General features: G+C 38.4%; 9 protein-coding genes and 1 long non-coding RNA gene across 10 annotated transcripts; 6 read left to right on the top strand and 4 right to left on the bottom strand.

Moving 5' to 3' along the window:
* Positions 1–2195: 2195 nt before the first annotated feature.
* LOC126621950 (uncharacterized) lies at positions 2196–2756 on the top strand. Its single transcript, XM_050290581.1, has one exon. It carries the CDS (start codon positions 2196–2198, stop codon positions 2754–2756), a length of 561 nt encoding a protein of 186 aa, XP_050146538.1.
* A 21147-nt stretch (positions 2757–23903) lies between these two features.
* On the bottom strand, positions 23904–25433 carry LOC126623532 (signal recognition particle 43 kDa protein, chloroplastic). The gene has a single exon (XM_050292440.1). It carries the CDS (start codon positions 25262–25264, stop codon positions 24095–24097), a length of 1170 nt encoding a protein of 389 aa, XP_050148397.1. The 5' UTR covers positions 25265–25433; the 3' UTR covers positions 23904–24094.
* Positions 25434–33749: 8316 nt separating this feature from the next.
* Positions 33750–38137, top strand: LOC126624637 (L-ascorbate oxidase homolog). Its single transcript, XM_050293715.1, has 8 exons — positions 33750–33994; positions 34130–34239; positions 35525–35795; positions 35932–36034; positions 36162–36504; positions 36850–37215; positions 37334–37412; positions 37683–38137. The coding sequence occupies exons 1-8, from the start codon at positions 33866–33868 to the stop codon at positions 37890–37892; spliced, it is 1611 nt and encodes a 536-aa protein (XP_050149672.1). The 5' UTR covers positions 33750–33865; the 3' UTR covers positions 37893–38137.
* A 552-nt stretch (positions 38138–38689) lies between these two features.
* LOC126621198 (GDSL esterase/lipase At5g55050-like) lies at positions 38690–40431 on the top strand. Its single transcript, XM_050289607.1, has 5 exons — positions 38690–38933; positions 39077–39213; positions 39304–39582; positions 39671–39920; positions 40211–40431. Exons 1-5 carry the CDS (start codon positions 38690–38692, stop codon positions 40429–40431), a joined length of 1131 nt encoding a protein of 376 aa, XP_050145564.1.
* A 1672-nt stretch (positions 40432–42103) lies between these two features.
* On the top strand, positions 42104–43819 carry LOC126620650 (GDSL esterase/lipase At4g28780-like). The gene is made up of 5 exons (XM_050288866.1): positions 42104–42347; positions 42514–42653; positions 42755–43033; positions 43117–43366; positions 43599–43819. The coding sequence occupies exons 1-5, from the start codon at positions 42104–42106 to the stop codon at positions 43817–43819; spliced, it is 1134 nt and encodes a 377-aa protein (XP_050144823.1).
* A 129-nt stretch (positions 43820–43948) lies between these two features.
* Positions 43949–46807, bottom strand: LOC126620649 (PTI1-like tyrosine-protein kinase 1). Its single transcript, XM_050288864.1, has 6 exons — positions 46477–46807; positions 46304–46413; positions 45184–45991; positions 44815–45048; positions 44588–44737; positions 43949–44341 (listed from the first exon to the last, which is right to left on the bottom strand). Exons 1-6 carry the CDS (start codon positions 46684–46686, stop codon positions 44240–44242), a joined length of 1614 nt encoding a protein of 537 aa, XP_050144821.1. The 5' UTR covers positions 46687–46807; the 3' UTR covers positions 43949–44239.
* A 907-nt stretch (positions 46808–47714) lies between these two features.
* LOC126620666 (uncharacterized) lies at positions 47715–49911 on the bottom strand. The gene is made up of 2 exons (XR_007622596.1): positions 48762–49911; positions 47715–48215 (listed from the first exon to the last, which is right to left on the bottom strand). It is a non-coding gene; the product is annotated as an uncharacterized LOC126620666 (long non-coding RNA).
* Positions 49912–52016: 2105 nt separating this feature from the next.
* On the top strand, positions 52017–55226 carry LOC126623174 (rop guanine nucleotide exchange factor 1-like). Its single transcript, XM_050291973.1, has 5 exons — positions 52017–52563; positions 52848–52964; positions 53080–53606; positions 53818–54168; positions 54475–55226. The coding sequence occupies exons 1-5, from the start codon at positions 52290–52292 to the stop codon at positions 54895–54897; spliced, it is 1692 nt and encodes a 563-aa protein (XP_050147930.1). The 5' UTR covers positions 52017–52289; the 3' UTR covers positions 54898–55226.
* Positions 55227–55460: 234 nt separating this feature from the next.
* On the bottom strand, positions 55461–58534 carry LOC126623175 (F-box protein SKIP23). Its single transcript, XM_050291974.1, has 2 exons — positions 57226–58534; positions 55461–55956 (listed from the first exon to the last, which is right to left on the bottom strand). The coding sequence occupies exons 1-2, from the start codon at positions 58426–58428 to the stop codon at positions 55924–55926; spliced, it is 1236 nt and encodes a 411-aa protein (XP_050147931.1). The 5' UTR covers positions 58429–58534; the 3' UTR covers positions 55461–55923.
* Positions 58535–60221: 1687 nt separating this feature from the next.
* LOC126622684 (uncharacterized) lies at positions 60222–60672 on the top strand. Its single transcript, XM_050291432.1, has 2 exons — positions 60222–60408; positions 60509–60672. Exons 1-2 carry the CDS (start codon positions 60222–60224, stop codon positions 60670–60672), a joined length of 351 nt encoding a protein of 116 aa, XP_050147389.1.
* Positions 60673–70302: the final 9630 nt, after the last annotated feature.

The raw sequence follows: 70302 nt of genomic DNA, 5'->3' as shown, positions 1-70302 counted from the left end.
TTACGCATACACCCAGATATACTACACATGGAAATCTTGAGAACACAATATTCTATGCATCTTTAGTGTTGACAGCATCAGTGGAAACTTTCAAACTATAATTCTTTGTTGATTATTCGAACTTGAAAATATGAAGAAAAAAACGCAAGACAATGTGCATATATAAGCATGACAGCATTTCAAACGACCGCAACGCATTGAGGCCAACAAGGAGTCACATTGATATTGATACAGTTACACTGTTTTAGTTTTAAGGTTTGAATTTTCTTTTTCTCCACTTTTCGACTGCTTTCAGTTCTCAAAAAGTTTGGGTACACAATCATACGAAGAAGAAGTCAATCGGCAAGAAAGAGATGTAAAGTCTAGTCTCGTCGATCAACCTTCAAGAGATGTAAAGTCTAGTTTCGTTGATCACCCTTTTCTTGAAAGGAGACGCAGGTCAAGGGAAAGATTTGACTTCAGGGACGAAGTTGGCACTCATTGAATTGTCGCGGTGATGTGGGTATCTCGACCTCCATCTCTAGCCGTGCAAGAAAGAAACAGAGTAAGTTGAGGCAGGTGGGAATTTCAACAACTCAAAGAAAAGGGCCGCGTTCCACCGCGCCACTTCCAACTCAAGGTCCGGCGCCAATATGCTGACTCTCCTTGAAGCAAGGGGCAATACTTTCCACCATTAGTAAACTGGTGGGTGCATTCTAGCAAGTCGTATTCCTCTCTTAGATACTAGTAAAACCTTAATACCGATCACATCCGTTGTAGCACAAATAAATCGGTAACTTTCAATATGGACTTCGATTTCGACAGTGGAATACTTTAGGTTTCTATAAGGCCTAACTACAATTTGGTGCAAAATTAAAACTTAAGAGCTAGTTTGTTAACCAATTTGTTTTAAATTTTAAATTTTTATTTATAATTCTATAGATTGATGAAAAATATGTGGTCTGATGACTAATGAGGAAAGGGGAAGAATACATGGTGAAAACAGTGTGAATGGATGTTCTAAAAAACAGTCTGCACAGCTGGCCAGCACCATGATTAAATACCGGTTGGTTAGAAAATCAGGTATGGAGGCTATGTAGGCCTCGGAGGAATATATGATTGTCTTTTGTTTTTTTAACTGACTTTTAGTCTTGACTAACTCTCTCCCGGACCAAAAAAAAAAAAAAAAAAAAACAAGAATGTGATGTGTTTGTCTCTTTTTGCCATAAATCTTTAATGCTGTAAAAAATTTGTATTAATTTATAATTTATTTATATTTGTATTTTGCATTTTATGTATCCCTATTACGAGTATAGTATTTATTTATTTATTTGTTGTAAGCATAAATATGCATTTATTTATAAGTGGTACAATAAACTTAATAATTAACATAAGAAAATAAAAAATAAAAAAATCCCAAGCCACAAGTTAGGACCCTACTCAATGCCCGATAACGGCCTAGCAATGTTTGAAACGTATGTGTGAGCAGAATATGTATGAAAATCAAACACAAAATATCTTAATTGTGCTCCCTTGGTTGATTTCCGCATCGCCCTTTCGATTATTCCTAGGTTTGAAGGTTAGAAACCACATCTAATACGATGTATACATTTTTTGGATGCCAAATGGTCCTTTTGACTTCCGGGTCAAGGATCCATGTCCCTATGCCCGTAGGCCGCCTATCCTAACTGCGCTTAATAGGGCTCGAGCCTCCCAAGCTTCTAATTGAACAAGACAAAATCGGCTAAAAGAGACTCCTCTAACACTATTAGTGTGAATTTTTTATATTCTTCTAACATGATATACTTTTATAAGTAAATATTGATGTAGATGAATTTGTAAAAAGTAAAAAAAAAAAAAAAAACCAATCGAAATGGCTTAAATTAATCCTTGCGATGTAATGAAAGAAATCCTTTTGATAAGCATGCATCACTTTGGGTTTCGTTGGTGTTTCTAGAAAGGAATAGGTTAGGGTTTGCATCCAATTCGTTATTAGTTAGCACGTAACAGAAAAAACCAAAAACAAAGGCAACAGAAAACTAAACACGTCAAAGGAAATGGGTTTCATTACCTTTTGCACCCCTATATTTAGACCCCTACCTCCTCGTTGAGTTGTTTAATTATAAATATGATCTCCATTCATCCATTACTTAAATAAATAAAAAAACAGTTTGTAATCACTTTAGCATCAATTTAAGAAACACACACCTTGAGCAATGGACTCCTCAATCGGATATGCAACTTTCATTGCATCCTTACTCTTATGTCTCTCATCGTCTCCCATGCCATTTGCAAATGAAACAGCGTCTTCATTAATTAGTAGTGTTTGCAAGCAAACCCAAGACCGATTCGGCTACAACTACAATCAATGCGTAAAATCTCTTTTGAAAGATATTCCAACTCGATCAGCATCTAATCTCAAAGATCTTGACACAGCTATTGTTAAATTAGCACTAACAAATGCACAACAAAGCAAAGCTTTCTTTGTCAATGCGCTCAACAGCACCGGCAAAGGTATTGTTAAGGGGTTCGAAGGAGTCAAACAATGTGTAGATTCATATGATTTTGCGGTAGACGGTTTCGCTTTCTCAGTGCGAGGGATCAAAGATAATGACAAATCGGTCTCCCAAATACTCACACAAGTACAAGATGAAATTTTTCGTTGTGAAAAAGCATTGGGCTCTGCCGAAATTGAACTTCCTGATTCAATATCTTCGACAAACTTTTTGACCACGTTATGTAGAGACGTCGCATTTGTTATTACTTCTCAGTTATGAAATATCTAGAAAAGATACGTAAACAATGTATTAAAATGAATATGTATTACTTACATGCTAAATAATATACATATGATTACTATATATTTAATTTGTAAAAGAAAAGAAAAGAACGAAAAATAAATGTATGAAAACAAAACGCTGTTTTAATATTTCTGTGTTGCTGTTTTGGCTGTCCATATTATGCATACACCCAGATATACTACACATGGAAATCTTAAGAACACAATATGCTATGCATCTTTAATGTTGACATCATCAGTGGAAATTTCAAACTATAATTCTTTGTTGATTATTCGAATTTGAAAATATGAATAAAAAAAACGCAAGACAATGTGCATATATAACCATAATAGCATTTCAAACGACCGCAACACGTTAAGGACAACAAGGAGTCACATTGATACTGATACAATTACACTTTTGAGTTTTGAGGTTTTGATTTTCTTTTTCTCCATTTTTCGACTGGTTTCATTTCTCAATGAGTTTGGGTACACAATCATATAAGGATAAAGTCAATCGGCAAGAAAGAGATGTAAAGTTTGGTCTCGTCAATCAACCTACATGAGATGTAAATTCTGGTTTCGTCGATCACCCTTTCCTTGAAATGATACATAGGTCAAGGGGAAGACTTGACTTCAAGGATAAAGTTGGCTCGCTCATCGAATTATTGTGGTGATTTGGGTATTTTGACCTCCTTCAATATCCGTGCAAGAAAGAAACAAATCTGTTGAGGCATGTGGGAATTTCAACAACTCAAAGAAAAGGACTGCGCTCCACCGTACCACTTCGAACTCAAGGTCCGGCGCCAATATCCTGACTCTCCTAGAAGCAAAGGGCAATACTTTTAACCATTAGCAAACTGGTGGGTGCATTCCAGCAAGTCGTATTCCACTCTTAGATACTAGTAAAACCTTAATACCGATCACATCCGTCGTGGCACAAACAAATTGGTAACTTTCAATATGGACTTCGACTTCGACAGTGGAATACTTTAGGTTTCTATAAAGCCTCACTACATTTTGGTACAAAATTAAAACTTAAGAGCGAGTTTGTTAACCAGTTTGTTTAAAATTTAAAATTTTAATTTTAATTCTATAAATTGATGAAAAATATGTTGTCTGATGACCAATGAAGAAAGGTGAAGGATAGATCGTGAAAGTAGTGTGAATCGATGTTCTAAAAAAGGTCTATACAGCTGGCTAGCACCACAATTAAATACTAGTCGGTTAGAAAATCAGGTAAGGCGCCTATGTGGACCTAGTTGGAATAGGTGATTGACTTTTTTTTTAATTGACTTTGAGTCTTGACTCGCTCTCCCAGACAAAAAAAGAAAACCAATAATGCGATCTATTTGTCTCTCTTTGCCATAAGAGCGAGTTTGTTAACCAATTTGTTTTAAGTTTTTAATTTTATTTGTAATTATATAGATTGATTAAAAAGATGTGGTTTGATGAACAATGAAGAAAGGCGAAGGATATATTTTGAAAGTAGGGTGAATCAATGTTCTAAAAACCGTCTATACAGCTGGCTAGCACCACGATTAAATACTAGCTGGTTAGAAAATCAGGTATGGCGCTATGTGGGCCTAGGCAAAATAGGTGATTGTCTTTTTATTTTATTTTATTTTTTATTGACTTTGAGTCTTGACTCACTCTCTCTTAGACAAAAAATGAAAACGAAGATTGCAATGTGTTCGTCTCTCTTTGCCATAGTTCTTTAATGTTGTCAACAAATTGTAGTACTTTATAATTTATTTATATTTAATTTTGCATTTTATGTTTCCCCATTATAAGTATAGTTTTTATTTATTTATTTGTTTTAAGAATAAATATACATTCATTTATATGTCATACAATAAATTCAATAATTAACAAAAGAAAATTTAAAAAAAATTAAAAAAAGACCCAAGGCCACCAATTAGGACCCTACCCGACGCTTGATAACGACCTAGCGATGTTTAAATCATAGGCGTGAGAGGAATATGTCTAGAAATCAAATACAAAATGACTTGATTATGCTCCATTGGCTGATTTCCGCATTGCCCTTTCGATTCTTCCTTCGAATGGCGTAAAGTTCGGGTTTGAATGTTGGAACCCACACTCTTAGGTTCATAAATTTTTCGGAGGTCGGATGGTGCGTTTGACTTCCGAGTCAGGGATCCATGTCCCCATGCCCATAGGCCGCTTATCATAACCGCGCTTAATAGGGCACGACCCTCCTAAGCTGCTAACCGAACAAGACGAAATAGGCTAAAAGGGACTCCTCTAACACTATCAGTGAGAATTTTTTATTTCTTCTAACATCATATATATTGATAAATAAATACGAATGTTGATGAATTTGTAAAAAAAAAAAAAAAAAAAAACAAACAAACAAAATGGCTTAAATTAATCCTTGCAATGTAATGAAAGAAATCCTTTTGATAAGCATGCATCACTTTTGGTTATGTTGGAGTTTCTAGAAAGGAATAGGTTAGGTGGTTAGCATCCAATATGTTATTAGTTAGCACATAACAGAAAAAACAAAAAGGTAAGGGAACAGAAAACTAAACACGTCAAAAGAAATGGGTTTCTTTACCATCTGCACTTGTAAATTTAGACCCATACCCCCTCCTTGAGCTGTTTAATTATATATAAGATCTCCATTCATCCATTGCTTTACCAAAATCACTTTAGCATCAATTTAAGAAACATACACCTTGAGCGATGGACTCCTCAATCCGATATGTTTCATTGTATCCATGCTCTTATGTCTCTCATCGTCTCCAACACCATTTGCAAATGCAACATCGTCTTCATTAATTAGCAATGTTTGCACCCAAGACCGATTCGGCTACAACTACAATCAGTGCATAAAATCTCTTTGGAAAGATATTCCAACTCGATCAGCATCTAAGCTCAAAGATCTTGATATAGCCATTGTTAAATTAGCACTAACAAATGCACAACAAAGCAAAGCTTTCTTTGTCAATGCGCTCAACACCACCGGAAAAGGTATTGTTAAGGGCTTCGAAGGAGTCAAACAATGTGTAGATTCATATGATTTTGCGGTAGATGGTTTCGCTTTCTCAGTGCGAGGAATAAAAGATAATGACAAATCGGTCTCCCAAATACTTACACAAGTGCAAGATGAAATTTTTCGTTGCGAAAAAGCATTGGGCTCTTCCGAAATTGAACTACCTGATTCAGTTTCTTCGACAAACTTTTTGACCACGTTATGTAGGGATGTCGCATTCGTTATTACTTCTCAGTTATGAAATATCTAGAAAAGATACGTAAACAATGTATTACATACATGCTAAATAATATACATATGATCACTATACATTTAATTTGTAAAAGAAAAGAACGAAAAATGAATGTATGAAAACAAAAAAGCTGTTTTAATATTGAATCCTTTTATGTTGCTCTTTTGGCTGTCCATATTACGCATACACCGAGATATACTACATGCGGAAATCTTAAGAACACAATATGCTATGCATCTTTAATGTTGTTTGCATCAGTGGAAACTTTCAAACTATAATTCTTTGTCAATTACTCGAATTTGAAAATATGAAGAAAAAAACGCAAGACAATGTGCAGATATATCCATGATAGCATTTCAAACTATTGACTTGTAAAATATTTCCCTATAATATTTACTTTTAATCCTGGGATTCCTATTATCTTGGGTTTCCTAGTTTAGTTTGTAGAGTGATTGTAATTATTCTTTCCTTATTGTAGTAGGATTGTATATGATTATATATACCTCTGAATGAGAAGAATACATTGAACACATTGAAAAGCATTATTTCTTCTTGGCACCAGAGCCTTGTCGAAAACCAGAAATCGAACCCTATCTGGGTTGGTCTTATTATGCTCTACACACGGCTGCAGCAAGTGACTCCAAAGGTCATTGCTGCCTCAAATTTCATCCATCAACAGTAGCTTCATTACTGCCCGTGTCAGTGGTTGCTAATTATTCATCCCCTTTGTTTTTTTGCTGCTTAGTTTTTGCCGACAACAATAGGACCCATGGCTGATCAAGATGTGAAGGTTGCTACTGCAATTATGGTGCAGTCAAACAACTCGAGTTTCAATATTGGTATGTTTTTGGATGACCTCTTATTCAAATCCATATTGCTAAAATGAAGAAGATGAGTTATCTTCGTGGGTCCATTAAGGCTCCTGCAGAGGATGATCCCAAATATGATGATTGGTTCTCTGAAGATCAAAGAATTAAGAGTTGGCTCTTGTTGGCAATGAAGCCGAAATCATGAAACGTTATATTCGATTGTTGACTTCTAAAGAAATCTGGGATACTCTTAAGACTGCCTATTTTGATAAGAATGATGAAGCTAGAATTTATTCATTAAATCAGAAAGCGTCACGTCTCAGGCAGAATGGGTGGCCTTTGGCTAGTTACTTTGGAGAATTGACAGAGATTTTCATGAATTGGACCGCTTTAACAAAGTGGCCATGGTATGTGAAAAAGATGTTCTGATTTTCCAGAAGACAACTGAGCGACAAAGGTTGTATTTGTTTCTTGGTGGGCTTGATGATGAGTTTGATCAAGTTCATGGAGAAATACTGCGTAAAGATCCACCATTTGAACTTCAGACTACTTATGCGTATGTTCGTCATGAGGTCGATCGTAAGGAAGCTATGAAGATGGAGGGCCAAAGCTTAGAACTGGCTGCAATGGCAGCCAAGGCCCGAGGCCCCTCCAACCTCACTGACCGAGGTGGGTCTGAGAATAAACTTGGGCAGCCAAGAACCGGTTAAACCAGTCGTGATCGTCCTCAGGGTAAATGTATACATTGTGGTATGCCGGGACATTCCAAAAGTTTGTGCATCGAGCTAATTGGGTATCCCGAGAATTAGGTTAAGACACGTGACCCTCGCTTCAACAAACCTCGAGCTTCTGTTGCAAAAACCAATGATGATTTAGTGGATGTAGCAAGCAAAGCATCAGCTCTGATTGCCGCGTCAGGTACCGATCGTAAGGCACTTAATGTCTCCACTTCTGTTATGAATAATACATGGATAATTAATTCTGGAGCTACTGAACATATGACTTGTGATTCTAGACAGGTTTCCTCACTAAAAAACTCTACCCACACCAAGGTTAACGTGGTTAATGGTGATGCCGCCCCAGTTCTTGGGGAGGGCACGGTTTCCCTTTCTGATACCATGAAACTTGATACTGTCCTTGTGGTTCCCTCATTGAATTATAATTTATTGTCGGTTGCCCAAATAACCTTTGCCTTACAATGTTTGGTTGTTTTTTGGCCTTATTTTTGTGTATTTAAGTACATCCGGACGCGGAAGACGATTAGTTATGGTATTAGACGAGGGAAGCTGTACTTCCTTGAGTTGAATTCCAGTAGCTCAGGATTGCTCACTCAAGCACTGTCAGTGAATGGAACTCCAGCCGAAAATAATAAAGGGTCTGATGTGTGGATGTGGCACCGTTGTCTTGGCATGCTTCGTTTGGTTATTTGCATAAGTTATTTCCTAGTTTGTTTGTGAAGAACGATGTTTCTCAGTTTAAGTATGATGTGTGTGAAATGGCTAAAAGCCATCGAACTTCTTTTCCTACAAGTTTAAATAAGAGTTCTGTTCCTTTGAGCTAGTCGTGGACTATATCAATCGATGGCGCACTCTAAGCCTCGACTGCAGAGACAGGTTCTCAGAGATCTCCTCTATCGAGATGTGCATCCAAGGCATACAATGGGGGTTACACTACATCCTTCAAGGCATCAAACCATGAACCTTCGAAGAGTTAGCCACCCGAGCCCACGACATGGAGCTGAGCATCGCCCATCATGGAAAAAATGAGCCAATCTCCGACTTCAAGAAGGATAAGGTATTTGCTCCACATGTGGATAATCATGGGAAGAAGCCCACCAAGGAAGCTTTTACTATCAACATTACCCCCATTAAAACCTCATCCGCGCCCGTCAAGATCTCCTCTAAGAACAAAGTGAAGGAGATAAATAGAGATGAGCCCTTTTTGCACCCAAGACAGGTACAAAAACACCTTGAGGGAGCTGGAGCAAAAGATGTACTCTTTTCCTGACTCAAATATGGCTGCAATGTTAGACGACTTGCTGGAAAAGAAGGTGATCGAGTTACCGGAATGTAAGCGCCTCGAAGAGATGAATCGCATTAACGATCATAGATACTGCAAGTATCATCGTATCGTAAGTCATCTCGTTGGCAAATGTTTCATCCTCAAAGAGCTCATCATGAAGCTAGCATAACAAGGGCGAATTGAACTCGACCTATAAGATACGGCCGCAATGCACACCACTACGATCATGTTTGGATCATTTGATCTCGTTCTTCTCCAAATGATGAATGACCATTCCCGTCAATGCTCAAGCCACACGGCACCTTTTACACAACCATCACTGAGGGCAAGTGACCAAAATGCACTTATCGACGATAGAGAATGATGGACATTGGTGACCTACAAAAAAATAAAGAAGCCAAAACCACAAGTCACGCAGCCAAAGGTGGAACAAAGGAGAAAGCATCGTCGTCGCAACAGTAGGAAACCCAAAAGAAACATAAAAGCTGCTAAGCCAATATATGATGGGGAACCTATGGAGCAAGAGCCACGCATTCATGTCTCCTTGCATGAGTACTTCCTGAAGGAATTCTTCCAACAGTGCACTACCGCTGAATGTCACATCCATCCATTGCTCTTGCATATTCCAATACCCTTCATGATGTCGCGTATGGATCCTTGAGAATGAATGCATCGTTAAACCTTCCAATTAAAGTGCCACCATGTGGTGTATTGTGTATATGGATGTAGATTCTCAGATGCACCCTTATCTACATTTATAGATGAATGTATCTTATATGGTATGGGTGGACACAAAAAACAAGGGTCTGAAAGAGGCTCGACCGATAGGGAGAGGGTATGAAAGAACCCTTAAAAGGCAAAGCCATTGCCATCGAGGAAGAAAATACCCTCACACCCAAAGAAGGCATGCCAACACACTTTAGCATCGAGGAAGCACTACGATTGCCAAAGAAGATGCGAAGAGCACTAGCAGCGGTGTTGGCAAGTCCCGACGACCACGAAGTGCAAGAAAACAAGGAGAAGGTTTGAAACTTTGACCATATAAGTATACCATTTGTTATGCTGCCCAGGACGCAATCCACTTCACCGACGAATACTTGTTGCTAGGATCCAAGCCTCACAAACGCCCTCTCTTCATTTCTTGGTATGTAAGGGAGCATAAAGTCAACCGCATGCTTGTGGATGGTGGATCGGCCATAAACATCATGCCAAAGTCAACAATGACCACAATCGGCATTAAGGTGGATGAACTATCCCTAAGCCATCTATTAATCCAAGGTTTTAATTAAGGAGGACAAAGAGTGATGGGCATGATCTGAGTGGAAATGACCATTGGTGAACTCAAATCAAGCATAATATTCCACGTGATTGGAAGGCCTTGGATCCACGAGAATGGAATAGCGTCATCCACCCTCCACTAATGCTTAAAATTCTACCGATGAAGAGTGAAGGTGATCCAAAGCGATACCAAGCCATTCACCGAAGTCGAATCGCACTTCGTAGATGCCAAGTTCTACATGAAGGACATAGTGCCCGAAACTCTTCCAAAAGAGATTAAATCCACGGGCAAAGCAACACCTAAAAAGCAGGAGTGGCAAGCCCTGCCCAAGAAGCAAGAAGGAGAAGTCGTGCCATCTTCAAGCAAAAACGATGATGAGCCTGCTAAACCTACAACAACCAAAGGGAGTAAGACGCTTTCAAAAGGACCGAACACACCCGTCTTCCGATACATCCCGATGTTGAGAAGAAAGAAAGGTCAATCCCCGTTTGAAACTGGAGCAAGCAAAGCCGACACACAGTGGCTCAAGGATAATGTGAAATTGCTCAAGACGAATGTAGTTTTGCCTCTGACATAGCTAGGCGACGCTAAGGTTGCAAGACTACCACAAGGCTTCATAAAAGCTCTGTCAAAGGGGGTGGAACCAAGCTTTATTCATACCAAGATGACCGAAGAAGATTTTGATCCAAACGCTTACAAATTCATGTCGAAGGCTGGGAACGACTTCGCTTCTTCTTCCAATCTTGCAAATAAGGTTTCAAACACCATGAATGACAAAGAATGTGACCTTACTAAGACTCAAAAGAAGTTAAAAGAGCATGGTTAAGAAGTTGACAACAACAAGGCTGGACTTGGCTTCACACCAAATGCACCTGTGATGATTTCAAGCAAAGCGAAAAATGCTAGAGCTCAATACATCAGCGTGACCATTGAACAAGATCAAAATGAGCTTAAACCAGCCCCTTGGACATCAGTCTTCGATAAGATGAATCATTCAAGACCCAGAATTTTGGCATTTAATCGCATTTGTGGTCAAGACAGAACCTCGTCCTCAAGAGGCTTAATACGCCAACATCCCAAAGCTCTGTTTTCGAAAGGTTGTCAAAGCCTAAGAAACAAAGCAACACGGCTAGCTCCCCTCAACGCCAGTCAACTTTGGAAAGACTTGAAGGCAATAAGAAGCCTTCTAGAAAGAGGGAGACAACGCCAAAGGAAGAAAAGCTTGACGGGTTAGCAGAAAAATGCGACATTCAAAGCTCGATTCCTTCAAGGATGAAGCGCCAAGCAATCTTGAAGGTTGACACAAATGGATCACTGAAAGTAAGAAGTCACACCATCATCCACACTGGACAATCTTCATGCTAACAAGCTTGAGAGGATAGCATTGAAGAGGATGTCCAATATGTCTTCCACATCACGATCGAAGAAGGCAAAGAAGACAAAATCTTTGAGGAAGATGTTACTGCTGCGCCATCATAGCTCGAAGATGGGGGGCAAGCCACGGTTGATGATCTCAAGGAACTCAACTTCAGCACAAGTGAGGAACCGAAGCCTATCTCCGTAAGTGCACTATTAAGTGCGAACGAGATAGAGGAGTATTACGAGCTGCTATTAGAGTACAAATACGTCTTTGCTTGGACATACAAAGAAATGCCCGACCTTGACCTTATCATCCATGTGCATCATCTTGTAGTCAAGCCTGGAACGAAACCGATAAAGCAAACTTAAAGACGCTATCTATCCGAGCTCATCCCATAAATTGAGGCAAGCTAATCGAAGCAGGCTTCATTCGAGAGGTGCAATACCCCAAGTGGATCTCCAATATCATCATTATCCTTATGAAATCTAGACAAATACGTGTTTGCGTAGATTTCTAGGACATCAACAATGTTTGCCCGAAGAACAACTTCCCTTTACCAATCATCGAAATCTTGGTAGACGCAACCGCTAGCCACGAGGCATTGTCATTCATGGATGGCTCTTCTGGATACAATCAAATTCGCATGGCTCTCGAAGATGAGGAACTAACAGCCTTTCGCACTCCAAAAGGTATCTACTGCTACAAGGTGATACCCTTTGGTCTGAAGAACGTTGGAGCTACATATCAACGCACAATGCAGAAAATCTTAAATGACATGCTACACAAAAACATAGAATGTTACGTAGATGATGTGGTGGTCAAGACAAAGAAAATATCAAATCACTTGAAGGATTTATGAATAGTGTTCAAAAGGCTGTGAAAATACAACTTCAAGATGAATCCGTTAAAGTGTGCATTTGGCGTCACCTCTGGAAAGTTCCTTAGCTTCATTGTCAAGCACCGTGGCATTGAAGTGGACCAATCAAAGATCAAGGCCATTCAAAGCATGCCTGAGCCAAGAAACCTGCACGAGCTAAAAAGTCTAAAATGATGGCTAGCCTTTATTAAACGCTTCATCTCCAACCTTGCAGGGCGTTGTCAACCGTTCAGCCGACTCATGAAGAAGGATGTTCCGTTAATATGGGATAAAGCATGCCACAATGCTTTTGAAAGCATAAAAAATTATTTATCAAGTCCACTTGTCCTCGGGGTGCCTATACTCGGGAAGCCACTCATATTGTACATCGCTACTCAAGAAAGTTCAGTTGGAGCACTCTTGGCACAAGAAAATGAATCCCAAAAAGAATAAGTGTTTTACTACCACAGTCGAACTCTCACCGGCACTGAGTTGAACTACTCCCCAATAGAAAAGATGTGTCTTGCCTTGGTGTTCGCCATCCAAAAGCTCAGGCATTATATGCATGCTTACATCATCCACCTGGTTCCTAAAGTTGACCCGGTCAAATACGTCATGTCCAAACCAGTCTTAACAGGGCGACTTACTAAATAGGCGCTGCTTCTTAATCAGTATGAGATCATCTACGTCTTAGCTAAAGCCGTCAAGAGACAAACGCTAGCAAACTTCCTTGCTAATCACCCAATCCTAACTGATTGGAAAATCTCAGACGACTTGCCTGATGAGAATGTGTTCTACATCGACATCTTCCCGACATAGACGAAGTTTTTCGACAAATCTGCACGAGCAAATGAAACAGGGGCAGGAGTAGTATTCATGTTGCTACAAAGGCAAATACTACCTTATTCCTTCAAACTAAGCGAATTATGCTCTAACAATGTCATTGAGTACCAAGCACTGATCATCAGGCTCCAAATGGCGATCAACATGGAAATCACAGCCTTTGAGGTCTATAGCGACTCCAAGCTCATAATTAACCAACTCTGAACTGAATATGAGGTTAGGAAAGAAGATCTCGTCCATACTTCCGGCTGGCAACTTAACTGCTACAAAGGTTCGAAACCGTAACACTAGAACATGTGCCAAGAAAAGAAAATCAAATGGCAAACGCTCTCACCAACCTAGCCTCGAGTATGATACTAGGAGAAGAAAAAGCTACCGACGTGCCAGTTTGCCCAAGATGGGTGATCACGCTCGTCATTGAAATACTACTGAATGATACAAATGTCATCTCAGTACATCCAGTTGATGTTGAAGAGTGGAAATAGCCGCTGATCGATTACTTGAAGCATGGAAAACTTCCAGATGATCCTACACTACTTCAAAATACATCGACGAGCACCTTGTTTCCTCTACTACAAAGGAACACTGTACCGACGCTCTTTTGAAAGAGTACTTCTTAGATGTCTAGGTGAGGAATAAGCCAATCAAGCCATGGAAGAAACATACTCAGGCATATGCGAGGCGCATCAGTTTAGGCCAAAGCTACATTTCCAGCTCAAAAGAATAGGTTACTATTGGCCAAACATGGTGAAGGAATGTCTGGAACACGTCAAAATGTGTTAAGCCTGCCAATTCCACGCCAACTTCATACATCAACCGCCTAAACAATTACACCCTACAGTTACTTCATGGTCGTTCAATACATGTGGATTGGACGTCGTAGAATCGATCGTACCAAAGTCATCTACAGGAAAAGCTTACATCCTAGCTGCAACATATTACTTCTCCAAGTGGGCTAAAGCCATACCCTTAAGGGAAGTCAAGAAGGAAACTGTATTATGTTTCATCAAGGAGTATATCATCCATCGATATGGTATGCCTCGCTACATCATCATTGACAATGGAAAACAGTTCTCCAACTAACTCATGGATGAGCTCTGTAAGAAATACTAGTTCAAGCAGCACAAGTCATTTATGTATCATGCTCAAGCTAACGGTCTTGCGAAAGCAATCAACAAAACGCTATGCAATCTTCTGAAGAAGGTGATTGGCCGAACAAAGAGAGACTGGCATAAAAGAATAAGCGAAGCACTTTGGGCATATAGAACGACACATAGGACTCTTACCCAAGCTACATCTTATTCTCTTGTATATGGCGTGGAAGTTGTCCTGCCGCTCGAAAGTCAAATCCCCTCACTAAGGATGGCTATACAAGAATGCTTGACTGAAGAGGAAAATGCAAAGCTATGACTTCAAGAGTTGGAAGCACTCGACAAAAGAAGGCTCGAATCTCAACAACACTTAGAATGCTACCAAGTATGGCTGTCCAAGGCATTCAATAAGAAGGTCCGCCCAAGGTCTTTCCAAATTTAAGATCTTGTATTGGCATTACGAATGCCCATCATCACAACTCACAAGACAAAAAGCAAGTTCACATCAAAGTAAGATGGACCATACGTTAAGAGGTCTACACCAACGGCGCTTACTTAATCATGACGGAAGACGGCTTGAAGATCGGCCCCATCAACGGCAGATTCTTAAAACACTACTACCCCTAAAACAAACATACAAAGCTCCTGGCGTACAAGAGTATAAATTGTTTAAGGCAAACTCATCATCAAAATCACCATTAAAATCGACAAAAGCAATCCATCGCTCATTTGAACTACGCCATGACTTGCTCCCTCCCTAATTGAGGGTATGTAGGCAACTTGAAACTTCAAAACTTCAAGTACAGTCACGTCATCAACAAAAGAAAACACAAACACTGTGAAGAATAGAGAGCAAATTCAAAATGTGAGTACTTTAGTTCTTCAAAAAAAAAGTAAGGGTTTAGCTGCAAGGCTTTATTACAAAAGTGAGCAAAAAAGCAAAGAAAGGAAGACATTACTTAATAGCTATATCCCTAAAACTACGGCGACGATCCTCAAGTAGGCATTTCAGAGTCTTCAAGGTCTCCACATCGGTAGAAGACAAGATAGGTAACTCGATAGCCATGGCTTTCTCTTGCTCTAGGCATGACATAACTTCTTGATGTTGAGAAAGTGTAGCTTTCCGCTCTAAGAGAACACCTTGAAGTCATGATGCTTCCATCTCCTCTCCCACTTCCTCACGGACCACATCGTGCTCCACAACATGGATGATAGCAATAAGCTCCAAGTAGCAGTGGCAAAAAGCCCACAGCAAGCAGCAAGGTCATTGTGCACTGTAAAGTTACCACCGTGGGAAAACTGTGACCAAAAGGCACTACACAACGAAACCCCGCTGCAGTCTTTTGTACAACACCACAAGGTAAAAAGTGACGCATTGCAACAAGCCCCAACAGTAACGGTAAAAAAGCCCACAGCAAGCAGCAATGTCAATGTGCATGGCAAAGAATGCAGCTACAGGATGGTCCTTCAAGGCACGCTATAGTGGCAAGAAAACCAAAATGCTACGCAATCGCACTATGCAACCTCACAGCGATTACGCAAGAAATTTCTTGCACCGCACGACGACATCACCACCAAGCAAAAAACTGTGACCAAAGGCATTACACAACGAAGTCCCGCTGCAGTTTCTTGCACAAGCACTAGGCAGCAAAAAGCACAGATACACCAACTTCCTGCTCACTTCGCCACCAACTACCACGTCTCTGAAAGCTTTAAGAGAGTCCCGGCACCATGCTCTGTCTTTTTAAAATTAAAGATTCCTAGCACTACAGCAAAGAAATCCATATGTGGGGTACACATATATTATATACAAATAAACACATTATATATATATATATATATGTACATGGTGATGGGCGGTGATAGGACAATCACTTTCCATATATATATATATATATATATATATATATATATACACACACACACACACACACATGATGATTGGATATATATACATGACCCAAACGATTGAAGTCATCCTCTGCTTAAAGCAAATAGGCATCACAGAATGAAGGCGGCACGAAGGAATTTGCTAGGCGACTACCTTCTCTTCTTCCCATCCACAGCAATGGCTCTCTCTCCTCTGCAAGTAACTCACTCGTGACAACTCGTGCCTCGTCTCCACCACAACCGAACTCCCATAAATATGCATGGAAAACTGCAGAGGTTGAAGAGGTGGAAAACAACTCGCCCTTGTAGTTCAAACATACACTTGCAGCCATTCTTTTTGTCCAACACTGAGTTCAGCAGGCGGTAGACGCAGAGAATGCAGTGCAGCGATGAAGCAGTGCATGCAGTCTCAATTACAGTCAGCAACAACACATGATTGCATTACAAGGCAGTCAGGATGCAAGACAGCAAAAAAATATGGTGGCTGTGTAGTGCCTTATGTGTGTGTGTGTGTGTGTGTGTGTGTGTACAGGGGCAGATCTATTAAGGGACCAATGTGGTCTCAGGACCACCCAAAGGCTTAAAAAAGTGGCTATGAAAGTCTTCAAGGAACACCCAAATATGGGTTGTGGTGAAGGAGAAGAGCGGCCATGGATGCCGAGCACCTTCTGGAAAACAGAAAGAGAAAGAATATGACTTTTTGTTTCAAATTACTTGGCCAATACGAGACCGTTTTGAGCCAAACCATTAAAAAATGACAATATTTAGACACTGACTAGTCACTATATTGTTTTACTGACCACCAATAAATAAAAGACACATGTCAACTCTCTCTAAATCTATAACCAAACAACCAACTCTAACACTGCACCCATAACCAAACAGCCAATCTCTCCTTTTAAGCCTATGTTGCTGTCTGCCGCAAATCTCGTCTGCAAAAACCTCTCCTCCACTAAGCCCTCCCCTTCGCCAAAACATCTTCCGTCGAACCTAGCCTTACCCACTCATATCTAACCCTCTTTTTGCCATGGAATGACGTCTGCACCCCCTAAATCACAGGTCGCAACTTGCACCACCTTTCTCTCCTTGCTGCCATGGTTGCACGAGGAAAAAAAATAGTGGATTTGGAATCATGGTCTGATTCGGGGTTTGAGAAGTTAGGACCATCCTATACTAAAATCCTGGATCCACCACTGTGTGTGTGTGTGTGTGTGTGTGTGTGTGTGTGTGTGTGTATAATGGTCTCAACGGTTGCAAATGAAACTAGTCGGCATGTAGTGCAGTGACTGTGCAGTCCTATATATGCATAATGGTCTCCCAAGTGAAACTGATCCGCATATGCAACATCAGTGTGGTGACTGTGTAAATAATAGTCTCCAGAGAACCAAGTGAAAATGGTCCGCAAGCGGAGAAGAATGCGGTGCAGCGAGGAAGACCCATGCTCTCCACTTCGCTTCTCCGTCGAAGAATCATGCTTCTGGATTCTCAGGAATAAAAAAATAGAGAAAAAAAATACATATATATATAATAATAATAAATGATAAAAGATATTTGGTGCATCAGGCACCATCCATAAAAAAAATTAAAAAAATTAAAAAATTTTGAAATCTTGGTGCATCGGCACCATGCAAAAAAAAAAAGGGTGCATGCTGGTACTATTAGCAAGTAAAAAGAACAGGAAAAAGGAAAGGGGTGGTGGCGACAGAATAATTGAAAAGTAGAAAATAGGGGGAAGATGGTGCATCAGGCACTGTTTAAAAACAAAAATTATGATTAAAAAAAAAGAAGAAGAAAAAAAAGGGAAGTAACGCATCATAGTCAGATATATGCTTTATTTGTATTTAGCATAATACATTGAATAAAATAGGGCTTGTCTATTGATATCTCTAAGAAATTACAAATATATACAACAACAACAACAACCCAAAATTAAAAATTAAAAAAATTAAAAAAAAAAAGGAAAGAAAGAAAAAAAAAAAAAGAGCCTTCACAAATGTTGCTCACGTGAAGCCTCAGCACAGACAGAACTCCAGAAGAATGGGGCACTAGAGAATGATCATCTGGCGCCTCAATACTTGGTCGAACTTCATATGGCGAAGGCAAAAAGTGCCTCTGGAATACAGCCACGAACCTTTGATGGTCACTTTGAATCCGACCTTCAGATTCCTGCAACTGATCAAACTTTCTCTTCATGCTCGTTGAATAATTATTTGCAAGCATGTGCAACTCTCTATTCTCGCACTTGAGCTGTTTGATCTCTTGTCTAAGATCTTCCACATCGGTCGTCAATGATTCAACTTGGCAAGTTCAAGCAAGTAGGCATTGGCCCATATTGGACACAGAGCCCGCACACCAAACATTGAGAGCTAATGAGTCTCGAACGGCCAACTCATCAGACCGTCTTAAAAGAAACCTATTATCTCTAGAAGTAAGGAGGTTCCTATCTACTACTATAGTTGTTATTTCATCCCTCATCGTAGAGTCTTCAAATGTAAGATGGCCATTAAAAGATAAGAAGGACAGGCGCCATATATTATCTTGACGCGGCTCGTCTGCATCACTTATGAGACTCAAATCATAGTAGAGAGAATCTTCACAAACGAGCAATCTTCAAAGTGTGCATTTTTAATACAATCGATACCTCTATAAAAAGAGAAGCAACACAGCAACTTGTTCAAAAATCGAAGAGACACCACTCGTCGAGTTTCAAAAGCCAGATTTTCCTGCATAAAGTCCGTCAGCACTTTTCAAACGTAATCTCAGCTTATTGGATATCACGTGCAACTTTGTCAAATATATTTAACAAAGTTGAAAACGCGTGAATTTTACTATTCCAACTACAACGCTATCGCCAACAAAAGTGGGTGACAAGGCCACATCCGCACCACTACCTGTTATTATGAAGTCCCTATATATGTTGACCTTCATCCTCCATGGCAAGGCACACATCCAAAACGCCTGACTCTGCTTCCTTGCCAAGAATACATCTGCAACCAAACTTCTCAACATACTCAGTTTTCTTCCTCCCTGAAAATACCTCTTCAACCAAGTTACACCAGAGCAAAAGTATCTTATATCATTAGGGTCGAAAGCAAGATTATCTCATAGCATGCTTTCTCTCTGTCCTTGTCTTTATTCTTGTTTTTCCCTGCAGGATAAGAAGAAATGGAGCAATCAGCTGGCACTTGGAATCAACCTTCCAATTTGGATCCAACTGCCTAGAACCCCTTACCTGATTGCTTACCTAGCACTGCTCTCAAGCACTCATCTTCAACTATTGATGTACTTTTGAAGAAGATACCAAATGTCTGGAGAACAGATAAGACAAGTGAAAATGATAGATCGAAGCATGTGGACACAATCGCAACCAATACATGTGATAGATCGAAGAGTATCTCATATCATGCTTTTTCCTTGTCTTTTCCTTTGCCCTTACCCTTACCTCATGACAATGAGAAAGAAAGCAATCAGTCAGAACCTAAAATCAAACTTTCGATCTGGAATTGATTGCCCGGAACCTTTGCTTAGTTGCTTACCTAGCATTGCTCTCGAGTGCTCGTCTTCAACTGTTGTTAGGTATCAAATTTCCTCAGGAAATACCTCATAACAGTTGATATGATATTGGCTCTTTACACTGAAGCTGCCAAGCATGGATGAGTTGCTAAGAAGTGATGCTCTGAAAGAGCATTTAAATGCAAAAGGTTACGCACCACTTCTGCTATGCAAAAGATAAGCAAAGAAAAATGCGGCACGATGATCTTGAACAAATCACTATAAGCATGACGCTCTTCCCTGCATAACTGCATAATCTAGAAGGAGAAGTCTAAGTCAAATTCTAGCCCACCATCGTTACTCTAATCGAATAGCTCGAGAAGCTTTAACAGTCTTTTACTGGTACCGTTGCCAAAGAGCAAAGCCTCGCCGTGCAACCCTGTCAAATCACCACTGCTTCTTCAAAAGTAAAAAAGTATCTTATATAATGCTTTCTCCATGTCATTTTCTTTGTCCTTGACCTGCAGGACAATGAGAATGAGAGAAATCAGTCGACACTTGGAATCAAGCTTCTAGTCAGGAACCTACTGCCTGGAACCCCTTCCCTGATTGCTTACCTAACATTGCTCTCAAGTAATCATCTTCAATTGCTGATGTACTTCTAGAGAATGTACCACATCTGCCTGGAGAATAGATAAGACGAGTGATAATGAAACATCAGGCTTGTGGATAATCAACAAATGCAATAACTACATGTGCTGATTCATCCCGAACAAAGATGAATCTCACTTGCTAGGTGAAACCGCTCGTGGTCCCATTTAAATTCAAGATCAAGCCTTGAAGAAATCACGAGTCCGATTCAAGATCAAGTGTCCACCACCCTTGAATCAAATTCAGCTTCAGATCAAAGGAGTAAGTTCGGACCTTTGGAGGAAACCAGAAAACCCTCCAGCCCAGTTCAAGATTAAGCCTATGGAAAATCAACAATGGGAGGAAACCAGAAAATCTTCCAGCCAAATTCAAGATTAAGCCCCAACGGCCCCTGAAGAAACTTTCAGGCCAATTCAAGATCAAGCCTTGACGACTCTTGGATTGGCGTCTACGTTGAGGGACTTCAAAACACATCTTCTACACGTGACAAGCACATGTATATGGCGTGCCTTGAAGTGGGGGCATTTGTAGACATCGAAATTTCAGTGAAATAAATGTTGACCAATAATTAAAATTTCAACGTTCATGTATCACTTGACCATTTGAGAAGAAATGTGCCACTTCTTAAACATGTCCTCTAGCAGCACCAGTCCATAATCTGAGTATATCCGAAAGCCAGATTAAGCATGTGTGATGATTCAATTACAATATTTGATAAGGAAAACCAAACACTTAAAACTAGACTTTACAACTAATGTAAATATTTTAAATTGATGATCGGGTATGTTCGTTGTATTTTTCTATCGTCGATTAGTGTAGATGTAAAAAAATCATCATGTTGCAGAGCTAAAATAACTGTTAACTTGTTATTTTTCATTTCTAACCGTAGAACGATTTCGTCCCGTTGCCTAATTTGAAAGTTTGTTTTGGTGATTTTTTGCGTATGCGATCTCAGAGTACATACAAATGAGTTTGACGGTTGGATTACTAAAATTAATTTTGAAGATTGTGAAAATCATTGAAGGAATTGAATATGCCAAAATGTCCCTCGCCTTTACTTGACGAAATAGTATATTTTGCCCTACAAATCATAAACCATAAATCCTAAATCTTAAATATACATTTGCACGACAAAACCTGAATGGTTCATTGCCCAGAGGATGTCATGATACATGCCAAGTTTTTTTACTTGACACGAAAACTTTACCCGATGAATGACACTTTGCCTGTCGAACTACTGTTGTCGGGAAAAAACGTCTGAAGAAGCCAAAGTGTTGACAAGTTTTACCCAACGAACGTTTGTATTCCGGCTGGTAAAAATAATTTGTTTCGTCGGACAAATAGTAATTTCAGGTAATATATGAATGTATGCATGCGTGACAAATTGACAACCACTGCCTGCAAGGTGTCATTGACTCAGTAAGTTGGCCAATTCCTCATTTACCATCCTTTTCTTTTTCTTCTTAACAAGTTTGGTTAAACATATCCACATCTACATACCAGATTCATCTCATATGCTAGCAAGTATTTTCATATTGGATCGAGTTTCCTAGCTAGGGGTGTTCATTGGTTCGAAACAAATTGAATTGTTTATTTTCGAATCCAATTCGGCCTTGGCTAGTTGGAGCTCGAGACTCCTTCTTAGGTCAAATTAGCCTTAGTTCTTGCCCATGACTCCTTAAGAAGGCAGTTTAGGACAAAACTGGTAGCCAATGAAAACTAGACACGTAACACTTTTTTAGCTTCTAACCACTCTCACCATTAGAACAAAAATAACTTTGGAAGGCTAAATTTAGTAAATTGTGTCAATTTGAGGGGCTAGATTTCATCAATTTGGAAGGCTAAATTTATTTTAAGAAACCTCAAGTTTGATTCACACGGTTGTTTTTTTTTTCTTTTAAAAAAAAGGAACAATTTGTGGCAAGCCACGGTTATCCACCCCTTCCGGGTCCAGAGAGGCTATGAGAAATTTCACCTTACCCGTGACCACAGTCAAGTAGATTCACGTGGTTGTGAGTATGATATATATTTGTAGTAAATATGATACCTAGTTTGGATCATTCTGACCATGTACGAAACTGTTGTCTTAAAGCTTTGTTGTTTGGAAGTTCTAAATTAGGAATATGTTATTCACACACCTATTTTTACTTCTCACACATTTCTGATTAATTTCTGTCATTTAATTTTCTTCAATTTATTCGGTCTGATGACCGAAAATTGAGAGGGGTGTGTGGAAAATGAAATTTAGGAGGTGTGTAGATAGCACACCCCCTAAATTATTGTATGTGGAATTTGGGTTCACTCATACTATACTGAGCTAATTTCTGGATTATTTGAAAGAAAATAGATTGAGGATTTGATTATTCTAAATTGAAATCATGTGTATGAACTTTACCTCATAGGTATATTAATTAGTTCTTGCTTTTTGAATCTTAACACTTTATTACCCGTACGTTGCAAGATTTTGATAAACTTTCTCTGTTGTTAAACTACCGTTAGAAATTTAACCGGCTGTTAGAAATTATTTCAAGTATAAGAAGTTAAGGGCTCGTTATTAATACAATCATTAACTAAATGAAGAATATTAAATAAATTATTATTAATACAATTGATACAATGCATCTAATAAGTAATATTATTACTAAGAAAACATTTACACTCTTGAAAATTATAAGCATATAATTCCTATTATTAATGATATAAAAGTAAATAATTAATTTCATATTTAATAATGCATGATTATTAACAACCCCTTTTCATATAATAAATCTTTATATTTTTTTATTCACAGATGAAATGGTTCAGTTTCAGGTATGGGTTTGGGATGGATACCCCAATAACCATAACCGAACTTGAAACCAAAAAATTTACCCGACGGTTACCTATAATCGTAAAATCAAAGTGTACATAATAGAAAAACAAATGAACGAAAAAAGTGAAAATATATTACTTAATTGACTGGAAATGAATAAATAAGAATGAGGATCCTCTCCGGATTCTCTTTATGAGGATTCAAGAGATCCTTTAATCGTGTCTGTTTATTGTAAATCGTACGGCCAGTTTTTGTCATGTATTATTTCTATTCAATTTTAAATAAAAAAATTTAAAATGATTTATTATCGCACGCTATATGATAAATGGACATGATTAAAGGATCACCGAGGATCCTCATTAAATAAATAATACATAATCTTCAAGAAGGTTACATCAATGAAAAAGACTACATCTTGATAGACTTACACCTAACTGAATTACAAACATCTTATTTACATATAACTAACCCTAATTTTAAGGGGCAAAGAATCCAAATTCTGTTCTTTTAAAAATAAAATTAAAAAAAAAAAAACCCAAAGAGCTAACTAATTTACTTTTTCCAACAAATTGTACTCGTGTTATATATATATATATTTTCCCTTTTAAATGTTAGATAGGGAAAAAATGTGAAATCAAATGCATGTGGCAAACTTCCTACCAGAAAAATGTATGTGCTAAAATTAGTATGCTATGCCATGGCCTTTAACATCTTTTATGATCGCCATTGTTACATGATATGGATTAACTCGAGATTGAGTAACTCAATTTTTCGTAAAATTAACACGTAAAGTATCGAATATCGCCTAATATTATGGATGCAACGGTTCACATATACAGTACGGAAAACGTACTCATAAGTTGAAGTGTAAGAAAAGTGGCATAACACATGAATTTGCACAATAGAATTTTCCTTGAGGTCACATTGATCACCAAAACTATGCCATGTGATCATTTCAATTAGATGTACAACAAAAGTATATCCTACTTTCCCAATTGGGCCTCCTCCACATTACCCGGCCCACTTGAATTTTGGGCCTCCACAAACTCCTTGATCAAATCAGGATCAACATTCTCCTCCGGCTCCCACGTGGCCTCATCTATATCCGTCCATTTCACCAAGTACTCCAGCTTCCCTTCATCCCCAACTCTCTTTCCCACCACCCCTTCCGCCACCGCGTACTCGAGCCCCGCCTCGTAGTCCGCCACCAGATCCTCGCCGATTAGCTTTGCGTTGACCCACTCGTTATCTCCGCCGTCCTTCCATTTGACCAAATACTCCGTGCGATCCCCTTTCCCGCGCTTCTCCAGCAACTCCTGCACCTCCGCGTACTCGAATATTACCCTCTCTAGCTCCCTAATCACGGCCTCCAACCCCAACCGCCTCGCAAAGTGCATCGGGTTCCCCTGCGGCGTCGTTTTGAGTATCTCCCGCGCCAAATCCAACGGCTTCCGCCCCCTCTCGTCCTCCACTTCGGGATCCGCACCCAGCTCCACCAATAATTTGACGACACCAGGACGGACATAACCAGCAGCCATATGTAACGCTGTTAGTCCCCCGCCGTTATCGCGGTGGTTCAAATCGGCTCCGGCCTCGGCCAGAACCCGAACGCACTGCTCCGACCCGAGACCCGAGACGAATATGAGAGCAGTGCGGCCATCCCCGTCAACGGCGTCAACGTCGCGCGAGTCGTCCTCGGCAGCTATGAGCTGACTCAGTGCGGATTCGTCAGCATTTTTGGCGGCGGTCCACCACGGGTTCTCGTACTCCGCCACCACGTCCTTCGCAATGGAACCCGACGGGACCCACGACGGCGAATGGCCGTCTTTCCAGGAAATTAAGTACTGCATCCCCTTGCCGCCCACCAGCGCTCTGCTTCCGATGATTTTGTCTACCTCTCCGTAGGATTCGTCGTTTTCGTCGGGTTCATTGGCATCTGGGAGCGGAAGTGGGTTATGGGTTTCGATGGATTGGGTTTGTTGTTGGTTTTGGATGGCGGAGACGGTTATGAGGGTGGTGGGCTTGGTGGTGGTGTAGGTGGTGGGTTTAAGGCGGTGGAAGGATTGGGGAGGGAATGAGGAGGTGGTGGTGGTGAGGTTTGGGGAGAGTCTGAGGCCGGAGATGGAGTACTGGTTGACGAAGAGAGCGTCCATGGAGTTTTGGTGGTGGTGGTTAGAGAAGCGACTGAGGTTTCATTGGCGGTGTTCCGAAGAGTGTTCGGGAGAGAGGATAGTGGAGGGGAGAGAGGGAGAGAAGTATTCGTTAAGGATAAGAAATCCCATCCAATCCATTTTTTCCTTGTTTTGGAGTCAGAGTGGGACATTGGTGGTATTATCATGTTTTTGGTTTCGGAGGTTTCAAATTCCGCACCGCAATCTCGAGGTTCAAAACTAAACCCAAAATGTTACACTGGGCTTTATAACAGATAAGCCCATTATTTTTCAATTATTGATATACCACAAACTAAGATGTTGACACCTATCCAAAAAATAACTCATTAAATTATACAAAAATAAAAAATCGCACGTGTCGAATTGAGATTTATCAAAAGAGAATGAATTTATCAAAAAAAAAAAAAAATGAATGACTTACCACACGTAGTGAGCATAGTATTTTTCACCTTCTATGATGAAATTTGGCAAGGGCTTTGTGTGTACTTGTGACTATACTAATTGGAGAAGATATTCTCCTTATATCATGGCGAGAGTTGAAATCATTCATCTTCTATGATGTTTTATTCCTTTCAAATTATATATTACCAATAAAATTGTAATGTAATAATTTGGCAAGGGCCTTGTGTGTGCTTCTTAGTTTACCTCCATTAAGAAATGTTGCATTATTTTGCAAGCGATGGAATTTCAATTACGTACAAAAATATTGTTTTCTTCTCACACAAGCAATATTAATAGGAGTAAGTTACAATTACTATATGCGTGAATGTCTCATATCTATAAAAAAAATATGACACAATTATACTATAAAAACGTATACAAAAAATGCAGGATTAGTTTCCGTACAAACGCCCTGCGCCATAACCACGTAAAGCAAGTAGTAGTCAATACAATCGTGTCAAAATCGTGATTTATGGTTACGTAAAATAAAAGCCATAGAAAAATGAATAACATAATGAGTCCACGGGTGGCTGTATAACAACCGACGATCACATGCGAGATTTCTAGATGGCACAAAAAGTTTCTTGTCAGTTATTATATAATCTCCACCATCTCCGTGTATTAATTTTACAAGGCCATCACACTCCATGCTTTCACAATTAGATGGACGTAGACTTTGCCATAATTCAATACACCTGCCAGTTCATCAACAAACATTATACTACTTTCCAGTCAACTCACTCCATTCACATATAATCTCCACCATCTCCGTGTATTGGATCAATTGTTGAGAGATTACCACTTGTCAATAGATTACATAGGTAGTTACAAAGATACCTTATTTTGTAAGCTGTTATAGTTGTTAAGATTTACACTTGTACAAAAGACTACGTTTGTAAGAAAGAAGTCAGTTAGTGTGAATGAAATATTCCTTTCTTCCTCTCTAAGAAATCTCAAGAACTCTCTCTCTCTCTGATCATCTTTCTCCTTGAGTTTATAGATTGATGTAGGTTGCTTTACATGGTATCATCGCCAGAGAAAGCTTAACAGCTTGACGGTGATCGATCTTGGTGATTTGCTTCCGCTCTCTTGCTGATCTCTTCTATCAATATATTTTCTTGATCTTTTATTGCCCAATTCTGCTTTTAGGGTTTCGTCTTCTTCTCAATTCTATGATTCTATGTATGCGATTCTCTGCACACAAGGTGTTTGATTGAAGTACTCAAACTGATTTTCTCTCGATTCTTGATTTGCAACTGCTACAATGGTGACAGCATCGCAATTACAAATCTTACAATCCCCAATTATATCCTTGATTTCATCAGTCTCAATCTCTGTTACTTTGAAGCTCGATGACTCCAATTATTTGCCATGGCATTTTCAAATGCAATTGTTGCTTGAGGGGCACGGTATTGATGGTCTTGTGGGTGTGTCAACACCTTGTCCTACTCAGTTTCTTGGACTCAATTTGGGGATTCAGAGGATGATTATGGCAATTCTTAAACTCGTACAGTTTCTGATGAATATACGATTTGGAAGATGCATGACAAGGCATTGATGCAGCTGATTACTGCGACATTGTCACCTACAACATTGTCCTGTGCAATTGGAAGTACTAGTTCCCAAGATTTGTGGACTAGGTTAAAGGAGCAATTTTCAACAGTTACTCGCACAAGTATTTTCCAAAAGAAGCTTGAACTAAAACCATTAAGAAAGGTAATGATTCTATCATTGTTTACTTACAAAGAATCAAATAAGGTAGGGATTACTTGTCTGTTGCAAGGGTAATGTTTAAGGATGATGATATTGTGATACTCACTTTGAATGGTCTACCTATTAAGTATAATACAATTAGGTCTGTTATTAGAGGTTGGGAAACTGTAATTTCTTTAAAGGATCTGCGATCTCAATTACTTGCTGAGGAAGTCATGCTTGAACACTAGAGGTGGGTTCGGTTTCGTTCGGTTCGGCTTTTGGCCGAAACCGGAAACCAAACCGAAGTTATTGTTTGGTTCGATTTTTCTTTGGTTTTTTTCGGTTTTGGTTTTTTTGGATTTGGTTTTGGTTCGGTTTGGTTTTTTCCATGATTTTTTTTTCCATGAAAATTGATAACAAACTATCACAAAACTATGATCCTAATGATCTTTATCTGTCGAATTCAAACTCTGTAGAGGAAGCCGACCCTCACTAATGCCTAACTACAGGGACTTAATCTGATGGTTTTGTTGCTACTGCTAATGATTTTATTTGCCCAAGTTCAGTTTATCAAACTGCCAAAGTAATGGACAATAATAGTAGCAGCTCATCCACTATATTGAACATAACCTTATTTTGTAACCTGTTGCCTTACTACTATGATTTCGTGGTAGAGTCTAATGAGTCTGAACTCACTAGCATCAGCATAAGTCCTAAAACTTGGAAACTAAAACTAAATGGGCTTACAAATTAGGTTTAGAAAATAATACCAAAAACAAATAATTAAATAAAAAAATTAAAAATTAAAAAAATTAAATTAATTAATTCGGTTTGGTTTCTAGACCACTGAAACCGACACCGAACCAAAAGAATTTGGTTCGTTTCGGTTCGGTTAGGTTTTTTCAATTCGGTTCGATTTTTTCGTTCTGTTCGGTTTTTTCAATCTCAATTTGGTGTTCAGTTCGATTTTTTTCAGTTTTCAATTTTTGAACCCACCCCTATTGAACACAATGTTAGCAATTCTATGCTTAATGCTCTTGTAGCTGATGCCTCTAGATTTAATCCTAAAAATGGTGGTTCTTTTTCTAATAATCAATCTAATCCTCACAATGGTAGTTATAAATCTTTTCACAGTAAGAACAAGGGCAGAGACAGGTTTTCACAGAATTTTAATGATGGCAACTATAAATTCTCTAAGGGGGCAACTAATAATGGCAATTCCAAGTTTTCTTCTGCTGGTATTCTTGGTGGACCTCCAAAACAGCAAAATTTCATTCCTTATGTTTCCATTTGTCAAATCTGTGGAAAAATAATCACGTGGCTGATACTTGTCGATTCAAAACTGTTTAAGGTTGTCAGATTTGTGGCAAGAACAATCTTTTTGCTGATACATGCAGATTTCAAAATGTCCATTCTCAGGGTAATTCTCAAGGAAATTTTCAAGGGTGTTACATTTGTGGCAATCCTAATCATTTTGCCTCACATTATTTTCAAAAGAATAATTTTTCCATGAATGTTATGCATGCTACTTACCAGTCACCATCTGCACCTCCTTAATTGCAATATGATCAGGCTTCATAAGTATGGATCACAGATTCAGGGGCTACAAACCATATGACCTCTGAGCTCAACAATCTATCTCTGGTTGTTCCATATCCATCTAATGAAACAATATAGCATGCTAATAATGAAGGTTTATCAATTTTTCACATTGGTTTTTCCACACTAAATACCCCAGTTCAATCTTTGAAATTAAATTCAGTGTTGGGTATGCCAAAGTTGACACAAAATTTACTCTCAGTTCATCGAATTTGCCTTAACAATAACTGTTGATTAGATTTTGATGCGTTGTGATTTTGGATTCAGGACAAAACCACAGGAATGATTCTATTCAAAGAATTGTGTAGTGATGAATTGTACCTGATTCCTACCTATCAATATGGTTCCAAGAAGAAGATTGTTGTTCGTGCTGCCTACCTTGGCAAGAAAGTTACTTCAAATATTTGGCACAGCAGGCTAGGTCACCCCTCAGACCCAATTGTTTCTCAAATGTTAAAGAAATCCAATGTGCCTTTTGTTGCTGATACTATACCTATCGTGTCATAGATTTTTGGAGGGCAAGTTTACTAAACTTCCTTCAATAATGATGTGTCTAAGTATGTAAGTCCATTTGAAATTGTTCATAGTGATGTTTAGGGCCATGCTCATTGTGTATCAATTGAAGGGTTTAAATATTATGCATCCTTCATTGATGGGTGTACTAGATACTGTTGGATTTTTCCAATTATCAATAAAAATGAATTTTGTTCCACTTTCATATCCTTTTACAAGTTCATTATGAATCGGTTCAATGTTTCAATTAAGGTTTTACATAGTGATGGTAAGGGGAATATATATAGGCAATCAATTCAAAACTTTATTGTTAGACAAAAATATCAGTCATCACTTGTCTTGCCCTTATACACCAGAACAAAATGGACTGGCTGAATGAAAGCACATACACATCATTGAAACCACAATCACACTTCTTCAATATGCCTTCTTACCTACTACTTTTTGGTCTTTTGCTTGCCAAACATCAGTCTATCTCATTAACAGGATGCCAACTTCTGTTTTAAACAATAAGTCACCCTTTGAAGTTCTATATAATTTAATACCTAAAAATAATCATTTTAGGGTATTTGGTTCTTCTTGTTTCCCATTGCTTAGACCATACAACAGTTCCAAATTGCAACTTAGGACTACAAAATGTGTCTTTCTTAGTTATGCATCTAAGTTCAAGGGTTATATTTGTTATGAAGTCTTACACAAAAGGATTTATATTTCTAGGCATGTCCTGTTTGATGAGTCAGATTTCCCTTATTCTGATTTTATTCTTCAAGTGTCTCATTCCAACCCTCTTACCAAAGTCTCATATCTTCACCAATAGTAGTTGTTCCCAATTCTCAAAATGTGTTAGTAATTCCCCAGCATCACCAAAATGTGCACTCTATACCTAGTCATGCACCTGTGCCAAATCCTACTCTTATGCCAAGTTCAATTCATGTGCCTATATCTGCATCAAATTCTCAAAGTGCAACAGAAGAACATTTCATCACTCCATCAACACAGTCCTCATCCTCTCTTGTCCTTATGGTTCCTGATTTCCATCCTGAGAGTTTACAAGTGGTATTATCCATTCCACCACTTAGTTTGCACCCAATGCAAACCAGGTCCAAAAGTGGTATTTCCAAGAAATTTGCATTGCTATTTGCAATTCATGAACATGGTGGTGTTGATCTCACTAAGGTTGGACCTGTAACCTACAAATCAGCTTTAAAGTCTTCTGTTTGGACTACAGCTATGAAAGAATAATTGGCAGCACTCTATTCTCAAGGCACTTGGTCATTGGTTCCATTTCTTGATGAAAAGAACCTGGTAGGGTGTAAATGGGTTTTTAAGATTAAGAAGAATGTAGATGGCACCATTGAGAGATATAAGGCAAGGTTGGTTGCCAAGGGGTTCAATCAAGAAGAATGGGGTGGACTATGGTGAGACTTTTAGCCTAGTTGTTAAGCCAACCACAGTGAGATTATTTCTAGCTTTGGCTGGAAATTATAAGTGGTCTTTAAGGCAGCTAGATGTCAAAAATGTCTTCTTACATGACATTCTTCATGAAGAGGTTTATATGGCACAACCTCCATGTTTTGTTGATAATAAGCATTCAGATTATGTGTACATGTTATGCAAATCATTATATGGTCTGAAACAAGCCCCTCAGGCATGGAATGATAGGTTCACAATATTCTTGCTTTCATTGGGATTTCAAACAACATATTTTGATACTTCACTGTTTGTTAAAACTGTTGGCAAGTCAATTGTGGTTCTTCTTTTGTATGTTGATGATATAATCATCACTAGAAGTATTGATGCTGCAATTTCTAAGGTCATCACTGCTCTCACACATGAATTTGACATCAAAGATTTATGCTTGTTACGCTATTTCTTGGGAATTCAGATTGTTCACAAAACAGATGGTATTTTTCTATCTCAAAACAAATATGTCACTTAGTTGCTTACAAAGTCTAAGATGTTATCTACTAAGCCTTGTGCTACACCTTGTTTACCATATAACAGATTGTTAAATGATGATGGGGTACCTTTTAATAATCCAACACTATATCGAAGTCTAGTTGGGGTACCTTTTAAATGATGATGGGGTACCTTTTAAGATGTTATCTACTAAGCCTTGAGCTTTACTCGGCATGATATTGTTTTTGCAGTTCATCAGGTGTGTTAATTCATGCAGTCTCCCATGGAATCTCATTATGCTGCAGTGAAACGAATTCTTGGGTATCTCAAAGGGACTCAAGGTTGTGGTATTCATTATGTTGAAAAGGATTTAGATCTCAGAGCCTTTAGTGATGTTGATTGGGTCGGTGACCCCAATGATCGAAGATCAACAACTGGGCTGTTTTTAGGCTCTAATCCGATTTCGTGATCCTCTAAGAAACAACAGACTGTTTCTAGGTCTTCTACATAGGCAGAGTATCGAGCTTTGTCTTCTCAAATTTATGCAAAATCCAGTTTTTGAACCACCAACACTTTTTTGTGATAATATGTCAGCTATTGTTCTCACTTGTAATTTGATTTTGCATCAAAGAACAAAGCATATAGAGATTGATGTTCACGTTGTTCATGAGAGGTTAGCTAAGAAACTTCTGCAAGTTTAAGTCCTTAGCTCTAATGACCAATTTGTTGATATATTGAACAAGGGTCTTTTTGCACCATTGTTCCAGAAGCATTGTTTCAATTGTAGGCTTCAATTTTCAGCTGTTGAGCTTGAGGGGGATGTTAGGAGTATTGGATCCATGGCTGAGAGATTGCCTCTTATCAGTAGATTACATAGGCAGTTACAAAGATAACTTATCTTGTAAGCTGTTATAGTTGTTAAGATTTACACTTGTATAAAAGACTAAGTTTGTAAGAAAGAAGTCAGTTAGTGTGAATGAAATATTCCTTTCTTCCTCTCTAAGAAATCTCAAGAATCTCTCTCTCTCTGATCATCTTTCTCTCTGAGTTTATAGATTGATGCAGGTTGGTTTACATAAATTACTGTTTTTTTTTCTTCATATAAAAAGTAAAAATGTTAAGACTGTGAAATGTGATTCTTGTATTGATGATTAAGGAATTTGCATATGATTACATTTTGAAGTTGAACTACACCTATGTTTAGTATTGACAGTTGCTTTCGTTTGATTTATCAATTCGATTGTCATAAACAAAGTGGGGTGTTTAATTTTATGATAGAACTTAAAGCATGTTAACACCACATGTTGAGCCTAATGCCTCACACACTCTAACGTCACTCAATATGTATTGTCCACATGTCAACTACTCCCCCAGTACTCCAATATTAGAACATGTTAACCCCCACGTGTTGAGTTTAACGCAGCACACCACTTAAAAAAAAAACTTATATGTGATTATAAAAGATGTGAATGCAATATGGAACCTTGGACTTTCCTTAATTAAGGAACCTTAACTTCAAAAAAAAAAAAAAAAAAAAACAATCCTACTTTTTCCAAGTAAAAATGTGAATGCAGTATATCAACCAAGGAAAGAAAAAGAAAAAGAATCATTAATATTGGATTGCAACATTCAATTTCATATCTGTCTTCCAATTTCAAAGCAGCTACCATCCAAACCCAAAAAAATAATTAGAAAGAGATCCATTGGAAGCTTCACGGTGGTTGTATTTCAGATGCTTTTTAAGAAAAATCCAAAAATTAACGGAAGAATAAGAATAAAGTTAATTAAAATGTCCCGTAAGCATAGGGAATTTTTTGTTTCCGCGTAAAATCCAGTCAAAAAATCTCCTAATTAACTTGTTCCCATAAATTAATTTCCCCACCACTTATTTCCTTTTCCTTTGCGCCCACCAACAACACACACACCCTTTTTCTGATTGGTAGACCAGAAATTTTTCAGCACATGAAAATGCCGTGTGTCGCGTCAGAATTCACGGGCTTTCCCGCTCATTCCAGCCATGCAGATTGCACAAGAAGAAAAACTTTTACGCGGTTACGGCGCGGCGCCACCCAAGTCCCAACCTAGACATTGGCATTACAGTCGATTCACCAACTCAAATATGCAAATTTTCATACGTGTTGCAGCCCCATTGGTCCATATCGTTATTTGCCATGTGGGCCCTCCACCGCTGTGAGTGATGTATTGTATTGCCTTCTACTGTAGCAGACTGAAAAGGACAAATTGTATGGCCACTCGTTTAGGTTTTGGACCTTGGCTTGCTTGCTTGCTCTTTAAATAAGTCGTAGACTGTTACCTCTTGCCATATTGAAGTGTTTTCTTCTGTAACCTTCTCTGTAATTGCACTGGGGAGCACTCATCTTCTCCCGTTTTGTTCTTCTTCGAATTCTCTCTTCGATCACCAACACCTTCTCCGAAATGCTGCTCAAGTTTCTAGCAGCCGTTGTTTTGGTTCTGGGTCTTGTCAGTGCCGAGGACCCTTACCGATACTTCGACTGGAACGTAACATATGGTGACATATATCCACTCGGTGGTGCTCGTCAACAGGTTTGCAATTTTTATGTACACATTTATTCTCTGATCAGCTGTGATCATGATCCTCGATCATGTCCTTCAACTTGATAAAATGTTTATGTTTTTATATGACTAAATTGTTGTATAAACTTCAAATTTTTGTTGCAGGGAATTCTTATTAATGGTCAGTTTCCGGGGCCGGAAATCTATTCTGTAACCAATGACAACCTCATTATCAACGTCCACAACAGCTTGCCGGAGCCTTTCCTTATTTCATGGTCCGATTATTTTCTTCCAACTCTTTATCATACATTTTCTTTTCTATTTTTCATTTTTTCCCGGCCATCATTGTCATCATTTTTTTTGGTCGGATATTTTGTCATCTTTTTCCTTTAAATTCATTGGTAGGTAGAAAAAAGTATTTTTTTTAAAATGGGATTAAAGGATGTTTTCATGAGTACTCTATTTTCAATCACTTTCATGGAAACTAAATCTTCTAGTTCGAGCAATTGATAAATTTGATATATTATTTACACATTTCGTACATGCACAAAAATGTTATGGCTAAATCTTGACTGGTAATACAAGGCAAAAAAAACTAATAAAATTATGTAATAAGAAAACTAATGAAAATGGCTTGAAAACTTTGAGTTTTAATGATTAGGACAAAATAAAGGGTAAAGTGAATAGTACCAGGTTTGACATTTTAGTGTAAAAAATATGATTTTTCGTTAAAGTGAACAGTACCATGAACTTTTCGTTAAAACTCCCTTACCCTCCTATTTTTGGTTTTTTTTTTAATTTTAATTTTTAGAATATAATCACAAGATAGTGAGATAAGAGTCTAAACAATAAACATGCACATGAACATAAGTCGCGATCATTTTAATGCCCAGAATTTATTTTGTCAAATCGCCAGCTTTTTATTCAAAAGTCCAAACAATGTGTGGTAGATAATTATTATTTTTTTCAAGTACATAATCTATCCATAGGTTTTTCTACATTTTTCTTTAATTGGTTTGGGTTTTATACGATTATATATGTCACATAAGCTTAATTGTCACGTAATCTTGCATGTGGGTGGACAATGACAAGTCACAACATGACATGCATATTTTATGATCAATATTATTACATGGGGTTTGTTGCTGGCATTTGCAATTTGACATCTATAGCCGTTAGCCACACGCATTTATTTAATTTTGGTCAAGAAAACCAAACTCACAAGGAAACTTTTATTGACTATTTCCAAATTCTCTCCACTTTGTGCTTAGACGGTACTCAATTCCCTCTTGTCTAACCTATGTTGGAAGTTCTTTAATTGATTGTACATGGAATTTCGGTTGTTCACGTAGCAGTATTAAGTTCAGTCGTTCATGCACGCATATAATTCGATCTTAGCTTACATGAATTTTAGTTGTAGATACATATAGGGTTTACAATGCATTAACGGTCAGATCAAGATTCATGATTGGTCGTAAAATGAGTTTGGTAATTGCTAGACTTTTGAAGTAAAACAACTTCGATTTGAAACTTAATTGGTAAATGGGGAATTTGAAACAGGAATGGAGTGCAACAAAGGAGAAACTCATACCAAGATGGAGTGTATGGAACCACATGCCCAATCCCACCAGGCAAGAACTTCACCTACACACTACAAGTGAAGGACCAAATTGGAAGCTTTTACTACTTCCCATCTCTTGCCTTTCACAAAGCTGCCGGTGGCTTTGGAGCCATTAAAATCCTCAGCAGGCCCAGAATCCCAGTCCCATTCCCAGAACCAGCTGGGGATTACTCCATTCTGATTGGAGATTGGTACAAAACTGATCACAAGGTAACGAAGATTCAAACTTACAACGTCTTTCAATAACTGAGAATATAAATACTACTAAACTAAGAGCAAGTTGGTATTTCCGTATATGGTTAGGTGAAACTGTAGTTTATTGAATTTTTTTACCCTAATATTGCAGGTATTAAAGGCCATTCTAGATCGCGGTCACAGGCTTCCCTTCCCAGATGGTGTTCTAATCAATGGACGTGGAGCAAGTGGTACAACTTTCACATTTGAACAAGGTAAATTTTTGTTACACCCTCTAAACTCTCACGGTCCATTGTTTGTTTTAATGTTTTACTGCTTTACATTTTTCTATTTTTTGAGCTTTTTTTTTTTTTTTTTTTTTTTTTGTGTATTTTCTTCCAGGTAAAACCTACAGGCTTAGAATATCAAATGTTGGGCTCCAGAACTCTCTGAACTTCAGAATCCAGGGACACACATTGAAGTTGGTTGAGGTTGAAGGAACCCACACTCTCCAGACCACTTACGAGTCTCTTGATATCCACGTGGGACAGTCCTACTCTGTGCTCGTCACAGCAGATCAGGCCCCTCAGGACTACTACATTGCTGTGTCAACTCGTTTCACCAGCAAGGTCCTCACCAGCACTGCAATTTTTCACTACAGTAATTCTGCCCGTCAAGTTTCCGGCCCAATTCCTGGTGGCCCCACCCAAACTGGCTGGTCTCTTAGCCAGGCCCGCTCCATTAGGTATGTGACTTTTACCATATCTAGCTCATTACTAGGTTGAATCCATTTATATAAGTGAATCCATCTCTATTAGTCATGTGGTATAATAATCTATACGATAGTATCAATTGAAAAGCTTTCACCAGTCTCGCACCATTAGGTAGCATCCAATCCACTTTATACACTTGGGTTTGACAAGACATCCAATTTACCCTCTTCCGTTCTACAAGAGATGTGCATTAAGTAGACAATCTATAGTATCGGATCAATGAAATGCTTCATTTAAAAGGATTCCAAGTCCGGATCCATGCTTCATTTGTAGTTGTTGTGCCCCAATCTAACATCTATATTTTGGACATTTTTCAGGACTAATTTGACAGCAAGTGGACCAAGACCAAACCCACAAGGCTCCTACCAATATGGTCTTGTGAATGTGAGCAGAACAATCATGCTACAGAGCTCAGCAGCTCAAGTAAGTGGGAAACAAAGATATGCAGTGAACAGTGTATCTTTCATCCCTGCTGACACACCATTGAAGCTTGCGGATTACTTCAAGATTGATGGAGTTTTTAAGGTTGGAAGCATCTCAGATTATCCCACTCGCCAAAACATGTACCTTGACACTTCAGTCATGGGCGCCAATTTTAGGGCTTTTGTTGAGATTGTGTTTGAGAACAAGGAAAACATTGTGCAAAGTTTTCACTTGGATGGTTACTCCTTCTGGGTTGTTGGGTAAGTAAGCAGTAATAATATATATATATATATATATATATATATATATATAATTCAATGAGTTTAAAGATGGTAAATTTGGTTAGTAATTCTCACATTTTTTTTACTTGAATTTCAGAATGGATGGAGGTAAATGGACACCAGCTAGTCGGAACGAATACAACCTTAGAGATGCAGTTTCAAGAAGTACCACACAGGTTAGTTGCCCTAATGATGCTAAAAATTGGTTCAACGATATACAATAAGTGAGAAATGTGAACAATAAGAGTGAATCGTATTAAATTCCGGCTATACTCTTCACATATTTAAATGTGGTATAAGCGAGGTAGGAAGTTGAGTATGAACATAACCCTATCACATAACAATATAATCTTCATTTGTATTTTGAAGCATATATTATATATAACCGGCATATACAATAATCCGTGTTACACGTGATTAAAGTTTTGGTTTTGATTATGTGACAGGTGTATCCAAAGTCATGGACTGCAATATACGTTGCTTTGGACAATGTTGGTATGTGGAATGTGAGAAGTGAGTTTTGGGCAAGGCAATACCTTGGACAACAATTTTACCTACGAGTTTACTCGCCCGTGGAGTCAACTAGGGATGAGTACCCAATTCCCAGAAATGCCCTTCTTTGTGGTAGGGCGGCTGGCAGAACAACCAGACCTTGATCAACAAGCTGCTGAGGATGATTATACACAAAAAATTGATTAACCATTGCAATTATATAAATTAATCACATTTTTTTGCTACAGAAATTGTAACATTTATACTTTGGCAATAAAAATGAAGCTTTCAGTTAATTCTTTGGCATGTAATTAATATGTACTTCATGTATTAAAAGCCAAGGGGAACAAACATATTGTAGTTTATTTATCTTTATTAAAGAAGAAAAATAAAGAAATTTAATTGCAAATTGGTGAGGACAAATAAACAGGCCACTATCCTCCTTGATTGTGTCAGACAACTATAGACTTAAGTATCATGTGTTTACATAGTAATCACTAATAAAACAACCAAATTCGTTTAGTACTATGCATTTACAAAGTGATTAGTAATTAAACATTAACTAGTAAAATCCTAATCTATTTTATAATATGGGTATCGCTTTTATTAAAGATATGTTGCATATGATTGTGTCTCAAAGCGTTGAGTTAGTAACTATTACTACTTGAACAAAATCGAACACGTGAGAGAAGTGTAGTGCACCATAGTTCTTATCATCATATGTAACATTAAGTTCATGATTATTAAATACTTAACGAAGCAATTAAATATTTGGTCAATGCTCAAACCGGCCATAGGTAAACACACTATGACAACTCCAAAGCATTTCCATGCATATAAATTCCCCTTTCGATTTTAATTGATTGGAAAGGGAAAGTGAAGCTTTCACTAACATTAAACTTTTTGGGTACACACTGTTTGATTAACTTAATTATTTCTTTTAGTTATATCTAAATCTCTCATGGCAAACAAATCATGGGTTGTTGTTTCTCTGGTCCTCTGTGTGGCTGTAGCTGTTGTTAGTTCATCAGACCCAGGTGCGCCACTAATCTTCGTACTAGGTGACTCAACGGCCGACGTTGGAACCAATAACTTCTTGCCCACCAGCACGGCTAGGGCTAACTTTCCACACAATGGCATTGACTTTCCTTCCTCAAAACCCACTGGAAGGTTCAGCAATGGCCTCAATAGTGCTGATTTTCTCGGTTAGTATATACAGTTATTCTCTAGACAGAATGTCTGTGTCTTTATCTTTATCGAATGATATGTCAATAATAAAATGAACCATAAACCCTGCATGGATTATAAAGCTTAACTTAACCCATTGCTTTTCTTGTGGTGATCATAGCTCAGATACTCGGTCTCGGGAGAAGTCCGCCGCCTTTTCTTTCTCTCAAAGCTAAATCTCTTCGCAAGAAGAGGTTTAGTGGAGTTAACTTTGCTTCTGGAGGGTCAGGCCTTCTTGACATAACTGGAAAAACATCGGTGCGTTATTCAGAAAATTGTTATCTTCATAAGCAAGAGATGTTGGAAAAGAAACATTTTTTTACAGTTTTCTCATTTTTCTTGTTTCAGCTGAGTCTAATGAAGTTTGGAACACCAGAGAAAACTCCGCTTGCTGCCCCATCCGTCAATCAAAAAACTGTTGTGTCATTAACAGAGCAGATTCAACAATTTGCTACCGTCAAGAGAAATCTTACCGCCATAAAAGGGGGGAGGAGAGTAACTAAGAAGTCCTTGTTCTTCATCAGCATTGGTAGCAATGACCTTTTCGAATATTACCACTCAAACAGTTCCATTCCAAAGGAAGAATTCTTAACTTCTTTATTACTTGCTTATGAAAACCACTTGAAGGTGATAACTTTTCCCTATGTTTAGCACTACCCTAAACCCCTTATGCACAAGTTTCATAGTTTAGCTGAGCCCTGTATTGAAATGGCAGAATTTAATTGATCTTGGAGCGAGGAAGTTTGGCATCATTAGCGTTGCCCCTATTGGATGCTGCCCGTCTCAAAGGATTCACAACACTACCAGCGGATGTTTGGAGGATTTGAACGATCTTGCAGTAGCTTTCCATGCAAGGTTGGATGCCTTAATGTTCAAGATGAGCTCAGAATGTAAGGACATCAAGTATGCACTTGGAAATGCTTTCGAGATGACAATAAATGTCATTCAGAATCCTCTTCCATTTAGTAAGTCAATACTCTATCAGTTCAGTAATTTCTCATTTTGTACATTTTCTTATGCCCCGTTTAATAACTATTTCATTTTCTGTTTTCATTTTTACTTCTTTTGAAAACTAAGAACTTGTCACATAACCGTTTTCAGTAAAAAAAAAAAAAACAAAAAAGAAAAATGAGGACCTTCTAAAAATAGTTATTACCAACCAACTTCCAAACAGTTAGCAAACAAGGCCCTGCAGCTAGGAGTTGGAAGGAAAACGCACAATCTAATTACCATCAAATTCCTCTTTATTTTTCAGATTTTACACAAGTGGAAGCTGCATGTTGCGGAGCTGGGAAGCTCAACGGTGAATCCTTCTGCAGTCCATATGCCAATCTTTGTTTGAATCGCGACAACTACTTGTTCTGGGATCTATATCATCCAACACAGGCTGCTTCTAAGTTAGCAGCTGTGACCCTCTTCAATGGTGGACCACAATTCGTAACCCCAATAAATTTTGCTCAGTTGGCCATGGCTTAATGGTACAGAGTAACCATTTTGAATTGATAACTGTGTCCATGAGAAGAAAACAATTGGAATTGAATTGACAAGTTACGTAAGCAGATTTTTAAATTTTCTGCTTCTGCAAACTCCAATCTGTAATGAACATGTTTTTATTTGCGAATCATATGACATGATCAATGAATTTCTAATTAAGAATACAATTTCTTGTATACAAGAAGTGAAAATAAACATTAAAATATTTGATATGTGGCTTCATTGAGCGAGTCATGCCAGTTAATTAGAACAATTAATTGGGCACCATAAAGTTTCAAGAAACATTGGAAAACTTGTGTACAACTATCAATGAAACAAATTCTTAACCTAAAATCTGAAAGTTTCCTGCAAAGTAAATGTTTTGAGTTTCTCACGCATCGTGTTGATAACTTGGTACACAAGTTATCTTGTCACAATTAAAGTATTGTATACCAGATTAGGGTTTTCTTCTTCTTTTTTCCTCCATGAAGGAGTAGAAAACAAGGGTCAGTGTTTTCGTAGTTGGCCTTCTAGGTAGGCGTGCAGTTTTCATCAATATTTTGTGGATCTCCTGGTGAGATTGAATCGCCTCTTTCCCAGTGATAAGTTATAGAAGCACTACTCCATATGAGTAAATATCCATCTTTTCATCAACCTTGCCAGTTGCCATACCACATGTGCTCCGGGCTAAGTATCTATACGTCCCAACAACATCGAATGGTGCCTTTTGTGTTTGCTGAGATTGCGGAAGCATCATTGCTGCTCAGACAACTTATATTGAAAATTAAGGTAAATCACTGGTAATGGAAACTTCGATTTTTTTTTTTTTTTTTTTTTTTTTTGTGCAAGTAGATTCATACCTATAAAATTCAAAAGTGGAATTATTGAGCATAAAATTTTCGATTGTCACATTATTATTGTGATATTTAAAATGCAGCGTTCAGTTACTTTGGCTCATAATCGATTTGTGCTTCGCGTATGAGAAGCCAAGGGAACAAACATATTGTACAACTATCTTATTTTAGAAAGAAAAAAAAAATAAGTTTAATTGCAGATCGGTGTATTTAATTAGCCCAATGAGGACAAATGAACAGGCCACTAAGCTCCTTGTTTGTGTTAGAGAATGTGTTTACAAAGTATTCTCCCATAAACAACCAAATTTTTGTATAAAACTCGAAACGAATGTACGAAAGAGTTGGAAAGGCGGCAGCAAGTTTAATCAGTTCTACATGAGTCTCACCTCTATTATAGATGTCACTGCGAGTATTTGTGTTTGAACGCATTGAATCAGTAGCTATTACTACGTAAGCAAAGTTAGCTAGTGAGGAAAGTGCCAAATCCCCCTTCAGTTAACCTCTTGTGTTTGTAAGTTCATCATCATTATACTTGACAACGGAAGAACTTCGTCAACGATCAAACCGGCCATATATAGGTAATCACTATGCAAAACCCCCCTCAATTAACCTCTTGTGTTTGTAAGTGCACACTCCAGGACTACAATTCTAAACCATTCCATGCAATATAAATTCCCTATTACCTAGCTCTTACTTGAAAATACAACATAAAATTTGTTCTCCTTTGGGGGTCTAGCACCGAGGTGGCCTGCGCTTCCCTGGGTCGTCAAGGAAATTCTCAGATTCCGACTTAACCTTTTCACATTAGATCTTAATCTCCCATGGAAAACATATCATGGGCTGTTGTTTCTCTAGTTCTATGTGTGGCTATAGGTTTTGTTAGTCCAGCAGACCCAGGTGCGCCACTTATCTTCATATTTGGTGACTCAACTGCTGATGTTGGAACAAACAATTTCTTGCTCACCAGCACGGCTAGGGCTGACTTTCCCCACAATGGCATTGACTTTCCTTCCTCAGAACCCACTGGGAGGTTCAGCAATGGCCTCAACAGTGCTGATTTTCTTTGTAAGTATATATACAGTTTTTCTCTGGACAGGAAGTCCGTTTCTTTATCATTATATATGGATGAAATGTCAATAACGAAACAGATCCTAAACCCTAAACCCTAAACAGTGTATCGATGACAAAGATTAACTTAACCTATTACTGTTATTGTGGTGATCATCTATAGCTATGACTTTCGGTCTCAAGAGAAGTCCGCCGCCATTTTTCTCTCTCAACGCTACGTCTCTTTCCAACAAGACATTTGGTGGTGTTAACTTTGCTTCTGGAGGGTCAGGCCTATTTGACATAACTGGAAAAAAATCAGTGGTACGCGCCTTATTATCTTGCGAACATTTGTTATCATCATAAGCCTGATATGGGAGGAAGAGAATTTTTTTTTGTAACAGATCTCAATCTTCTTTTTTCAGCTGGCTCTGATGAAGTATGGAACGCCAAAGAAAACTCAGTTTGCTGCCTCATCCGTCAGTCAGAAAAATGTTGTCCCATTAGCAGAGCAGATACAACAATTTTCCACTGTCAAGAGCAATCTTACCGCCATAAAAGGGGGGAGGAGAGTAACTGAGAGGTCCTTGTTCTTTATCAGCATTGGTAGCAATGACCTTTTCGGATATTACCACTCAAACAGTTCCATACCAAAGGAAGAATTCTTAACTTCTTTATTACTTGCTTATGAAAACCACTTGAAGGTAATACTTTTCTCTATCTTTAGCACTTTGTATCAAATGCACAAGTTTTGGTAGCTCAACTGATCCCTGTGTTGAAATGGCAGGGCTTAATCGATCTTGGAGCAAGGAAGTTTGGCATCATTAGCGTTGCCCCAATCGGATGCTGTCCATCTCAAAGGGTTTACAACGCCTCTGGCGGGTGTTTAGAGGATTTAAATGATCTTGCAGTAGCTTTCCACTCAAGGTTGGATGCCCTAATGTCCAAGCTAAGCTCAGAATGCAAGGACGTCAAGTATGCACTTGGCAATGCATTTGAGATGACAATAAATGTCATTCGGAACCCTCTTCCATTCAGTAAGTCAATACTCGACAGTTGTTATTGGAAAAAGACTTCCGCACACCCTTGTATCTTTATATCCCTTGATTCTCCGTTGATTTATTAAATCCAAAGGCTATAAATAAACAAAGCTATGCAGGGAAATCACTTCCAAATTATTTCGGTACATATTCATAAGCTCTCAGCAGCTAGAATGGTGAAGGAAAAGGAACAATCTAATTACCAACAAATCTCCTTCTCCTTTTTCAGATTTTACACAAGTGGAAGCTGCCTGTTGCGGAGCTGGGAAGCTCAACGGTGAATCCTTCTGCAGTCCAAATGCCACACTTTGTTTGAATCGCAACAACTACTTGTTCTGGGATCTATTTCATCCAACACAGGCGGCCTCTAAGTTAGCAGCTGTGACCCTCTTCAATGGTGGACCACAATTCGTAACCCCGATAAATTTCGCTCAGTTGGCCATGGCTTAATGGAGTAACCATTTTGAAGTGATCAATTGTATCCCAAGAAGCAAATTATTTTTACCAATTTTTCAAATTTTGTTTTGTATTAGACGAAAACAATTGCAATGATTGATAAGTTATGTGAACAGATCTTAATTTACAAAAGCTTCAGTGATAACATAAATCTAAGAAGCTTTATTTTGCAGAAGCTTGTGAAAATCCTTGCATGCACGTCCAAGTTATTGTTTCAAATAATAGCCAATTATTGTTTCTGATACTAGGTGACCAGCAGGAAAATCCATTTGGAATCAATTTTCTTGTTGGTCATCCTGCATAAAATAAAATAAAATAAAATATTGATATATATTTCGTATACACGGATTTTTAATAGCAGGATGCCATCCCCTCAAGCTGCTGACTGCACGGTTAAATCAACCTGATCGGTTGTCAAGATAGGGCTGTTTTGCCTCTTTCAGTTACGTTTAGAAACTCGTCTCTTTCTCTCTGCATCCTTAACCAGTTATCTGGCTTCTCAAGTAACTTCAGTATCTGCAAACAGAAACAATAATTGGAGCCATGTTAGCCCGAACAGTTTGACACAACGTTTCAAGATACATTTGCAACAGAGTCTTAACGTAATTTATTAAAGTGGTCGCGGAATAGTAAACATTTTGCAATTTTTCATCTGCCGTGTTGATAACTTGATACAGAAGTTACCTTCTCGGTGTAATTATTGTGTAGCAGATTTTGGTTTGTTTTCTTTTTCTGTATGAAAAAGAAGAAAACAAGGATTACCGTTTTCATGGTTGGCCTTCTAGAAGATGAGTGCATAAGGCAGAGGCGTGCCGCTATCATCATTATTTCCATCTCTTCCTTGTTGTAGTCTTCGATCAAGTGAGGATCGATCAGACGTTCGCATATGCCACAGCTCAGTAAGGACCTTGCCTGCAAGTGCACACAAATTCAGACGAAAATACAATTTTTCAGAATCAGTTTTGTAGCTTATTGATTTATTCGCCTACCCATAATACTAAGCTCTCGCGAATCTCCTGGTGAGTTTGAATCGCTTCTTTCCCAGTGATAAGTTCTAGGAGCACAACTCCATATGAGTACACATCTATCTTTTCATCAACCTTTCCATACATCATGTACTCCGGGGCTAAGTATCCAAACGTCCCAACAACATGGAACGGCGCCTTTGTGTTTGCTTGAGATTGATGAGTTTGAAGTAACATTGCTGCTCCAAAATCTGATAACTGGCATCAAAAGCCAAAGTGATCAGAGACAAATGTAGACCTATTGAGATAAAGCCTTTGTTCGGAAAGTTCTAGCAATTGAAGCTAATTGAGTTTTAGATTTCTGCAAGTATAAGAAATTGTTATCGAACTTACTATCGGTTCGCAATTGTGGGAGAGGAGAATGTTAGATGACTTCACATCCCTATGGATGATGGGAGGACTGTGAGAATCATGAAGGTAGTCCAACGCCTTTGCCACACCGATTGCAACTTTCATCCTCTCACTCCACTTTAGCTCTCTTAAATTCTGCCTCAAGCTTCCCATCAAAAGTTTATACACAATTGCTTGCATCTCCCCACTACGACAGAACCCGATTATCTGCGCAATGTTGTCATGCTTCATACCAGATAGCAAGTCTACTTCTCGAAAAAAATCTGCTGTTGAGCACCGTGTGGTTTGGAGGACTTTCACAGCTGCAGCTTCACCATTTCCAAGTTTGGCGCAGTACACCTTGCTATGTCCACCCTCTCCAATCACTGTGGCTGGGCTGAAATTGTTAGTTGCATCACGAAGCTCTTTCGGCGTGAAATGCCTGCTTGAACCTTCTGCTTGTAGTACTTCCAATCTTTGAAACAGTTTCTCGGACGCCAAATCAGCGACCTCCACCATTTTATTTACGGCAGAGAGTGCTCTTCTAGTAGTCGTTGGCCGCATCAACGACGCTGTAGAGGAAGGCGGAGTTGTTAAGGACTTTTGCAACTGCCGGGTGGTATTTGATTGGTCATGGCAAGTGTAGATTGAGGAAAATGAGTGAGAAGATTGTAGGGCTGCTGCCCTTACAGAGCCTTGTTGGCAAGTCCCCTGCCCCTCCATTAGGACTCTTCCCACGGTATTCATCACCAGTAGTGTGCATGATGGAGGTAACCCTTTCAAGCAGGTATGGATAGCTGAAAAACTTGGCCTGCATTGTAATTTAACATCCATGAGAGAGAGAGAGAGAGAGAGAGAACTCTCATGCGTAACTAAGTTGGCTAGAGCAGTTTACCCCTGCAACTTAGTTCCAAACCCCTCCTTGTAATTCAGATTAATTTAAAATACCGTTTTAATCTCTCATAATTTAGATTAGATTAGAATATTGCATCAGGGAGAGAGGGGGTGGGCGCAGGGATACAACAAGTTCCCCTCCACACCCTCATTCAAGTCCCCCTCCTCGTAATTTAGATTAGTTTACAATATCGCTAGAGAGAGAGATTGGGGTTATTAGTTTCATTACCCTGAGAGGCTGCAACCAATTACAAGGATTGATGCAAAGCCGATCCTGACTTGGTAGGTTAATTCAGAAATGTAAGAATCTGCAATGCACACTTTTAGTTGGAAATCCACCTGCAAAGAAAAAGCCATAAGCCAAAAGCCAATGCCATAAGCTCCCAAGTAAAAGGAGTTTACCTGCTTGGACTTGCAGAAATCTTCATGGATGTGGAAAGTGTTGGGATCAAAAGAATCATCGTTCTCTTGAACATGAACAGCAATCACACTGTCCCTGTGTTTTACAACAGCAATGAGCAATCTCAGAAGCATTTCTCTGCTTGAATTATCTGATTTCAGACCGACAATTATCGTCCTCTTCTTCGATTTCTTGGACCTGAATGATAACATTTGGGGCCCAAAAATCAGCACCACTTCATTGCACAACCGAAGAGTAGCCTTGCTTTCATTTCTGGTTATGGCACCTTCCACCTTAAGGCTTTGAGTTTTCTGAGATAATGTTGAAGTAGGTGATGGGTTTAAGTGGTTACCAATAGTGGTTAGATATTAATGGCAGAATACAACCATTTCCAAAGGGAGTTAGCAACTGTTCAAGTGTTGTACTCTCTGACAGGATTAAAAAACGCGAAGATGAAACGCATTATTAACACGTGTTATATTCTTAAACAGGCAAGAGATTCTCTCATGTCACTAATTTACTGCGTGTCAATCATCTACTAAACAGATAGACACTTTTTTAACATAAGTATTTATTAGACGGTAACGGCGTCAAATTAAACATTGGTTGGAATTTGTTTGATTTTGTCGGTAATTATAAGATTGAATAGCCGCGGTAATTAGGTGTTTGCTTAAAATCATAAATGAGAGCTCCAAAAGTGGGGTACTCAAGAATCACAGAATAATTGCAAAGCTTTTATTGTAGTGCGGTGAATGGGCCACATCCTCCTTCACAATTCTTCAAAAAGTTCGGAATGTGCAAAGGAGAAAATGCAGAAATCACTTTCAACATACAAATATTATGAATCGAGGCAGAAAGCGTTGCTTATAACGGTTATTACGTTTGATTCGGGTTTTATACTGAAAAAAAGTGTACTTTTATGCTGAAATTTTTAAACCACTTGAGTTTGGCGTCAACTCTTTCAAAATTTCATCTCTTCATCCGCAAGAAATTTTCTCCAATTTTATTCCACCTAAGTCTACGGCCTAAATCGAACCAACTCGAGTACGATTGGAAACCAAACCAAACCAAACCGCATTAGAACGTTGCTCCGGAAAAGCGTTCTTTTTCGTTTTCTTTTTTCTTTTCGTCTTTTTTCCTGTATGATTGTGTGTGCAAAGTTGAACGAATTTTAAGAGTTGGTGCAGCAAGAAATAAATTGCAAAACAGGAATTAATCAGAAAGATATGGTGAAAAAAAATTAAAAGATAAGATGGAGAGCTTCTTTAAGAGCTTGGTCCCAATAAACCAGCAGATACGGGTCCAATAATATGCCTGCTTCGCTAGCATGTATACAATACAAGATACTGCCACCTAAAAATATGATAACACACATCATCCACAATAATTCGACCACGCTGTGATGTCCCGAAAATCCGGTTGTTACTTTCGGATTTTTAACGGAACATAAGAAGATGAAAATGTTAAATAACAATTACCAGTTTTACAGCAGACTCCATCTGAACAAAAGTTCTGTGAATATGTAAGGAGTTAATTAGGCCAATCGAGCGAAGATTGCATATTATTCGGATTATGTTTCAAGAAGCGGATGTAGCACATACAGTAGGGCAGAAACCACATATGTGTTTCAAATTACACATGTACGCCGGTGGACAGGATGATGAAATCAAGAAAACCAGCCCAGGAGAAAAAGCTCAGATGCCCCGTGCATGGTGAGGATGCGAGACGATCACTCAGCAAGCTGCAAATTTGATTAACTAACTAATTAATAACGCTCTACACATCCGAACATGTGACACAAATCTACCAGCTTGGATGATTGACAGCACAGATATATGCTAAACAAACACAAATCCCCATTAAATACTCATATCAAATGCCATCACCATGCGTCAACGTATTTAACAAAACACTACACATTGGGGCAACCAATATATGAATGAGGATAACAATTCAAAGACTTAAAACTCAAAGCACTGTACAGGAACAATAAATTTTACTTTACCAGAGAAAACGGCATAAGTAAGTCCTAGTACGGGGGCAGGGGGTTAGACATTATTATTAGGTTGGCATTGCCATGTTATGATTGGATTGAAGGTTCTTTGTATAAAGTGTGAAACTTACTTACGTTGACTAAAAAAGGTCGTACCCAGTGCACAAGGCTCCCGCTTTACGCAGGGTCTGGGAGAGGTGAATGTCGGCTAGCCTTACCCCCATTTTACGTTGACTAATACAAGTAATTATCTCACAAACAATGACTGTGTGTATATCCGAGACAAAACTAAACCTGATTTAGAGGATTATCCGGAGATTTCTTCCACAGCTTCCATATCATGTCCTTGTATTGATTGTGAGTAAGACCTGGTTTCTCTTCCTTCAGCCTGGGGAGCTCAGCTTCTTCAAAAGCCTACAATTATTACACGAACTCGTCACATTATAAACACAGAAGAAATCACTAATGTCAAAATTTAATAAGATCAAAGCAGCAAGCACCAAAAGGTAAAATTGATTCTTACCAACGGCTGAATTATCAATGAAAGTTTAAAAAGACATGGATGGAAAAGTTCCGTGGTTGTTAACAAAAGAAATCAGTGCTCCTAAGAAAATGACTTAGCTTCTACCAATAGCCCCTACAATTACTATTATTCAGGAAACGCCAACAATTAACGTTATATTTCGCCAGCAGTCGACAATACTGTACTATTGAAGTGGGGCAGCAACGATAATTACAAGAATCGTAAAAATTTAAGCAGCCATTCCACAAGAGGCATCAAATATGAGATACATCCGTGCATGAACAAATAAAATAAAACCTACAAAACTTCAGCTATTGTTTTGAGAAATGGAACAGCTAAGACAGTCTACAAAAAGAACACATGAATTTCACTCATAAGACCGCTACAAAAAACCAACAGAGCACTGCTACATCATAAATTGTGCAACATGAATTCCTCTTACAGGATGCTAGCTACAAATTACTGAGATCACGAGTATAAAGAAATGACGTAGAAGTTCAAGTTCATCGCTTTAAGCTACATTTGTCGTCCATGAGAAAATGAAAAACGCTCAGAACTCAAGAGGCAACCCCGTCTGTCTAAAAGAGGTGCTCTACTAACACATTGCAAAGATTTCGGTGCCAACACAAGCAATCAAGCATGCTAATGCACACCCATACTTTCGAGTAGCTGATCACAACCATTTGAGCAAAATGAAATCATTGCGGCATATAACAGACTAAGCTGTCTTCTACAAGGCTTTCGTTTGCATTCGTTCGTATCGTATATTTTCAATGCCGAGTCGATTTGTTACTCTAATATTGCTAGAGCTTCAAGCTCGTACAGTACTAGTCCTAATTCCTAAAGCTCAGTTATTCGATACAAACGACAACAATTCTATGTAAATGCATTAGATTTTATATTTCAAAGCTAATCGAAACCAATGCATTAGATTTTTTTTCATCACTAATGTCATGTGCGTTCGCATAATCCCTTTTCATAAGGATTCTAACATGTTCGGACTTTGCCTTTAATTAACACATAACTCAACGGATAAGAATCGAAAAACCAATGCCAAGCAATGACTAGAGGATCAAAAGAGAAAGTTGTCATAAGGGAAGGAAGTAGGACAACAAATTCGTAAGATGAGGTATGACATTAACATTTTTTTAAGATAAGGTATGAAACTGTGATTGGCCCAATAGTTGAGGTAGTTTTATGTAATTTACCCTATTTTTTATGTGGGCTTTCTAGGTACTAGTGTTGTCCGTGTTAGATTTGATCTTGTAGGCATGTGTCGTTTGTTTGGTGCAATCTATCCAAACTTTGTATGTGATTTTGTGTGCAAAGTCTCTACTATGGCGAGGGGTGAGGCACTTGTCACGCCCTAAATTTTCAATAATATGATTGCTACGAAATTGGCCTAAGTTTGCAACATTATTATTTATTTTTGAGTCGCTTTGGTTTGAAAGGCCCTCAAATTTAATAACATTCTAATAAAACCACTATCATTTAATTTTAAAAAACCTAAACAAACAATCAGGAAAGTTTTTAGCACTAATCTACACGCATTTTAAATGTTGGGAGAATTCACAGGGTTAGGTTCATCATGCATGTGAATCAACAACCCAAGATTATTAATTTGCATGTCATTGGGATCGTTAATATTTTAATCTTCCCATCATTAACTCCAAATCTCTAAAATATTTCAAACCAATTAATATTCCTACCAATACCACCTTAAAAAATACAAATAAAAAACCAAATTAATTTTCCACTAAAAGAGTTCAAAAAGTCAAGTCAACTTCAACTTTCACGACCAACACAAAACCATACTGATGGAAATTACGGATGAGAATTCTCTTTGTGAGAGAGAATCTAGATTCTCACATTCTAACCGTTTATTGTGTATTATGTAGTCAATTTTCATTAGGTGTTGTTTATATTTAATTTTAAATAAAAATTTTTAAATAATTTATAATCGCACGATGAACAGCTAAAATGTGATGATATCTAAAATTCCCATAATTTGAATCTGAATAGGATCCAAATCCGGAAATTACAACATGCATTGGGCCTGCAATCACGAGATTATACGTAGTCCGTCACGCAAAGTAGGTCAATCCAAGTTAACGTACACGACCCGCCGACTTAGTGTTTGCGAGCTACATGTCGGTCACGTGCAGTACACACTCTACAAGGGACCTCACCTAAAATTCTCACGGGTCAAAACAATACGCAAACGGACTATTCAGTGGCGACCCGCCCCGATTAGACATTTTCGACGAAGTCACACAGATATCTACATCGTGGAAAATAGTTATCGCCACGTGTCCACAGATGCTCTGTCTCTAGGGTGAGCGTATTGTTACAGACTTTGTACAAGGTAGTATACGGTTACGTATATGGATCCCGACCGGATACCTTGTCGTTGACACAATGTCAGACGACTCAGACATGTCCGCCGCTCAAGGAGATTCCCTCCGCCATGGTGATGGTCATGCGGGGCCCCACTCCTCTTACAAAAACAGATCAACGGTCCAGGTCGTACCACTTAATTAAAAAAAGGGAGTCGTTAATTTAGGTCCTCTTAATTATCAGTAAAGTAGGATTAAGATAATAAACTGCGCGAAAATAATTGTTTAATAACGTAATTACCCAGAACGAATTACTAATGACTGCAATTAAAGAGCCGTACACAGAAAACGATGTCGTATATCGAGAATAATAGTCATATTTGGGATGCGAGCGCACTGAAAGCAAACCGGGGACGTCCACACCGTTACTTTCTCTCCCATGACAAGAAAACAAAACACTTCACCAACCTCTAACCGCCGTTTGGTATCTTTCCCACGCGAAATACCTCCACCCCGGGTCCCACCCCATGCCCTTGCACGTTAGCAGAAATCGCCACGTCACTCGAGCACAGTAATCCTCATAACGCATAAGGTGGGTCCCGCGGAAAAAGGGCCGTGTCGGGTGCTCTATCTCTACAGACCAAACGGCGTTACTTTTGGTTTTTGGGGCCACCCTCATCATCATCTGCTCCATCATCAACCCCACCGTGGACGGTCACACTAGCAATTCTAGAGAGAGAAAGTTGAAAAGAGAGAGAGAGTGGAAGAGTGTAGTGTGAGTAAACCTGAAAGCACTTTTTTATCCATCACTTTATCACTTTTGCCTGTGCAGCAATCTTCCGACCACGCGACTGCTACTGCTTCTGCACTTCTTATCCTCTGGGGAAGGCTTCACGGCAGCGAATGTGAGGCTGAGATCTGAGCTTGTACGGACGACGCTCGTTTTGGATCTTCTGGACGACAATGGGGAGTGTGTCGTCGGAGGACGGCTCGGACCAGCAGAGCGAGCGGTGCGGGAGCTACAGCCTGAGCGCCGATGTGAGCGAGTCCGAGAGTTGCAGCAGCTTCTCGTGCAGGAGGTTCGACGGGGAAGGGGCTTCGAGCTCCATGACGTCGTCTCCGTGCCCGGTTGCCGGAAATTTCTGTTTTCAGCCGCCGGTGATGCTTCCGGTGATCGGAGGGAAGGATGTGGTTGCTTGGGATGAGAATCCGGAGAAGCGAGATGCTGATTTATCTGGTATTTCATTTTGTTTTGTTTTATTTATTTGTTTCCTTTTTTGTTTAAACTCTGAGGGAGATTCTAGCTCACTGTTTGGATTCCGAGAAAATTTAGGGGAAAATAGTGAAAAATGTACTGAAAATTATTGTCCTTTAATACTCACAACCTGAAAACTGAGTGAAAATACGTGCTAATTTCTGTGCAGCTGAGAAAATTTTGCTCAGATCTGATTCTGTTCTAATTAAGATAATTTGCTTTGTTTTTGTAAATTTTAATTATTTTGTAATTATTTATGATTGCAGAGGTTGAAATGATGAAGGAGAGGTTCGCAAAGCTTTTGCTTGGAGAAGACATGTCCGGAGGTGGGAAAGGAGTCTGCACTGCTCTTGCTATCTCAAATGCCATCACCAATCTCTCTGGTAAGTCACATCCCTCTTGGAATATGCATATTCTTATGTAATGTTGGCCGAGATTTTTTCGATTTTGTGTGGAGGTTCTGTTTTCGGAACTCAATTTTCTATGTTGGAATTGCAGCAACCGTGTTTGGCGAATTATGGAGGTTAGAGCCGCTGAAAGCGCAGAGAAAGGCAATGTGGCGCCGGGAAATGGAGTGGCTCTTATGTGTGAGTGATTCAATTGTTGAGCTTGTGCCTTCAATACAACAGTTTCCAGGTGGGGGTACATATGAAGTCATGGAGATGCGGCCGCGCTCTGACTTGTATGTGAATCTACCTGCCATAAAGAAGCTTGATGCAATGCTGCTTAGTATGCTGGATGGATTTTGTGAGACGGAGTTCTGCTATATTGACCGGGGGATAATTTTGGGCGATTCGAAAGAGGGTGAGGGGTTTATGGGTGGAAGGCCTTCGATTAGGCAGGAAGAGAAGTGGTGGTTGCCCTATCCTAAAGTTCCGCCAAATGGGTTGTCCTGTGAAACAAGGAAGAAGTTGCAGCAGTGTAGGGACTGCTGCAACCAGATATTGAAGGCGGCCATGGCGATTAATAGTAGTGTGCTTGTTGAGATGGAAATCCCGAGAGCATACATGGAAACGTTGCCCAAGGTATGGGTTTCAACATCTCTTTTCATGATTTTACTCGTTTGCTAACTATATTAGTGACTAGTAATGTTGTTTTATTAGCTTCCGCCGTATATTTATACGTATCTTGTCTTGTTGATTTAGTTTTCAGTTCATGCTGCATATTCTGCATACAACTTTCTCTTAATTGATCTTAAATTTCTTTTGACACCATCTGTTTTTCAATTCTTGGTAGAATGGCAAGGATTGTCTGGGCGATATCATTTATCGTTACATAACTGCAGACCAGTTTTCACCCGAACATCTTCTTGATTGCCTGGACTTGTCGTCAGAACATCAAACTCTAGAGATAGCCAATAGAATTGAGGCAGCTGTGCATGTTTGGAAGCAAAAAGACCAGAAGAAACACAACAATCATAAAGCTAAACGGGCATCTTGGGGTGGCAAGGTCAAGGGCCTTGTTGCTGATACTGAAAAGAACCATTTCCTGGCCCAACGAGCAGAGACCCTCTTACACAGCCTAAGGCATCGTTTCCCTGGCCTCCCGCAAACTTCACTAGATATGAACAAAATACAGTATAACAAGGTACATTTGATCGCATATTTTCCCTATCCATCTACGTTAAAACGCATAATCCATCTACGTTACATTACTTAATATTTGTCACCTTAAATTGGGATGTTGTGAAGTATTTAATCCATCAATTTTTCAACTGTGGTTTAACAAATATGTTGAATTCCTTGGTTTGCGAAATTTTGACTGTCCGAATTCCTTACTGCGCATTATTAGTTACTTTCTGCACACTGCAATAACTTCCGAATTTCTATATTTAAAAGAACAAATGCTCGGAGGATGAAGTTTCTGAAGGATTTTTCGTTGTTGATTTTACAGGATGTGGGACAGTCAATTCTGGAAAGCTACTCAAGAGTTATGGAGAGTCTGGCCTTTAACATAATGGCAAGAATAGATGATGTCCTCTTCGTTGACGATGCTACCAAGCGATGTGCTGCAGCGGAATCAGTGTCTATCTTCAGCAGGGGAGGTTTGAGTGGCCTTCCTATCCAGAAGCGGATGTCGCCAAGCCCCTTCTCCATTCAACACACTCCTTACGCGTCTCCACTTGCAACACCGACTTTCTGTTCCTCCACCCCAGTTATTGGAAGTCCAGGAAGGACACCTCTGTGTGTAAAGCGCAGCGTTATATTAGACGAGAAGTCAGAGAAACTACTCGCGGCTGATTTTGAGAGGGTGTGGTCGTACGCCGGAAGCCTAAGCTCAAGGAGAACTACCGGCGACGCTCCTGAACGGGATTGACTAAGATAACGTTAGGTCGGTTTAAGATTAAGTAGGTTAATGTGACAAAAGGAAGGTGCAGAGATGGGTCTAAAGCCTAACTCCCGTGGTGCTGTTAGATCTAATGTTGTATATTCTTTATTAGCAGTAGAAATAGGTTGGTCTCTATAGTTTTGACCTGGTAGTAGATGAAGAAAGGACAATTTAGTTTCATGCTGGTTCTCAAATTCTCGCATGCCGTATGGCGCTTGTAGCTCGAGTAGTTAAAAGCTTCTATCGATTTATGTGAAGTCCCCTAATATCTGTTGTATCGAAAGTTAAAATTCTTAGATTCACAAGTTTTGATTAAATCTCTGCTACCAGATTTAACACCGAGATAGTGTGAAGCACAATGTATCTGATGCACTAGAGAAGACTTGGAAAAAGAGTAGAGGAAAACTTGAAAAGAGACTTAAAAAAGATATGGAGTCGTTGGAACTAACTAACGGAAGACTTAACGCAAAATCAAACATGGTAGCATTTTAGAATTCATACAGCCAACGCCAGTGGGATAAAACTGTGTTGTTATCTGAATGCCAACGACGAAAACAAGATAGATGTCTCCAATAACACTGATAATTCATTCATTCATTTACAAATTTAGTAAAATACATGGAAAAAGATTCATAATTTAAGAAAATAAGACTTGGTTTATTTGTTCGTCAATTACTTTTCAGTTAAACAAGGAATTGGCTCTCTTAACAACTCCCCTTGTAGGTTTAGGTGCTTGCAGAAAGTATAAATCCTTCACTCATAAAGCTCCTCGTGTCTACGGCAACTTGGATTGACTTGTTTTGCTTGCAATGGCTGGCTAGGTCACCTGAACTTGTTGAAGCCGCAGAAATCATGGAGAGATTCCAGAAGAGCAGGCAAGTCTGTCCTTTAAAGCCGCCTGGTGCGACTGCTTTCGCCTTGCACTTGACTATGTAAAACAACTAAGCTTGAAACGCCTTGGATTTCAAATGCATTCACGACTTATTAGTGTCGTGCACCGATTCCACCTACACCTCATATAGCCAATTCTTCAAGCTGAGTTTGCATCTGTTGCATCAACTAAATCAGCATTTGCATGCCTTGATATGTTGATTGAAAATGGATCGGAATACTGATGATGAAAATACAAACGCAAATGGCAGGAATATGCAAGCTAAAGTAGCACTTATTGTAATCTACAACCAATCCAATCAAACAAATTCCCTCATGGGCTGCTAATCATTTGGTTACTACATCAGAAGGAACGGTCATCAAACTATGAAATAAGCCATGTTCTTCATGGTGCTCAAACAGTCAAACACATAAAAGGGTGGAAAAGTGCCATTAGCTTAGTAAAGCATCTATGACGTGACCCTCGGCACACCATGTTCTTCGTAACCTTGGATACACCATTTTCTTCATTACTCTAAATGAGTCATGGAATCATGACACACATCAAGAACGTTCACAGAATCAAGCTCAGAGAAATTATAGAATCCAGGGTTTGTACGTAGAGAGAGAGAGAGAGAGAGAGAGAGAGAGAGAGAGAGAGAGAGAGAGAGAGAGCTCAGAGAAGACCTTTTTCTTTCTATTGAGATTAACCTATTCTTTTTACAAAGATAGCTATCTATACTGAGAGATTGAGCTCAACTGTAACTAATCCTGCAATTAATAAGAGATTAAGACTACCCAATAAATAGCTTAATCAAACTATCATTGCACATGTGGCACAAGCCTATCTAACAGCACTAATTGACTGCTCAATATGCTCGATTCTAAGCTGTAAAAGTTCTCAAACCTAATAGCAACAGAGTTGTACCATAGTACACCTAGTAGCAATAGCAGCTGGACATCATGGTTTCTCTGTAAGTATTCAGTATCGGTTAGCTGCTAATATACTAGTTGTTTCATATCACGGATTTAAAACAACAATATTACTACATTACGTTGTCAAAGCCCTTGAGCCAGGGCCCAGAGATTTTAAAAAATCTGAACACATATAATTGCGATTGGATATGCAACAAAAATCAGTCACTAACCTTAAAAAGGCATAACTGATGTCTAGAAAATTGGGGATTTATCAGAATAATATACTGCCTAAAGCACCATACAACAAATCATTACCAGCATCTTGGCACCGGAAAATGACTGCAATGTTGCATTCGTTCTAGTTTTTCAATTAGAACTACACCAAGCAGGGTAAGAAATGAATTTGTAACAATGGTCAAATGTCAAACACAACTTGGCAAGATTGATGTCATTAAGCAGCGAAAACACCACGTAGAATGACATAAAAACATGAAACAAAATTCTAAATGCAAACAAAACTACACTTACTTCTGACGTTGTCGATGCAACCCAGTCAGGGGGTGGCCAAAACAACTTTGAATACTCTGGATAATCAGATAATGGTGCAATACTACAATCATCCAAGTCAAACACACCTATATCTCGGGCCTTGAACACACATTCTTCTTCACTGCCCATATAGAAGAAATTATCCGTGAAAAGTATACAATTCCCTTTACAACCCGATAACTGGGAAGCCGAGGCAGAAAATGTGCAGTCATCCCCCAAAAACAACACCCTATCCCCCAAGCTTTTCATTTCAACCAACTTCTTCCCCTCTCTATCCAACTTAAAAACCTCAAACCTAACAGTTCTCTCAGTCAAACAACCACTGAATTGCATTTGTAAAACTTCATCATCGACATCCAAATCATCCAAATCCCCCGGTGCAGCGATGCTCAAGTACATATCAACCACCAGCAATTCGCCACTCGATTCAACCAAAAACTTCTTATCACCACCAAACACCGGATTCGCAACCAAGCTCAAATTCGAATTCAACCCCACCGTCACAGTCCGGCCAGTGCCATCAACAGCATAAAATTGTCCTTTAAACATTATAACATCATCGTAAGGCGATGGCATATCATGAATTATAGTCCACCTCTTATCCTCAGACTTAAACATTGCTAATTTCCCAGACACATGAATCGTAAGAAGCACAAAATCGTTGCTTTCGGAACCCGAACACATAAAAACCACCTTTTCCATATACAAATTGCCATCATCGCCCAAAGAATTGCCATTCCCAAAAGGCCTAAAATGGACATAATGCAAAACAAATTCTCCACCCAACTCAAAAACCCTAAATTTCGATAAATCCAATACCTTCGGAAACGCTTCGGGCAGCGGCTTCAGCTGAAACCGCGAGAGAGGATTCAGCAAGTGCATCCGACCCGGTACGTCCTCTTCGATCTTGACCAGCCAGCGATCTGGGTCTCTTTGGTTGCGGGAATTGGGCAAACCCATCAGGAAAATGCTGCGCTGGGAGAGGTGGAACCCTAGGGAGGTGGCGCAGATACCGTGGTTTGTGAGGAAGGGAAATCGGCCCGGTAGACGGCGAGGTCGGGAGGTGACGGAGGACCGCCATGAGGAGCAGACGGATCGAAAACGGAGTAAGTAGAAGGCGCTCTCTAGGCGTCTGGCGATTTCTTCTAGGAGGTCTTTGGGAAGTTTAGACCAGTCGGCCATGGATTTTCAGTTCAGTTTCCCGGGGACGTATGGGAAAATTGGCGAGAAAATTCAAGATACAGAGATACTGGAACTTGTAGGGACCATATGCTGGTCCAAACGACGGGTGTCATCGTCGTTTACACACCAGGAAATATGTACTGCTGTTTTATTGAAGGTTTCCTTATCCAAAATGATATCTGAAATTTGCATAACTTTTTATTTTAGTCATTGAGATTTTTAATTAATAAAATTGATATTTGAGCTTATCCACCATCAATCATTTTGATCATTTTGTGAAAAATCTATATTAAATAAAGATAAAATGATAAAAATATACTCAACATTTGTCAAATCATTTTGGTCTATTGTTTATTAAATTCTAGATGGTTTTGTCATTTTAATATTTATTTAACATAATTATTCATGGATTGACCAAAATGATCATGGTGGACAGTCTCAAGGACCACTTGTATTGATTTCAAATCTCAAGGACCAAAGTGAAGAGTTATACAAATCTCAAGGACCATTTTGGTTAAAAAGCCTTTATTGAATGGAAATTAAAAAAACAAACAAATTGTAGAAAGTGGGATAGAAAAATTGGAGGAATAAAATGGTTCAATGGTGCAATCTCAAGCGGTTGCAGAAGCACTTGTTTTACGTTATGCAATGAAGTTTGCAATGTAAGATGTGAATGTCAAGGATAATGAGTCCTTGTAGTTGACAAATTGATAGCTCAGTGTATAAGTTATCATGTTGAGGAATTTCCGGTCCTACTTGGCTAAGATTAAGAGTCCTAATAACATGCAATTATATTCAAGTAACCCTATCAAGACTTGACAAGAGTTCAAAACTTACTAGGTCTATATCAGAAACTCTAATCTATTTGGAATATCTGAGGTATCAGTTAATAGGCCTGATATCAAGGGATTATGGATATATATAGGGAGGTCCCTACACTCACAGCGTCGTCCCTTTTTGAGCGAACCCTATTCTAGCTGGACTATTGACTGCTGAGTGTAGAAGATCTTCTGTCTTTCTTTGCAGCAATGTCAAGTTCTTCGTCTTCAGATAAGTCTAATATGTTTACGTATGCATGTCATTGTCCATGTGTGATTCTATGCATGCAGTGTTTTAACTTCCAACATGTGGTATCAGAGCACACACTGTCGTGTTTAGAATCTTTACAAGCATAAGAATATGTTGATTAAAATGCATGATCATGACATAAGGCTTCCGCGCAATGAAACTGATATAGTTATCGACTATTATCGATAGAATAATATCACTTATACACGTACACATGTTTATATATATACATGTACCTGTTCGTCTTCAGTTTTATTTTTAGGGGAACAAGGATGAGTCTTCGGATCTTAGAAGACCAAAACCTAATGAGTTACTGTCATTATATGACTTGACAGACAAATCTTTTGTGAATCATGATCAATTTCAACTCAAAAGTGTTTGAATCATGCTTCAGTTCATCTGTTCAAATTGAACATAACGATTAAACTGATGGTGAATATATTTTGAGATAATTATAAAGAATTCTTATATTCAGTCATGTTTAATTGGTGTATAAGTGAGATGCAAAATTAACATTGATACAATTTTATCTGCTCAAAAGTGTTAAAATTGTGTCGCTAATGCAAATTTTGTATTTCAGTTGTGCAAACCCTAGTATAATCATTTTTCGATCTAAAGATGTGACTGGTATTATATGATTTTGATGCTGTTAATTGTTCATATCTTGGACTTTTAATGAAGAACTTATGAGAACAAATGCTAAATTATATGTTGTTGATACAGCTATGACTTCTCTTAACTTCTCCAATATCGAAACACTAACTGGTTCCAACTATAACAAATGGAAGGAAGACATGGAGATAACTCTTGGCATGATGGATTTCGATTTAGCCTTAAGGGGAGACAAACCTGCAGCGATAACAACTACAAGCACAGTAGAGAGAAAAACTGAAGTTTGCTCAATGGGAGAAGGCAAACAGAATGGCTCTTATGATTATGAGGAGGGTCATGACTAGCAGTGTGAAAGGTAGCATTCCAAAGAGTAACAGTGCAAAATAATTTTTTGATGCAGTGGGAAATAAATTTAAGGAATCTGAGAAAGCTGAAACAGGGAATTTTCCCACAAAACTGGCATCCATGAAGTTTGATGGTGTTGGTAACGTGAGAGAGCACATACTGAAGATGCTAGACATTGCACAGAAGCTGAATGAACTGGAGCATCCGATCACAGATTAGTTTCTAGTGCATATGGCATTGAATTCCTTACCTGCACAGTATGGCCAGTTGAAAGTGTCATACAACACTCAGAAAGCAACCTGGGACATCGATGACTTAACCTCCATGTGTGCACAAGAGGAATTGCGGCTGTCAACTGATAAAGTGGAGACTATGAATCTTGTTCACACCACAAAGGGCAAACATGTTGCAGTTGATCAGTCATCTTTGGCTGTTGGTAAACAGAAGAAAACATTACATTTTTCTTCTTTTAAAAATACTAACCCCCTTAAACAATCTCAAAAGTTTAAAGCCATCTCTGAAGCACCAAAGCCTTGTTATTTCTGCAAAGAAGTTAGTCATCTAAGGAAAGATTGCATTGATTTTAAAAATTGGCTTGTTAAGAAAGGTAATGAAATCAATGTTTATGTTTGTTTTGAGTCAAATTTGATTTTTGTCCCTCCTTTTAGTTGGTGGTTTGATACTAATTGCTTAATCCACATTACAAATACCTTGCAGGGATTCACAAACCTAAAGGAGAGAAATAATGAAGTTGACAATGTTTTTGTTGGAAATGAGAGCAAAGTAACAGTCGAGTCAGTTGGCAGTGTCTCTTTAAATCTTTCTTTTGGTTTTATTTTGTTTCTTAGTCCAGTACTTTATGTACCTTCTATGAGAAGGAATTTGATTTCAGCTTCTAAGTTAGTCAAATCAGGTTATACTTTTATTGGAGACAATGAAAGTGTAAGGCTTTTCCATTCGAATAAATTAGACATTTTGCTTGGTTATGCCTTACTTCATGTTGATATGTGGCAACTGCAGTGTGATTATTTACACAAATGTTTCACAGTTTATCAGATTGGTTCCAAAAGACTATCTCAAAATGAAAACTCTCCCATACTTTGGCATAAAAGACTTGACCATATATCCAAAGAAAGACTTGTGACTTTAACTAAACAAAATCTCATTCCAAATCTCAATTTTGAAAGTCTTCCGACCTGCATTGATTGTTTCAAAGGAAAAATGACCAATACCAGGAAATTAGGATCCACAAGAAGTAATAAACTATTAGAGATAATTCATACAGATGTGTGTGGCCCTTTTCCAAATAAAAAAAAATATGTGGCAACTCCTATTTTGTCACATTCATTTACTACTTTTCAAGATATTGTTATGTGTATCTTATATCTGAAAATATTCTGTTCTTGATTGTTTTAAGACATACAAAACTGAGGTTGAAAACCAGCTAGAAAAGAGCATTAAAATAATGAGATCGAATAGGGGTGGCGAGTATTTTGGCAGGTCCACAGAGACTGGACAACACAAGGGAGCCTTTGCATATTACCTTGAAGCCTCGGGGATCATTGCATTGTACACCACTCTGTTGGAAATATGCCCTGAAAGTCAATCTTTGGAAGAAACCTTTCAGAACAATGAATGTGTGTATAGATGACTCTTATACATCAAAAGGCAAAGATACTAATTAGGACTATCTCAATAAACGATATATGTCCTAAGTAGTGAATCCATGGACAATGGATCGATGTAAGAAGTAATCTAATGATGTTAGACTACAGAGACCTTCTTCACATAACCATCATGTCCAAAAAGGTTCCTGGTCATATGATTGTCAGAGGGATACTGACAATGCAAAGACCAGTACATACTATATCCTCTTCAATTGGAAGGATGGAAAATCTCATCCCATTCGTGTAGTGACACTAAGACAGGTATGTAGGTGCTTATTAAGGGAACGAGTTCACTGAACACAATCGAACGAGAGTACTTGCATGGAGGTCTACTCACATGTCAAGCAAGTAACTCTAATGGTTGGAATAATGTAAGTAGTTCTTTGACCTGAGGCATCATAGTTGTCTTGTGGTTAGGTCCTTGATCTTTGATTATGTCAAAGTCACTCCATTCGCGGGTGTCCACGGCATAGTTGGGGTTAAGCCACTTAGCCATGGAGACAAGTAAATGCGCAACAAGGGATCTCTAATCCTCGTTATGAGAGGAAGAATACTCTAAGATATGATTCGGGAATCTTCGGCCGAAGTATCCAGCGTAATAAAGGAAAGCGTTCCTATACGACTCAATTGAATCATATAACATGGAATAATCACATTAGGGGTTTGACATAATATATCCATACCCTAATAATGTGATTGAGAGTATTGTATTAGAGAAGGATCGAATTACATTGTAATTCCAACTGAATAGGTTCTCCGAACAAATTCTACATTAGCTTGGGTAGCCATGATATATGGTTAGATGTCACTCATGGCTTGTGAGTTCTTCTAGATGATTAAATAAGTAGTCGTCAAAGAAGAAGGAGAATTAAAAGTAAGTTTTAATTCACTAAGTGATTGGATTAAATATAATCAATTGGATTGGTGCCAATCACCTCACTGCCTTACTAATTAGAACCTAAAATGATTGTACACCGATACACTCTTGTAGTGAGACAACTAATGGACGATGGAAATAATTAATTGGATTAATTAAGTGTTGTGATTAATTAGAAAGTCTAAAGAAATCATAAAAGTGATAAAAGATCGTTTTGGGCTTAAAGAAAAGTTTGGGTTCATTTGGGCCATTAAGCCCAAACCCATTGGGCTTTTATTTAAGCATAGGATGACTTGAAATAATAAAAGCCCAAAGCCCAAACAACACTAAAGGGGCCGGCCAAAGAGAGGGAGAGAGAGAGTTAAGTTGTTGACTTGTTTCTTTGTGTTATAAAAGGAACTTTATAGTGAAAAAGTTTCATTAGGGTTTTGTGTGTTGTTTTTCACAAAAGGAAGAAAACATCTCTCTCTCTAAAACCACACAAGGCCGGCCACCATAAGGGAGATTTAGCTAATCATCTTCTCTCTCTTTTGGTTATTCCTCCATCCATCTCACTACACTAGTGGGTGTTGATCTTTAGAGGTCTTCAACCTTGGAGACTAAAGGAGAACTAAGGAGCACTCATTCTAAAGGTGGAGGAAGCAAGGAGGGAGGCTAGGCTCAAGGAGTTCCAACAACAAAGGGCTTGGAGGTGGTCTATCCTTGGTCTCAAGTCTAGATCAAGAGGTATAAATCTACTCCTACACTTTGTTCTTCAATAAAATGTTTTGATGCATCTTATATAAACCTATGCTTCTTGAAGGGGATTTGCATGACTATAGCTTTGATATTATGTGATAACATGCTTCCGTTGCGTATGTATATGAAATTTGAATTGTATATGCATGCTAGTTACTAGAAATCTCACATAAATCTCATTATTTCCCTTCACACTCCAGGTACTCCACATCAAAATGGAGTAGCCAAAAGGAAGAACATAACCCTAAAGGACATGATTCGATCCATGTTTTCAAGGTCTAAACTTCCAATTTTTTTGTGGTTAAAAGCACTTAAAACAGCCAATTACACACTCAATAGGGTTCCAAGTAAGTCTGTCAAAGTCATACATTTTGAAGCTTGGACAGGAAGAAAACCAAGTTTCAATCATTTTCATGTATGGGGATGTAGAGCTGAAGCACAGTTTTATAATCCTCATGAGAGGAATTGGACTCGAGAACTGTCACTTGCAGGTTCATTGGATATGCAGACAAGTCTAAGGGTTTTGAGTTATACTGTCCTGATTCTCACACTAGAATTTAGGAGACTAACAATGAAAAGTTCATCGAAGATCTGGAAGAAGAAACAGTGCGTCACAATACCTCAGATTTCGAAGAAATTTGAAATGAAGATTATCAACTTTCCATAACAACTGATGCATTGTTACTTGGACCTCAAGAAAACTTCTTTTCTCTCCCAACTATTTTACAAATTGCTTAATCAGTAAACACTTTGTCCCTTCCTGAAACACTGCTTGATTATGATCCTGAACCTCAAATCCCCGAGCATCAAGTTCTTGAGGATGCAGCTCAACCATTACAACAAGTGCAGTTGCCTATAAGACACTCAAACAGGCAAAGAAAACCAGTGATCCTACCTGACTTTGTGTACTTACAAGAGACTGAATATGACATAGGAGATGATGATGATCCTCTAACTTTCAATCAAGTTATCAATAACTTGAGAGCAAACCTGTGGCGTGCAACTATGGTTAAAGAACTAGCAGCTATGGAAAAGAATCAAGTTTGGACATTGGTGCCACTTTCATGCAATGCTAAACCCATTGGTTGTAAATGGGTGTTCAAAACCAAAAGAAATGCAGAGGGAAAGGTTGAAAGACACAAAGCTAGACTTGTAGCTAAGGGTTTTACACAAAGGGAATGAATTGACTATAATGAAACATTCTCACCAGTTTCATCCAAAGACTCCTTAAGGGTGACCATGGCTTTAACATCCCATTTCAACTTGGAACTACATCAAATGGATGTAAAATCAGCCTTTCTTAATGGTGTTTTGAACAAAGAAATAGTGATGGTTCAACCATCAGGTTTTGAGGAGAAAGGGAAAGAGACTATGGTCTGCAAGCTCAACAAATCGATCTATGGTTTAAAGCAATCCTCCAGGCAGTGGTACATCAAGTTTGATCGAGTGGTTTCTGCTTTTGGTTTTGAAGAAAACAAGATTGATGACTGTATATATCTCAAGGTCAGTGACACGAAATTTATATTTTTGGTATTATAAGTGGATGATATTCTCTTAGCTAGTTCATACTTGACCCTTTTGCACACCACTAAGACCATGTTAACCAAGAGTTTTGATATGAAAGATCTTGGTGTGGCGCATTTTGTTCTTGGCATTGAGATTGAGCGAGACAGATCTAAGAGGATGCTGAGGTTGTCTCAAAAGTCTTATATCGATAGAATCATGAAAAGATTCAACATGGAGAATTATGCAGGTGGCGAGCTTCCCATTGCAAAGGGTGATAAGTTTAGCTCTGACCAATGCCTTAAAAATGACCTCGAGAAAAAATGGAATGAATGACAACCTTACGCATCACTTGTTGGCAGCATCATGTATGCCCAAGTATACACAAAACCTGATCTAGGGTTTGCAGTTAGTGTTCTAGGTCGTTTTCAGTCAAATCCCTGGACTTCTCACTGGACTGCAGCAAAGAAAGTACTGAGGTACTTAAAAAGAACAAGGAACCTTGCATTGGTATACCAGCAAGTTGAGAATTTGGAAATGGTGGCTTATTCAGATTCAGACTTGGCAGGTTGTGTTGATGATAGAAAATCTACAAGTGGATATGTTTTTCTTCTTGCTGCTGGTGCAATTTAGTGGAAAAGCTTCAAGCAAAAGGTGATTGGTTCTTCAACTATGGAGGCTGAATTTATTGGTTGTTACACTGCCACCAAACAAGCAATCTAGTTAAGGAACTTCATAATGGGACTGAAGGTTGTAGACTCAGTTGAGAAACCTATAACCATTTACTTTGACAACAAGGCTGCAATCTTCTTTTCTAGAAACAACAAGAGGTCCGTTGCTTGCAGATTAATGGACATTAAGTATTTACATGTGAGGGATGAAGTTTGAAAAAGGGCTGATCAACATAGTTCACATTGGAACTGATTTTATGATAGCAGATCCAATGACTAAGGGCTTACTAGTGGGAGTGTTCAAGAAACACATCTACAACATAGGAATGCGAGAAGATTTTGATTCTGTTAATAAGTGGGAGTAGTAAACCCATTTGATTTTGTTAATAAGTGGGAGTAGTAAACCCATAGCTAGTTCTGGTTCCCTTCGCTTAATTGAATGCTTTTATAATGTTTTGTTCTCATGTTATGTTATGATAATAATATGAGCCATACTTTTGTATGAGGCTCAGTTTAGGAGTTGAATTATGTTTATCAACCTGAAACTTTTGAATTTTGTCAAACAACAAGTGCTTATGGTGTAGGTACCTGTAATCATAAAGTGCACACGTAGAAGAGATTACATATTGTATTTATGATTCAGTATTCGAAGCTATAAGTGACAAGTTGTTAGAGGGTAATTGCAGCTTTTGGGGACTTGTGATCACCTAAGTCTTAGCCTATGTAATATCATTCTTCTTGAACACTCAAGTGGGAGAATGTAAGATGTGAGTGTCAAGAAGAATGAGTCCTTGTCGTTGACAAACTGATAGCTCAGTGTATGAGTTATCATGTTAAGGAATTTCCGATCCTACTTGGCTAAGATTAAGAGTCATAATAACATGCAATTATATTCACGTAACCCAATCAAGAATTGACAAGAGTTCAAAACTTATTAGGACTATATCAGAAACTCTAATCTGTTTGGAATATCCGAGGTATCAATTAATAGGCCTGATATCAAGGGATTATGGATATATATAAGGAGGTCCCTGCACTCGCAGCACCGTCTCTTTTTGAGCGAACCCTATTCTAGCTGGACTATTGACTGCTGAGTGTAGAAGATCTTCTGTCTTTCCTTGTAGCAATGTTGAGTTCTTCGTCTTCAAGTAAGTCTAATATGTTTACGTATGCATGTCACTGTACGTGTGTGATTCTATACATGCAGTGTTTTAACTTCCAACATGCAAATGTTGAAAGTTTTAAGATGTCTAGGTTAAAGGTGATTTTAAGTTCGTTATTGATATTATTTTGAGCAAGTGCAGAACATCTTGACAAGTGAAGAATATTATCAAGAAAATCAGATTACTTGCATGATCATTTCTTCTATATTTTGTGTCATGTCTTTCGAGGCAAAGTATCTTGCTGATGTTATTAACAACGTTAGGTACTCCGTTCATGATACTTTTATTTGGAAATGGTCTTTCTCCATAATTGTTAGAAATGTTTTTCTCTTCGATTATACTAGAAGTGGTTATACTTGAGGTTTCTCTATTTGAATGAATTTATTTTTCCGCTAAAGAAGGTTGAGGAATGAAAGTATGACTAATTAGTAGTGTTCTTAATTTGTATTTATTATAAAATTATTTATAGATAATATATAATTGACACTTTACACATTCAAGTTGTTAGATTTAGAGTTTTTGAGTTTGTGCGCAAAGTAGTGTTTTCTTAATAATAGTAAGAAATTAAAGATTAATAGCAAGAAATTAAAGATTGATAGTTGTGTTTTCTTAATCAATTTAATTACAAGGTTTTTTTTGGCGATTTATGTGTTATTTTGGCGCACAAACTACGTTTGGTGTTTATATTTTATTTGATGTTCTTATTCAAACTTTTCAAGGCACGATTTTTTCATTCAATTTAATATATTAACTTCTCATTAATAGTGAACCCAAAACATTTCAAATTACTTTGATTGGACACACAAATTGCCTTGATATTCACCATTCTCATCTCCACTGAGGTCTTGTTTGGCAGTTTGGACTGTAATGACTATTTCAGTCGAATAGGATAAATAATCATCGGATAGTGCTGATTAAATTAATTGGATGTTTGGTGCAATATCGGACTAATGATTGTATTATATATATTGTGTTTGGTACTATATCGAACAAGGAAAAACAAAACAGAGAAAAAACAAAAAATTGATAATTCCTTGTTTGTTTGTTGAATTTTTTTTTCAAATTTATACCTATTGAAAAACACACAAATGTATATAAAAGTCTCATTTGGTAGCTCGGACTATACTGACTATTTTAGTTGGATAGGATAAATAGCCACCGGATAGTACTGACTAAATGTAACATCTCACATTGCCCAGGGAAGTGGATCCTCTAAGCCTTATATGTATATTCTCATCTCTACCTAGCACGATGCCTTTAGAGAGCTCACTGGCTTCGGAGTTCATTGTTAAGCGAGTTCGTGCGAGAGCAATCTCAGGATGGGTGACCTACTGGGAAGTTCTCGTGTGAGTTCCCAAAAACAAAACCTTGATGGCGTGGTCGGGGCCCAAAGCGGACAATATCGTGCTACGATGGAGTCGAGCCTGGGATGTGGTGGGGGATCGGGCTGGGATGTGACACTAAATTAGTCTGGCGTTTGGTGCAGTATCAGACTAACAATCGTATTATTTATACTGTATTTGGTATTATACCAGATAAGAGGAATTCAACGTATTATTATTTTTAAGATAAAAATGGATGATTAATGGAAAAAAGGGAAATTTTTTTTACACTTACTAAAATTCACAACCACCAGATGGACCAAATTTAAAAAAAAAAAAAAAATTCTTCCTTTATTTAAATCAAGTTACTTAAAACAAAATAAAAAAATATATATTCAAATCCTCTTCAGTCTTCCCCAGGTCTCTCCGCCGCACCGCCCACCAACCTCACTCCCCAATCCCTACAGTTCTTAGCCCAAAGAGGCATTGCTTGAAATGCACAGTCAAGCAGATCTTACCCCTCTATACATCTTAAACTAATCCAAAAAATACCCAGAAACTAAGGAAAGTAGGGGTGTAGTCAAATAAGGATTTAGAATGATTTTAAAAGACTTTAGAATCTTGGTATAGTCAACTAGGATTTTACAAGATTTTAAAAGAATCCTTTCAAATACAGAGGTATTCAATTAAATAATTTTAAAAGACTTTAGAATCTTGATATAGTCAACTAGGATTTTAAAGGATTTTTATAGAGTCCATGCAAATCTATAGGTATTAAAAAATTCATAGATTTTGAAAGATTTCCTTCAATAAAAGATTTTGTGGGATTTGAGAAGGAATGGTAAGCATAACAAAATCCTACCTCCACCTCTTGGATTTCCTTTCAACCTCTCACTTTCTTTCTCTCTCTCCCCACTGCAACTCCAGCTTTCTTTCACAATCTCTATTTTTTCCAAGAAACCCATCCTTCCTTCCTTCTAACGTCTCAACCACCCACCCCATCCTCTCAATATACAATCCATATTCCATTATATAGAATCGTATAAAAAAGATACCAAAGTTGATCATACCTTTGGAGATAGGACTGGAAGAAGGCGAGAAAGGGGGTGTGGATAATTGAAGGGTTTGAGTTTCATTTGCTGATGGACTCCATTTTTCCTACCTTTGCAACATCCATTCTTCTCTCTCGAATTTGTTGATGGACTCCTTCATTTTTCCTATCTTTGCAGCATCCATTCCTTTCCCTCTCTCTCGAATAAGAGGAATCACTTTTTAGAAAAACTTAAAAGCGGAAAGTGCTTTCATGAATGAATGATTATGGTGGAAGGTTTTTGCCGTGGAGGACCATGGACATGGAGGATATGGGTTACTTAGTTGGGAGAATTGGGCACAGTTCTTCATTCACTTTCAAGTTTAATCTTATTTTTTTATTTAAAAATAAATTTTAAAATGGCAATAGTCTCTCTCAAAATCCATTCAAATCTTTAATCAAAGTCCATAAGAATCCTTTTAAATCTTAATCAAAATCCACAACAATCCTTAAAAATCCATTTGAAAGTTGTAAGGATTCTACAATCCTTTGAAATCTGTCACCTAAACAAATCTTTTAAAATCCTATGAAATCCAAATTGACTACACCTAAATCACAATCAGAAAGCAAAAAAAAGGAAACAGGTAAAATCATAAAACCCACATGAAATCTTTCCGAATTTTCAAATCCTATCATCGATTCCAAGTCAAGGTTCTAAAACCCAGATGAAATCTTTTTGAATTTGTGTAGTGGTGGTGTGATTGGTCTCTCTATGGGCATTTGAAATTAAACAAAAAAAATGGCAATGTGAAGAACAGAGCCAGGGAGATTAGCGCCGGTCAGGGAGGACAAAGCCAGCAGGAGAACAAAGCTGAACG

The sequence above is a fragment of the Malus sylvestris genome, chromosome 5 (assembly GCF_916048215.2).
Source record: "Malus sylvestris chromosome 5, drMalSylv7.2, whole genome shotgun sequence".
Classification (NCBI taxonomy): domain Eukaryota; kingdom Viridiplantae; phylum Streptophyta; class Magnoliopsida; order Rosales; family Rosaceae; genus Malus; species Malus sylvestris.
The sequence above is the reverse complement of the archived record's forward strand: the minus strand, read 5'-3'. Positions and strand labels throughout refer to the sequence as shown.

Coding starts and splice junctions, on each gene's coding strand:
- LOC126623532 (XM_050292440.1), bottom strand. CDS start 25,264: ATGGACGCTCTCTTCGTCAACCAGTACTCCATCTCCGGCCTCAGACTC.
- LOC126622684 (XM_050291432.1), top strand. CDS start 60,222: ATGACTTCTCTTAACTTCTCCAATATCGAAACACTAACTGGTTCCAAC. Junction 60,409..60,508: donor AGTTTGCTCAATGGGAGAAG/GCAAACAGAATG, acceptor TTTTTGATGCAG/TGGGAAATAAATTTAAGGAA.
- LOC126620649 (XM_050288864.1), bottom strand. CDS start 46,686: ATGTTATCATTCAGGTCCAAGAAATCGAAGAAGAGGACGATAATTGTC. Junction 45,992..46,303: donor ATTGGTTGCAGCCTCTCAGG/GTAATGAAACTA, acceptor ATTACAATGCAG/GCCAAGTTTTTCAGCTATCC. Junction 45,049..45,183: donor CCCACAATTGCGAACCGATA/GTAAGTTCGATA, acceptor TTTTGATGCCAG/TTATCAGATTTTGGAGCAGC.
- LOC126623175 (XM_050291974.1), bottom strand. CDS start 58,428: ATGGCCGACTGGTCTAAACTTCCCAAAGACCTCCTAGAAGAAATCGCC. Junction 55,957..57,225: donor TTGCATCGACAACGTCAGAA/GTAAGTGTAGTT, acceptor TTGATGCAACAG/ATGCAAACTCAGCTTGAAGA.
- LOC126624637 (XM_050293715.1), top strand. CDS start 33,866: ATGCTGCTCAAGTTTCTAGCAGCCGTTGTTTTGGTTCTGGGTCTTGTC. Junction 34,240..35,524: donor GAGCCTTTCCTTATTTCATG/GTCCGATTATTT, acceptor AATTTGAAACAG/GAATGGAGTGCAACAAAGGA. Junction 36,505..36,849: donor AGCCAGGCCCGCTCCATTAG/GTATGTGACTTT, acceptor GACATTTTTCAG/GACTAATTTGACAGCAAGTG.
- LOC126621198 (XM_050289607.1), top strand. CDS start 38,690: ATGGCAAACAAATCATGGGTTGTTGTTTCTCTGGTCCTCTGTGTGGCT. Junction 38,934..39,076: donor CAATAGTGCTGATTTTCTCG/GTTAGTATATAC, acceptor TGGTGATCATAG/CTCAGATACTCGGTCTCGGG. Junction 39,583..39,670: donor CTTATGAAAACCACTTGAAG/GTGATAACTTTT, acceptor TTGAAATGGCAG/AATTTAATTGATCTTGGAGC.
- LOC126621950 (XM_050290581.1), top strand. CDS start 2,196: ATGGACTCCTCAATCGGATATGCAACTTTCATTGCATCCTTACTCTTA.
- LOC126623174 (XM_050291973.1), top strand. CDS start 52,290: ATGGGGAGTGTGTCGTCGGAGGACGGCTCGGACCAGCAGAGCGAGCGG. Junction 52,965..53,079: donor TGCCATCACCAATCTCTCTG/GTAAGTCACATC, acceptor TTGGAATTGCAG/CAACCGTGTTTGGCGAATTA. Junction 54,169..54,474: donor ACAAAATACAGTATAACAAG/GTACATTTGATC, acceptor TTGATTTTACAG/GATGTGGGACAGTCAATTCT.
- LOC126620650 (XM_050288866.1), top strand. CDS start 42,104: ATGGAAAACATATCATGGGCTGTTGTTTCTCTAGTTCTATGTGTGGCT. Junction 42,654..42,754: donor TAACTGGAAAAAAATCAGTG/GTACGCGCCTTA, acceptor TTCTTTTTTCAG/CTGGCTCTGATGAAGTATGG. Junction 43,367..43,598: donor TCGGAACCCTCTTCCATTCA/GTAAGTCAATAC, acceptor CTCCTTTTTCAG/ATTTTACACAAGTGGAAGCT.